Here is a 63850-nt window from a genome sequence, read left to right as displayed (position 1 = left end):
TGATTAAGATGGAGTTAACTTGAAAGAGCTTGGTTTGGATATCATTTTCAATGTTAAATCTCAGACTAGTACGCATTGCTCTATTGCTTGTAGCCTTTTGGTTTAGGGCTTAACTCTTAAACCACAGGCAAGGCTCGAATCTGGTACACATAGAAGGGAAAATTTACACCCCAGGTTACTTTGAGGTATTTCAAAATACCTCTCCGTTTTCAACTTTAAAAAAAATATATATATAATATGAAGAGGAGAGAAGTGAGATCGGACGAGAGAGAAAGGAAGAACACTTACTTGAGAGTAGTAATATTTTGCAGCGGTTGCCGATCCTCGTTCTCTGATTTGTGTTGCAGCTCTGCTACGTGGAAGTGTTTGGGGAGGTTGTTTTGCGGCAAGGGTAGTGTGAGTGAGAGAACATAATGTTGTTGTGTGATATGTTAGGGTTTAGATAGATTAAAGGAGGAATGAGCTTGGGATTGGGCTTGGGAATAAGAAGTGGGCTTGGAAGTGGGTTTTGGGCTAGACTCTTATATATATATATATATAGTGGGCTTGGAGATGGGTTTTGGGCTAGACTCTTATATATATATATATATATATATATATATATATATATATATATATATATATGTAATTTTAATTCGGATCGGATTATTATCGGATCGGATCAGTAAAATCCAAATCCGATTTGTTAAGTTAACGGATTATCGGATTCGAATCATAAATGGATTATCGGATTTTTTATTCAATCCATATTTGACTAATCGGATCAGATTCGGATCAAATAACTCCCTTATAATACATAGGGTAAAGTGCAAAAAAATTCCTGAACTATGTCCAAATTAGCAAATAACTCACTTTAATTATATTTTGTGCATAATATCCCCTGAACTATCACATTTTGTTGCAAAATGTCCCAATATCTAGATTTTTTATCATTAAATGATGATAATGTCATTTCTTATTGAATTACACTTAAACTATTTTTCTTATTGAAATAAATTATTAAAAAAAAAATCCTACTAATTTGATGACATATTCTCTATTAAATTTGCATAAATTTACCTTTATTTTTTTAAATAAAAATATATAGTAGAAAATTTTAAAACAATTTAAGTAATTTCTTAAATTTCATGAATTTATTGCATGAAAAAGAAGGTATTTTTTATTTAAGTAATATATTAATTTTTCATGAATATATTGTATGAAAAATAAGGTTTTTTTAATCGTAAAAAAGTTTAAGCTGAATATATTGAGTTTTATTATAAATTGTAAATTTTTAATAATAAGTTTATCATTTTAGAAAATGGTAGTTACAAATCTATTTAATTTTTTTATTTTTATGATAATTGGTATTAATAATAAAATTAAGGTAAATAGTATAATTAATATTTAGATAAGAGAAAAGATAATAAAAATAATTTAATAAGAAATGACAAATTTAATGAGAAATGATAAAATAGTCTTTTATGATAAGTTTGTCTTTAATTGCAACAAATCAATAGTTCAAGGGGGCAATTTTTAATTCAGGGTGGTTATTTGCAAAAGAGTAATAGTTCAAGGGGTTTTTTTGCACTTTACCCTAATACATATATTATGCAAAAGAGGGCTAGCATCAAAAAGGTAGTTGGAGAGGCCATGTGACCTCAAAGCCTTCTTTAATACCAAAACCCAACACAATATTATTTTACTTGAACTGGTTCTAAATAGGTTCAAGTTATTTGGAACTAGATCAACTTTTTCGTGAATCAGTTGGACATAATTGTAACTCTAATTGAACCAGATCATGACAAGTTGAACCAGTTGGACTTGGAAGTCACAAGACTACTGTTTTAGAATTGAATACTGATATGGTAACTCCTTGTAAGCAAGTTAGGGAATACTTGTCCAACAAAAAATTGGGTTTGAAGGCTCTATAAATAGAGAATGGTATGAGAGGTGAGAAAAAGAGAGAAACGATAAAGATGTAAAGGGTTTAAAAGGGGTGTGAGGAGGAAGGAGTATATAAAATACCCGAGTGTATAGATGTAGCCTCAAAAAAGATGATGAGTGAGTGAGATGGGTTTTGACATCTGGTTGTATATTCTCTTCCTTAATTCATAAAAGTGAAGTCCTTCTCTCCATAGACGTAGCCCTAGATCAAGTTGGGCGAACCATGTAAAATATTGTGTTATGTGTGGATGTGTATGATTGTTATATTCATGTATGCTTATGTTGATATGATGTGATGATGCTTATAGTATGTGATGAGGGATGGATTTAACTCTCAACAATAGCTGACCATTGGCGGGTTTGAGGGAGCTAATATTCCTAAAACCTGGTATTAGAGTCGATGGTGGGTCAAAGATTGTGGTTGGTCCTGAAGATTAGTGTGAAGTATGTCAGAGCAGATAATGATCATGGGGTGTTATGGAAATTCAATTAGAGTTGATGATGACATGGAGAAGATAGATGGTGTGAAGACCCAAGCCCATAAGGAACAAGTCTTGGGACAAATTGAAGGATGCTCGTTCTTAAGTTGGGATAAGTATGATGTGAGGAATGAAGGGATTTGCTCTAAGCCTACTAAGAGCAATGAAGAGTGAAGAAGATGTTAATTGCTTTGAACCAAAATAGTAATTGATGAGGATGAGTTGATTAATTGGTAAGTTGCCATGCGTAAGCAATTGAACATCAATTGGGATGATGGACGAAATTTTGTTCGAGGTGGAACGATCTTTCGAGTAAAGCTATAAAAAAAAACAAAGAAAGACCGAATTAAAGCCAACATGGAGATTGTTAGGTTTTGTGACTCGAATTCGGTGTGCGAATAATGTTCTGGCATAAGTAAACAAGTTCAAGTTATTTGGAACCAGTTCAACTTTTTGTTGAACTAGTTAAACATCATTGTAACCCCAATTGAACCAATTCAAGAAAAGTTAAACCAGTTAGATGTGGAAGCCACTAATATTTTAGAATTGAAAACTGATATGGTCCTTGTAAGCAAGTTAGGGAATATTTTTCCAACAAGGAATTGGGTTTGAGGACTATATAAATAAAGATGTGTGTGAGAGGTGAGAGAGAGAGAGAAAAGAGAAAAGATGCAATGGGTTTAAGAATGGGTGTTATGAAGAGGGGAGAGAATATTTGTAATTCTCGAGTGTGTAAATGTAACCTCAAAAGAGAAAATGAGAGGGTAAGAGAGGTTTTGACATCTTGTTGTATATTTTCTTCCTTGATATATTCATAATAGTGAAGTCTCTATCTCCATGGACGTAGCTCTAAAGTTTGGTGAACCATCCAAAATATTGTTTTGTGTGGATGTGTATGATTGTTATCTGCATATATGCTTATGTTGATATGATGTGATAATACTTTCGCTGTATGTGATGAATGAGATATTTAATTTTCAACAATTGCTGATCGTTGAGTGGGTTGGAGGGAATTAGTATCCCTAACACGTTGATGAAAAAGGAAAACACAGGTGGCTTTCGAAGAGGAGGAAAAATTGTGGGTGTGGGATGTTTTATCGGTCTTTTTTTTCAGAACAATTGGAGGAGAAAGATTAACATAGGTGTGTTATAGTTACGCATATGACGATTCTAATTTGTCCTTTTAAGTAATTTGAACTTTTAGGTACTTTTTATTATTTTCTTATGACAATTGTCGAGGGCATTTAAGTATTTTCATATATCCAATTCTATTCATTAACAAATTACCTTTTTTAAAAGGGTTAAAATCACAAAACCCCATGTATTTTCACAATTGTGCATAAAATCCCCTACAAAATGAAAAAAATAAAATAAATAAATTATCAAGTTGTCCCCATATTCGTGACTGACCCGTTAACTTGGTTATGAAATGACAAAATTAACCTTGCTATTTAATTTTAAATTAAAATGTTGATAATAATTTTATAAAATTATTTTTATAATTCAACAATAACAATGTCAATTGTGAAATTTAAACATTAAATAATAATTTTATAATTTTAAACAATTTTATAATTTAAGATTATTCAATGGTCTTTTATTATTTTTGTAATTTTAAAATAATAATTTTCAGCATTTTTATTTAACATTAAATAACAAGTTCAATTTTGTCATTTCACATCCAAGTTAACGGGTCGGTCACAGATATGGGAGTAACTTGATAACTTTTTTTAGTTGAGGGGTTTTTTTTAATTCTAATGAGGGATTTATGCACAATTTTGAAAGTATAAGAGGGTTTTGTGATTTTAACCCTTTTTTAAATTGCATATATAAATTGTATATATATATACTTATAGGGAATGCGATTGAATGGGGGGTTTAAATACACATTTTCAAAACTAGAGGGGTTCATTTTGCATTTCACACCATCACTTGGGTACTCCCATTTGTAGGGATGGCAATGGGGCGGTTTGGGGCGAGGATGTCATTCCACATCCTTATCTCCGTTTAATTTTTTCACCCCCATAACAGCCCCAAAACCTGCTGGATTTTTCTAAGCAACCCCATCCCCTTCCTCATTTACATAATTGGTTCCCTAAAACCGCTCCAAATAGGGCGAGGCCCCGTAGGGGTGGAGATTTTTGCCAACCCTACCCATTTGGATCTAATTACTTAAATGCCAATTTTCTTTTATTGGGGATAATAATTTTGTTTTACAAGAAGTTGTAACTAGTTTTGCATGTTTGAGCTAATTATTTCCTTATGTGAATTCCAAACAGTAATTGGAAGATGTACAAGCTGTGAGATATATATATTTTGGGGAGATTGTAAAAAATATATATTTTGTAATTGGCAACTTTCGGTGTCAAAATAAGTCCTAGTCGAGTTGTAATTTCAAGTTACTATATCGGGATCGACAGCGACTGCGGAATTGGAAGGTTGTTCAAAGTTACCATAACTGAGATCATTTAAGAAAGGTAAGAACAACACTTTAGGAAAGAATCTAAAAAGGTTAAGACACATTCTACAATTAGTATATTTTTCAGACTTACCAAAAATGTGTTTTCAGCCTTCAGAGCCTTAGAAATTCAAGTCTGCTTGACTTGAACCGGTTCAACATCCTTAAACTGGTTCAAGACCCTTTAAGGTTGGCTCGAAATATAATCTGTCAATCTTGAACCGGTTCAGCACCATTAAACCAGTTCAGCACCCCTGAACCAGTTCAAGAAGTCCTGACAGCATTCCAATTTTAGTTTCCTGTTTTAGATTTCTTTCCTATTTGGTTTAGAACTGTACCAAATCCTATGCAAGAAATTTTTTATATTTTTAGAGAGATTAGGACATTCTAAATACTATATAAACATTGATAGTCATCTAGGTTTATACACGACTTTTGCATACAAAATTCAGATCTATTAGAGAGCTGTCTTTAAGAGATATTTTTATTCAGAAAATCAATCTGATTTTTTTAATTTATTTTTGAGAGCACACACATAAACACAAGAGTGATTTAGGAGTGTTGTTCTCTATCTCATCGGAATTGGAGCATAATTGAAAATTTAGAAATTCTGAAAACCAGAATTCATTCATTCTTCATCAAATTCAGATCTTGAAGAAAAATGATGAAGTGATCACCCTTTGAAGGGATCAAAGCATTCGTGAAGTGTTGTTTGATCTACCTGCAACTCTTCTATAGAGATCAAGAGTAAGCTTAAGATCGAGAGCTACTGGACGGGGGAGTCACAAAGTCAGGGATTGTCAGCAATTGGTTTTTAGTAGAACGATAGGGTGTGAGCCTGAGTCAAAATTCAGTGTACTTTACTTCAAACATAGTGGATCGTTTTTCTCTGGACTGCACAGTTCAACGAGGTTTTTCCCGCAATTAGTCTATTCTACCAATTGAGGTTTCCTCGCTAAAAAACTAGTGTCATCTCTCAAACCTTATTTACTTTACTTGTATTTTATTTTTGTTTTGTGATTTGAATTTAGTTTTATTTCGGTAAAATTAAAATAAGTAAAAATTGGAAAAATAAGCAAGTTAAATCTATTCACCAGTGCTCTAGGTTATTTATCCATATTATATTCTACAATCATTTCGCTGCGCACAACTCAACACAAGCAGTAGAAGAAGATATAGAACTCCAAGTCATTATTGATTAGTGGGTGAATCTGGATCGGAGCTTGGCGTTGGAGGTGAAAAGAGTGGTGGCAGCTTAGACGGCAGGTTCTTCACCGTTAGACCGCCGGTGAGTAGAGAGAGAAAGAGAGCGAAGAGTGAAGGAGACCTGCCGGAGAGTGAGAGAGAAAGAGAGTGAAAAAAAAAAAAGAAAGAGACCGGCTTGAAACACAAAAAATAAAAAAAATAATAAAAGTCAGCTGCCAATAAATTGCTGACACGTGGCGCGACCGTGCTTTTGCAGTCACGCAAGCGACTACAATTAACATTTCTCCTATGAATAATGAAGATTCTAAAACATAAATAACGAAAATAATTTTAAAATTGAGGAGTTGGGCTGAATTTCTTAACCAAATGCTTATCAATACATACTAAATATAAGAAAGTGTAACTCTTTACTTTCTTATCTCATGTATTAATGATTAATCAAATATGTCAAATAATTCTACCTAAATACTCAAACAAACTTGATATTAAATCCTACAATTTAATAACATTTAAGGGTTTTTTTTTTTTTTTTTTTTTTTTTTTTCATTCAAAGCTCAAGGACCTAAAGCCAAGATGGCAGTACAGAGATATAAAGTCAAGCCAGAAAAGGTATACAAATCTTGAAGCAAAGCAAATAAATGAAGAACAGGCCCCAGATTTATGGAGGAAATAGAGCTCAACATTTTGCAAATAGAACCACCATGGGAGAAAGCAGCAAACTAGAGAGACCGAAAGGTCTGGCCATCAGCACGGCAACTACTCCAAAGCTACAACCACAAGGCGCTCCGACACATAAAACCTAGCACAAGATCCAATCAAGGAGAAAATGATCAAATCGAAGCGGGGAAAAACCTAAAACTGGCCCAGATCAGAGATTTAATGGGAGAAAAATAACAGATCTGCCTAGGTGAGCCCAAAACAAAACAAACAAGAGCAGATCTAGCCGAATAAAAACAAAAACCTCGTAAAAAAATGCTTACAGAGTACACTTATTTAAACATGTCGAGTTTATTATAATCGTGAAAGACAACTAGCAGCTCTCCACTCCCGCGGAAGGGAGCAGGGAGCACAGAATAAAGAAGAGGACAGCTGGTGTAGAGAGAGAAAGGTAAGAGAGGTGGGAGCGTTTTTCTGTCGGTCCAGGTTGTTGTGATATACGAGTAACATTTAAGTTGTCTACGTACTTTAATTACAGAGTAAAATTGAATTTCCGGTGCATGAAATAATTATACCTTTAATGAATGAAGACAGTGCATGCAATAACTATACCTTTAATGAATGAAGACGGTGAATATACGTAAATATATATGAATGAAGCCACTCATTACGTAGGCAACAATGTAAAAGACATTCTTCATCGCTTTTATTAGTCCAATGATGTCAATTATGCAAGCATGTAACCATATTGATTGATTAGGGGTATTCTTTTTGTGTAGTTAGCGTTCCTCGTAAAAATGAGCAGGTTATAAGTGCTTGATGTAACACATTTATCATTCTTAATATAATAAAATGAGTTGAAATGACTAGGGTTTTGATAAAGATGGAGGGTTATCTTGAATCTACAAATTAAAAAAAAAAGTTATAAAAAATTCTAAAATATTATTAATAAATTTATTGATCTTTTCTGCAATTGAAGTACATATCTTTATAACAAATAAAATCTTAAAATTAATAATATAAAAGAAACTAATTGCTCGAGTAAATTAAAAATATAAAGAAATTAATAGTAGAAGAAAATTTAAAATTTAAAATTAAACTCCTTATAAAAAAAATAAAAAATAAAAAATAAATTAAAATTTAATAAAATTATCCTACATCAAGAAACTCATTAGACAAGAATAAAATAAAATAATCATGTTTATAATGAACATAATATATTGATTATATAATATAATATATTATTTATAAATTAATATTATAAAATTATTGCATAAGCAATCTAAGATAATTGAAGTAATTGTTACCATGTAAAATTGTTACACACTATGTAAAATTGTCGTGTTGTAACAGCAACCAATATGGTATAATTTGTGGCAATAAGAAGTCAGTATAGCTAGGAAATTGCCTTGGTGTGGGGCTGCGAGTCCCTCACAAATATTTTCAAAAGGTGCCCCGCAACTACCAATGCTAGTGGCCAACCTTTGCAGGCCCCATTAATTTATTTTTTCTTTCTCTATGCATTTTTATTCCTTCTTTTGGGGTCCTATCAATTATATATATTCACTGAAAACATTTAGGACTCACATTATTTTTTATTTGGTAATTAAATATATATTCTAATTATCGATATCTAGTTCAAGCAGTATAATATTTCTATCTTCAAAAAAAAAAAGAGGAGTTTGAAATCAGGTGTGAGTAAAAAAAGAGTTTTGAGTGTGTTTCTTACTAATAATATATATTTATATATATATATTATTACTAGATCTGATTTGGTAATGAAAGAGGATGTATAAATTTATTATTATTTCAAAGCAATTAAAATGGAACTCATCTTCTTCACTTGTGAGAATCTAAGTATTGTACTATCCATTTATGGCCACTGATATACCAATTGGCGACCACAAATATAGAAAGTTAGGTCAACCTAAAATGCTGACCTCATTCTCTACTTTTACAATTGTACTATCCATTTATGGCCACTGATATACCAATTGGCGACCACAAATATAGAAAGTTAGGTCAACCTAAAATGCTGACCTCATTCTCTACTTTTACAAAAATGGAAGCCAACAGTATACTGATTGCTCTAAATAATGTAAAGTTGTTACGTTGGCACAAAAAATAATCCAAATCATCTAACATACTGGAAAGCCTATAATATACTCCTAGGCTATGTTGTCACGTCGTATTCCTCCCAATAAATGTTCTTTATTTATCTTAGAAACTTCCCACTATCTACTGTGAATAAAAGCCGAGTGTAGACTTTCTCCTATCAAGTGCATTTAGACCTATTTCGCATAAACAAATCTACCAACATAGTTATGTGGGGAAGAAAAAAAAGGCTAGTGATGTGGGGTATGAGGATCATCATGTATATATGGAAAAGGTAAGAGATGATTTCATGTAAATTATGATTTCTATAAATAACGTGAATTAATTCACATGGAGTAATCTCAACCCTTGCTGGTGCACAAGACCTCCAATGACACAGGAGGAGGGGATCCAAGTACAGTGATGTGGTAGTAACCAGGATTCCCTACCTATCATACCAGTGATTCACCGACAAAACCCAACACCGAACTTGTGCGGCGTGTGGTGCTTATGCATCAAAACTATACCGTTTTGAAGCAGAAGATAGAAGGAGATACACTGTCGGTGGGATACTGAGTAAAGCGACCTCCGTTTTTTTTACAAAGACTTGAGGAGGTCATGGATCATCTTCCTTTTAGTGCATTAGGAAACTGCGAGAATCTTAAATCCACAAAGTACAATGCATTGAAAGACAACAGTAAATGTGTGTTTGAATTGTGTGTATGATGAGAGTAGTATACAATGCCAAAATTAACCACTTACTATATTTTTCATAAATAGGGAATTACAATATTTTAATTTGTAAATTACTACCAGTAACAATCAATCACATGTACCCTAAAGTCTGAAGTTAAATCTCATAGGTAGCAAAAATCATTGTGTAGAATATGTAGATATAGATAATTCATTGGGTATTAATCAAAGATACAGACAAAATGAAAGAAAATAGTAAGATTAGTTCAAGAAAAACCATTGGATCTATTGACATTGCCTTAATCAAAAGCCTCCTCTATTGATATCAACAAGACACATATCTGATATATGACTCTCTCACAACACCTGTTAAAGTCAAAGCCACTCACGTGCACCCTCAACCCGAGTCAGGGACCACCACACTCATCGAAGTCGACGCCGCCCTGACAACACCACCACCCACACGCGCACACGCACAACAACCCCTCACCCGCCTCAGCTCCGCCGCCACCTCCTTCGCGTCCGGCCGGTCATCCTTATCCGCCGCCACACACCGGAACGCCAGCTCCGCCACAGCCCCAACACCGTCCACCGCCTCCCCATCCACCACCAAAACCGGGTCCACCACCTGGTTCAGAGCCCCCATCTGAATCTTGGCCACCACCAGATCCGCCAACGCCACCTCCCTCTTCTCTCTCCTCTGGTCCACCGCCCTCAATCCCGTGATCAGCTCCAACAACACCACCCCAAAACTGTATATGTCGCTCTTCTCCGTCAGCCGAAACGACTTGTAATAATCAGGATCTAAGTACCCAGGCGTGCCCTGTGGACCAGTCCACACACACCCACTCGAAGCCGACGACAATGTCGTCGTTTCAGGACACACCAATAGCCTCGACAATCCAAAGTCACCAACCTTGATTCTCATATCTTTCTCTACAAATATGTTTGAAGATGTTATGTCTCTGTGAACCACAGCTGGTACGACCGAGAAATGGAGGTATTCAATGGCTTTCGCTATTTGAAAAGCTATATCGACCCTCACTTGCCATGTCAACGACGACGACGACCCTTTTCGGCAGTGAAGATGGTCTGCCAGTGTGCCATTGGGGACGTAGTCGTAGACCAAGATTAGTCCTCTTGGGTCACTACAGTACCCATGAAGCTTCACCAGATTTGGGTGGTTGATTGAAGAGAGAATCAGAATTTCATTGCAGAATGACTTTGTGAAAAACGATTTGGTACCGGTGGTGGAGTGGTGGTGGAGGTGCTTCACGGCGACGATTCGGCCGTCGTAGAGCTGACCCAGATAGACTGAACCGAAACCGCCGTCGCCTATTTTACGTTTGGGGTCGAACCGGTTCGTGGAAGACTCGAGCTCTTCGTAGGTGAAGAGGGGAGGGAGGAGACTGGCGGAGCGGTGACGGTGGAGGAAGAGAATAGTTGGATCTTCTGCGGTGGACATTGAGTTTCTCCTTGATCGGAAAATGATTGTTGCAATACAAATGAATAAGAGAGACATGAACAGAAAGATTAGTGAGAGAGTCGAGACTCTGTTGAGGCTGTGCTGATGAATCCAAGGTGAGATTCGAGTTCGGGATTGAAAACAGAGAAATTGCTTGTTGGGATCTGAGGAATTGAACCCACAAACTCCATTTCTGGATTGGCATTGCTTGCAATTTGAGAAATAGGTGTCATCATCTTCATCCCATTCCACTTCAATCCCCCATTTCAAGAAATCATCAAGAAACCCGAAAATGTCGCTTTGACAGCCCTGATCTGAGATGGGTCGATGCTGATTAGATCCACACTCGAGTAAGAGCTGGATTGGGTGCTTCATGAGCTTGCATTCCCAAGGACAATGGCTGCAATTTGGGAGATTCGGAGGTGGGCATGGCTTAAGATTGAAGAGGCGGGAGCAGGAAGAGTCCGAGACTCGAAACGGAGAGCCGGAGAGAGTGATGGATCGATTGGGGATGGAGAGGAAGTGAGAAGAAGTGCAATTGTGAGCTGAAGTGGTGGTGGTGGTGGAGTGGCGAGGAGAGAGGATGAGAGAGGTGGAGTTGGGTTGGTAGTGGAGGAGAGAGAAAGAGAGGTTATTGATGGAGATGGTGGACTGTGGGGATGAGCATTGTAGTTGGAATGAGGGGTGGCCGCAACCGGGTGATGAAGAGAAAGGGAAGGGAGGTGTGGAAGTGAAGGGCGGGCAAGGAGATTGTGGTTTTGAGCATGTGACAGCAGCTGTATGGGTGGAGAAGAATCGAAGGAGTGTCAAGAAGAGGACGGCGGCGGTGGTGGTGGCCGAATGTGGCGGTGGAGGAGGAGGAGGCATTAGTGGGGACAAGAGGGTATTGCAGTCATCAATAATGAAGAAATAGAGATCTGAATCTTGCTCTAGCTCTAGCTCAAGGTTCACTGCTCACTGCCTAGGTTCTTGGGGAGAGCGAGAGAGAGAGAGAGAGAGAGAGGGAGTTTCGAGGAAGGGAAAGGGTGGTCACGTGAAAGTGATTGGGAGAAGACAACCCAATAAGGGTGGCCAAGGAGAGTTGGGAGACCAAGGTTGTGGAAATTCTACCACTTTTGCTATCTCTCTCTCATAATTTAAAAAATACAGTAATAGATTTGATTGATTGCTTACTTTTTACTGTATCATACTATTTCGGTAATTTTTTGCGTCTGCAAATGCTGTAGTGACTGCTCACTCCATTGGGACACGAAAGTCTTCTCGTTCTGGAGGGGTTTCTTTTGTACTATATTCCTTCGACGACCACTAATTGATTGAATGGTATACTGTTTCTTTCTCTTTTTCTTTTTCTTTTTTCCTTAAGTTACTATTTTTGTACTTGTTGGTTTGAAAACTTATTGCAGGATAAGTAAAATTGGCCACTCCATTTAGGAGAACACTGTTATCTCTTATGCAGGAATAGTGATATCAATTTAGCCCAACGGGGCATAAGTAAAGGACAATACTTGGATAATTTTATGGGAGGAAGAATTTTATCTTTTTTGTTAATATGATCTAATATAATTTAAAATAATATGATTTAATATAATTTAAAATAATAAAGGACAATACTTGGATAATTTTATGGGAGGATGAATTTTATCTCTTTTGTTAATATGATCTAATATAATTTAAAATAATATGATCTAATATAATTTTAAATTATTTTAAATTATATTAGATCATATTAACAAAAGAGATAAAATTCATCCTTCCATAAAATTATCCAAGTATGGTCCTTTATTATTTTAAATTATATTAAATTATATTATTTTAAATTATGTTTAAATTATATTAGTTTTAAATTATATTAGATCATATTAACAAAAGAGGTAAAACATGTTTAAATTATATTAGATCATATCAACCTAAGAGATAAAATTCACCCTCTCATAAAATTATCCAAGTCTTGTCCTTGTCTTATGTCCGGTGGGGGCTAAATTGATATCACTATTCCCGCGTAAGAGTTTAAATTTTGGTTTAATATAATTTAGACACATGTCTAAATTTTTAATAATAATTATTATCTAATTTTTTACTGATTAAACTCAAATCTAATTTTTTTTTGTTTTCCTATTTAAAAGTGTATATATATATATATATTTGTAAATTTGACGTGTCATAATAGATTTGGATTATTTATTTTTAACTTTCGTGATTGTTTTATATTTTTTGTGTAAAAATATATTTCCTAATAACAACTAATCAGTGTCATCGCTAGCAGAATCTCACATAATTTTTACAAACTTAATATAGAGTTGATTAATTAGTAGATAATGCTTAGATCCTGCCGTGGTCGTATCAAAATTTGACAATATGATATAATATTAAAAAAAGGAGCAATTTGGATCAACTTGGTTACCCAGATAGAATCCAATTAGAATTGAAACCCTTTTTTTTTTTCTCTCTCTATCTCTCTCTCTCCCCCTTCTTGGCATTCCATTTTTTTACAATTCAAACCAAAAACTGATATACAGATAGAGAAAGTGAACTCAAAGCATAAAAATGATTAGTTCGGCTTAGTCTCTACTTGATCTAGTGTTATCCAATGCTTCCCCTTCTCTCATAAGACTCAACTTTTCGCTCTCCTTCAAACCCAGACCACTCTTCTACACCTTTCCCATGACTTTCTCTCTCTACCCATTAGTGTTTAAGTGTTGGGTTGATATTTTTTCACCTAAGGCAATTCAAGTTGATGGCAACAACAAAGAACGGTAGTTTCAGATATTCGCGCGGGAGCGACACGCACCCACGCGCTCCTGTGAGTAGATCTCACTCACGCCCACGCGCTTCTTCTTCATCATCGTTTTTTCGGCGGTGGCTGTCCTTAGTGGACTCGTTCTTGCAATTTTTTGCTTTTAATTACAGTGGGCGCCCCATTAAATGAGCAAAAATGAAAGCTTTGAATGAGAAAATGAAGAAGAAAGTTGAAGGGAAGATCCAAAGAAGAATCCAAAAGACCATCCCACTTGCTTTGAATTTTCTCTCTCGCCAAACAAACAAATAAAATCCAACTTTTTTGTTGCAGCATAATACTCGACAAAATCCTCAATTTGCTGAAAAACCCATCATTTTTTTTGTCATGGATTGCAGAGTTTTTCTCCCACTCTCTCTGTTTCCTCTCCTTGTTTCCAAGTCTATGTCATTCTGCCACTGCAACGTATCTTTTTCTCTCTCTACTTTCTCTCATTATGAAATTTTTAATCATAGTTGGTTTTGTTATTTTTTTTTCTTAGACAAAGTTAGGTGTTTAGATTGACTACTGGTGCTTCATCTCTTCCATGTACTTTCTCTCTCTACGCTCTCAAATAAAATTGTGAAAGTCATGTGTTGGGGGTAGTAAAATTGGAGCTGAGATTCAAAGACAATGTGAACAAATACCAAACTCAAATAAAGACTATGGGTGCTTCTTCTCTTCCGCGTACTCTCTCTCTCTCTACACTCTCTCTCTTCCATGGAGCCTATGGGTGTTGACCAAGGGAAGAAAGGCCCGTTTGTAATGGGTTGATCCAAATTGATCATTTTTTTTATTATATTATATCAAATTATGACATGTATCAAATTTTGATAGGGTCACGTTAGACTGTAAAGATAAAACTTGTCCTCATAGGATAGGATTCAAGCATTATCTATAGTGTATAGAATGAAAAAGGAGTAAAAATCAAATATGTTGATGAGATCGGATAAATAACATGGCAATGTATCTTCCCAGATTGCTGGGATAAAAGTTTGCTTAATTTTGATAACAACTTAGAACAAAATATTCCAACGATAAAAGTATGTATTTGTCATTTAATTTTTGAATTAACTCATATAAATTATTAAATTACCTTTATAACTTTCTTTTAATTTACCGGAATGAAAAAAAAAAATAAAGTTAAGACAATCTCAACCACCTACCCACAATGTCAACGCCACCGCCGCTTCCTCTTACCACCACCAACTCTTCTTTCGTTTCTTCACTCTCTCTGTGATATATATACATACATATATATACACACATATTTTACACATAATATGTGAGTTTGGACTTAGATTTCGGGAAAGACGAAGTTGTACAACGTGGTAATGGAGGATTTGGGCGTGAGGTCTGAACGACGAGCAAGCAACGAGGAAAGGTGATGAAGGACGGCGATGGTATGAATCGGCGATGAGGCGGACTGAACGGTGGTGACAGAGATGTCTTCACCGAGGAAGGTGGTGTTTTGAACCGGCGGAGGCGGAGAACGATCTGAAAAGTAAGCTCGCCAAACACATCTCATCACCGGCCAGTTGTGTCGCCACCGTCCTCAAAGATGCACATCGTTGTATGCCAGCCTCGATAAGTTCAGATCGCGCGTGCATTACCGCTGCCGTTCTGAGCTTGCCCGACACATCTCATCGTCGTCCAGTCCTTGCACCGGCGGTGCTACTTTTTCCTCGCCGATAAGCACAGTCTGTCGCTGTTGGCAGTACAGACCCGATCGTCAACCACCTCTTCCCCACCGACCCTATTGAAGCCCAAAATCAGAATATCCTCCACCAAGGTCATTTTATTGGATCTTCCCTTCAAGCTCTCAATGAGATACGGATTAAAGTTTGCAAATTTATATCATATTTATATATACAAATTGTTTATATATATTGACATTTTTAATCCTGTTTTTTATTGGTTGGAATTCAATCGGATTATCTGGATGTGAATTGAATAAAATATTTAATAACCTGATAATTATATGAATCTAATAATTTATTAACTTAACAAATCGAACTTGTATTAGGTTGATTTGATTTATTAATAATTCGATACTAATATATATATATATAACAAAAGAATCACAATGCTTTGGGTAAAATATTAGGGTGTTCTCACCCATAGAGAATAATAAATCTTTAAGTATCTATCACTTATTCAATTGATACAAGACACGAGAAAGAAAATTCTAGAAGCCACTAAAGCTCTTCAACCCGTATTTACCTTGCAAACATGAGAAAAACAATAAGTGAAAGCAGAGTGATAAATTGATGGCAAGCAATAGCAAGAAGCCAAAAGGGAGAGCAGCTATCAATTGTCCAACCTTGCGGAGTAGTTTATTATATTTTTATTTTATTTTTTTATTTTATTTTTTCTATTGCAAATCCTAATTTTTCATCTTTCAAAACAATTCCCCCTACTCAGATTCAACAAGGAATCGTGAGGCCAAGAAGCTCAGAGCATGTATTATATTTAGTAATGTCTTAATTACTCATTTGCTAGTTCTTTGTTGGAGAACCGAATTATGTTCTCTATTTTTACCCTAATATTGGATCAAGTTGCTTGATCTCTCTTTGTGTAAATTGCAAAGGGGTTATAATTGATAATTGGATCGGACAACCCAATAGAGTGAATATCGAATATGGATTGACCGTGCAAGAATTTGTCAGATTATTAGATAGCTTAATATGCTTATCGGATTCGAATCAGATTGACTGTGATCTGGTCCGGATCTGATCCGTTGACAGGCCTAGAGCGGCAGTTGGTGGAGTGGGAGAGATAGGGTAATGGAGGAGATGAAAGGAACATTGATTGAAAGGTAGTTTTGTTATTTTGTCGAACTAATATTTTAGTCCAAAATATAATATTTTTATGAAAGGGCAACTTAGACATTTCATATTGCTTTAAAGGTGGTTTGGGGTGTGATTGTTCAATTTGGCAAACCTAAGGGGTGTCATTGTCTGAATAGTGCACATGTTGTAGATGATTGTCTTTAACTCAAACTTAAGGGGGGTGTGAGTGCAATTTACCCTTTATAAATTTTGGGTAAATTGCACCCACACCCCCTTGGATCTTTAACTCAAACTTGAGGGGGTCTGAGTGCAGTTTACCCTTTATAAATTCCCTTCATGGGGTGTGAGTGCAGTTTAACCTTTATAAATTCCCTTACCCCACCCCCCACCCCCTGGCCCGCGGGGGCGATTTGGGTTAAAGACACTAATCTACAAGTTGGGGAGAGTGTGATCCAATTGCCCACTCAAGTTTACAATTTTAGACAATAACACCCCATTTTATAAATAAGGAGCCAAACACTGCCTTAAGTGATACAAAATGTCTAATATGCCTTGCAATAAAAATATTATATTTTCATCCAAAAATATTAACCCACCTAAAATGACTAAACTACTCTCATTCAATATACATGTCTCTAAACCTTCTTCTATCTACCCACACGGACCTCCTCCGGTCTCACATCCTCACCTGCATCAATCACCACCAGCTCATTTAACAACAATTCCATCATGTCACCATTGCCTTTGACAACAATCGTGGACATGCCGAAGTGAATTTCGACGATGTGGGCCCTCACGTTGTCGTCGAAGGCTTCATCGATTTAGGCAATGAAATGTAAGCAATCGAATCACTCTTCGACGGTGTTGGAGAGAAATAGTGACGGTACTAAGCGGCGTGAGGTCTAAACAGTGAGCACATGGCGCCACCAGATTGGACAACCAATTTTGCGATGTTCCACGACAGAGGAAGGGATCAACAGAGGAAGGGGTTTCCACCGCTTTAAGCTCCGATTGGCTGACGTCGACGCCGACCTAGAACAGGGCACCAATGCCTACGAAGATGGCAGTGTAGTCTTGTGTACGGGTATGCGCTTGCCCATTTACTCAAAAGCTCAAGCTGTTGGGTAGTGCTGAATTTTCATTCACTTTGCCATCCGGGTCTGAAGTGGGATAAATGACCCTTGTTACATCTCATCACTCGATGTTGGATCTGCTAACGGTGTCATTTTGATTTTTATGTCTTAGAAGCAAGGGACTGTTCTTAAACCCTTAAATTTGGCCTCAGCATCGACGTTGCCGATCGTCGCTAGTAACTTCAAATCGGCGGCGATAGCGATTGTGATCACACAAATACAATCCAACAACCACTACGCTAACAAGATTTCAATTAACACCTTCGACTGAATTTGGCCTTGGCATTGACGTCGTCGGTGCGGTTCATCTTCTTCGTCGTCAATGACTTTAAACCAGCGGCGATAGCGATTGCGATCACACAAATACGATCCAACAGCCATTACGCTAATAAGATTTCAATTGACACCTTCAACCTTCGATACCAAATTCCGATAGCAAGCCCTTCACATTCTTCTCTCCTCGTGGTGCCAACCTTTTCTCTGGACATGACCTCTGAGTTCTTGCAATGTTTGGATTTTTAGGAGTTGGATTTCTATGCGCAAATATATGTGTGTGTGTGTGTGTGTGTGTGTGTATTTGTGGTGACGGCACTGTGGGTAGGTGGTTGAGATTATATACATTCCTAAGGGGTTATTTTGGTTAATTAAAATGAGGTTATACAAGTAATTTAATGATTCACATGGTCAATTCAGTAGTCAAATGGCAAGTATGTACTTTTATCATGGTTGGGGTGTCTTTGATCAGTTTACCAAACTTGGGGGGTGTTATTGTCCAAAAAGTGTCTAAGTTGTAGATAGCTGTCTTTAACCTAAATTGGGGAAAGGAAGGGAGGGGGTGAAATTTACCCTAAGAAAAAAAATTTGAGCGGGACACCAACACTCTTACTTCTTTTACTAATTATAACTTTTATTTTTATATTTTTATGATAATTTTAAATTTTAATAACTCAATTAATATTGGCGCTACACCAATATCTTTAAGCACTCCAACAATAGAACCTCTTTTTTCTTTATAATGAAATTACAAAAGTGTTTATATATATTATAAGATACTGGCTTGTGATATTTTTAATATCAATTTTGCCCTTATCTATTAAGATTAGGACTCTTATAATTTAAATTAATCGATGTTGGCAGAATATCAAATTCTGCTGGCATTAGAATAAGAAAACTTTCAAAATATTTAAAATTTTTGAAAAACACAAATTCCACTTACAGAATCTAATGAAATTTAGTAAGCTGAATTACTCACGACCTTGGGATACATTAAAATGGAACCCAAGTGGGTTATTACTCTTTTCTAAAACCTATTTGGGTCTTTTTCCTTAAACCATAGTAGGTGTTACATAAGTACATATATAACATGCATTACTCTCTTTTTTAAAAAAAAGTAAAAAAGGTTAAAAGTTAGATTAGTAGATGCAAATAGTCGAAACTTGATACTTCAAAGTCCACCGAAGGTACTAACCCACCGTACTCTCGAAATATCTATCATAACACGTATTACTTAGAGATATACTACAATAGTTTACTTTAAAAATTATTATATGGTTTCGAATCAATCAATCACTGTTTGACAAATAAGCAATTATGTTAATTTTATTTTTTATTTACGTATTAATTAATGATGAGTCAAACTCAATAGTAGTTCTGAAAGCATGTCATTATTTCTATCAATCTACCACAAACTATATATCTCAATATAATTACTTTCTCAATCAATAAGGGTCAACATATGAAACATGATTGTGGGTGGGATCACCCGACAAAAAGTAATATTTTAATAAATAATTCTGATTATAAAAATACTATTTCTGACTCAAATTATTATTATTATTTTTTTTGGAAAAGAGTCATAATTTCTTAAAAAATATATTTATTTTGGAAGGAGAAAATAATAAATAGATAAAATATACTCCGTACGTAGGATTGATTGTAGGGACCTCTGTCAATAAGATATTTTTTAGTTCTTTTAGAGCCACGAGCTAAACATCACAGTCTTTTTGGACTTGGGGTAGACTGCAATAGCTTAAGCTTTAAACAGACTATATTTTACAGTTTTAAACTCGTAATGGGTTCTCAAAATTTAAGTATCATATCTTTTTGCTCTATCTTTTATGGGCCCAACTTTAAATGGCCTGCCAAGTTCATTCATCAAACTTGTCATCAATCGAGGCTTAAAAGCCCGTTTATTTTTATGATCCTCTACACTCATCTTGAGTGCGGGTGCAACAAAACTATATCACAATACAAGATAATTATATCGCAAAATATAACACTCATGCAATTTTACAAAAGTCATGCAACACATTTATATTCAACATACAGCACACATTCAACACATTACAGTATGTTGCAATGTTACAACTTTATCCTTTGCTCCCATTAAAATTTTAAAAATTCCCATTTTTTTTTTTTTTTTTTTAATTCTAGAAAATCTTGCATTATTATATGAATGCCCTTATAACTTTATCCTTTGCCCCCCATTGATTGAATATATATATATATTTTCTGACTCGTACCCTCATTATTATTTAAAATTGCCTCCACTGAAACCAATTTCTGGATTTGTCCCTGTTGAAAACTCTATAGATATATATTGTTATTTAAAGAATGATTTTTATTTAATTTTTATAATTTTTTGCATTTCCTTCAAGGTTTCAACGAATTTAAATGCAAGTATCATTTATATTGGATACAGTTGGTCTCTAATCATTAAAACACGTGTACACTGAATTTTAAGTGAATAATCTAATGACAACGACTCGTTCTAAGAGAGTTCAAATTTTCGTGGAACTATCTCTAAAGAATTTTGTTTAGAAATTATTCAATGTATGAAGAACGAAAAAACTACGTATACGCAATGACAAATTATAAGGTACTTTTAAAAAGCCTTCACCAACATTGTTGACAAAAAAGAAAAACACAAAAGTAGAAGTATTGGACCTCCCATTAACCTCTATTACCAGAAGTGCAAAAGCAAAGAAAAATATGGAAATGCAATGATGATGTGATCGAAGTATATTACCCCATTAAAGGGTCAACTACAATATCATGATGAGAAAAAAAATGGAAATCAATGGTGATCTGATCCACCCCATTAAAGGGTCAACTACAATGTTGATCTTGGAACAGGAATCCGGTGACTTGGTTATTATATTGCTAGTACTACGCACTACACTGAAGTATAAATTTCTGAGGTAATGTAACATACTTGTTGTATAATAATTATATGCGTTGTAAAATGATTGTATATGCAATATAATGACAGTGATTTCCTTGGAACAGTTTCAACTCTCAACCCCAACTACTCCTTCATTTGGCTTTTTCCCTTACAATAATTTGTTCGACTGGAATCATTGATTAATGTTGATGGATGCGTCCGGTCCATTCTGGGCTGCTCTAAAAGAGGTTCCTGCTTTCCACATAATTTAGGATGGAAATTTGTCTGATATGACAGCACTTGGTTAATGATAATCCCAACATGTATATGTGTCCAAACACAATTGCCAACTATAAAATTGTGTGAATTAGATTTAAAAAAACAGATTACGAATCGACCGTAAATTATGGTTACTGTCATGGGCCTCAAGTTTTGTGCCCAATAGGACGGCCTGTGTAGCACCCCTAACAAGGCTCAACTTACACAACTTTCACATTAAGGCTTCATGCTAACGGTTTCGGCCTGCCTTGGCCCTCATCAGGGGACAAATAGCTCTCAGTCCTGACCGGTTTGTACGGGTGATGGCCACACGCCATCATGTGAGACCTGCACTTTCATAAACCATTCCAGTGTTTCCGTCTACCAACAAGCATGAGTGTCGTCCTTACACTCCATTGCCATACATGACTTATTACTTGTAAAAATATCTGTATTTAAATATATTTACAAATAAATTAAATGACCAGAAAAAATCAAAAGTAAAGATATTTTATCAAAGGTATATAAATATATTTATCAAATATAAGGAAAGAATCCCTCAACAGATTCGAGTTGAGCTCGTGAAGTTATACGTCAGATTGGCTTTTCACTTGGATTGAAACCCTAATCAATCGATTGTTTAATATAGCAAAGCTAGTCGAGTTGCATGCCTAATTATTAAAGAAATACTAAAAAGAGGTGTGAATTGAAAAATGTATTTTAAATTATTATGGGAACTTTTTTGCAAGAATACAAAACTTAATTATCATCGTCGAAGGTATTATAGAAGTCTATTTGTTTGGCGTGTTCATTCTGGTAATTAGAATATTAGATTTGTTTGGCGTGTTCATTCTAGTAATTAGAATATTAGATGGCATGGATTTTTCTTCCACTCGTTTTAGAAAATAACAAACTGTAGATTTTAATAGTGTGATGGATGACAAATTTGTCTTCTTTCACCTTATAGTAAAAGAGTAATTGCCAATATTTATGAATGAACGAAGCGTCCTTTGGGGATGGCCATGGCTAAGGAATTAAAATTCACTTCTGCACCCTTTCCTCAACCCGAGGGTACAACTATTAATTACTGAATCATCTATTATGAATATTACCATTATATTTCACGTTTCACGTTCGAGGGTACCACTCCTGAAATTTTCAATCACTAAATCATTTAACATGGATTTCATCATCACATTTAACAATCGTGATACTGTACTTTCAAATCTTTCGAATTATCGATCAGATGAGTTCTACTATCACATTTAACTGTTAATAATTTTGGATACAATACCTTTACACTTTTGTAAAAATTTTCCTATCGAAGAGGCCGAGTACACTAATCAACGGTGGTGATTGATACCATCACATTATGGGCATCAATTAATATCGTTAAAAGTGACCATCATCACTTTAAATTTAGATCAAAATTTTCTCTAAACACACTTTAATCTCTAAGTAAATAATAACAAAATTTTAAAAAGTGAAATTTCATCATTTTAATAACGAAATTTACTGCATTGATGAAATTTACCTACCGTATTAAGGTTCCCTTTTGTTTCGATGTAAAATATTTCTTTTGAAAAATATATAATTTTTTCAGGTAAAATATATTTTTTATTTTTACTTTGTCCGTGTTTGGCAATGGTTTACGTTAAGATTGAGGTTGAATCTATCGGGCAGGGCATGTAAAATAACCTGTCAGAAAATTTATGAATAAATTATTTTTATTAAATTTTAATATTTTTTTTCTTCATAAATATTTTACAACAGTCAAACACCAAAAAATAAAAAAATATTTTTAAAAAAATATTTAACCTCCAAACAAATGAAACCTAAATCGCAAAAAATCGAGACCAGAGAGGATTTTGACCCTCCAATTATAGACCAGACCTCTTTGGTATGCAAGTTTTTTTCCTCTCTTTTTTTTTTTTTTTTTTTTTCACTAAAAAAGAAAAAGTAGTAATAATAATAATAATAATAAATTACGCGTATGCAAGGGGAACGCTGGCGTGTGAAGAACTATATATTAATAGTTCCACGTACAATTCCAGCTTCTAGAGAGAGGACCATACAAAAAAACATAAACCCACGCGCAATCGAAGACATTTGCACTCACCTACGCACGCACATCATCAATTCACTCACCAACTCTTCTCCACTCTCTAGTTTCTTTCTTGTCAATTTGTCATCACCACTAATTGAAAATTGTGTGTAAAAAAATTGACATTAACATAATATTTCAACAAAGTCTCACACCAATATTCAATTACAGGGTCAAATAGTTGGTTGAAACTCACTTGATGAAGCTAATAATTAGCACAACCATCTCTTAAGATAAATTAGTTTTTAAGATTTTCAATGTGATGAAAATAAAAGTAAATGGAGATTTGAGTCTACAAAAAATCATTTTATACAAATGGGTCTTTTTCTCGCACGACAAACACGGGTGGCGTCTAAAGATGTTTAAGTGAATATAAACATTAATTGCACACCATCAGAGAGAGAATTAAGAGAGAAAAAAAATAATAAGATGATGCGCATTTCATCATACTACATATGATTTCTCGGTCTTCATCATTCGATGTTCGAAAATGAAAAGTATTTGATTGCATGTATTTGGGAAGGAATGAAGTCATTACGACATTAGTATAATGGTTGCCATCATAATTAAGCCATCCCTCACTCCTACAAAATAGTAGTAGGATTATTCCGATCGTCGAACTACACAAACTTTTAATATCAAAGTTAAATTAGAGTAGATTGAAAATCTATATCATTTTTATTTAAAAAGTGTGATATTTAACTAACTAACACTTCATTTGTCCCAATTTAAATGTTGCTTATGGGGAATATTAATTTTTTTCGAGACATGTGAAACATGCATTGTTCTTCTCAAAAGTTACTAAGTTGCCCTTTTAAGTTTTGAATATTTAAATTTAAAATTCACATATATGGAGAAATATAAAATATATTATTTGAAAAAAGAAAGTGGATAATTATTTTAAGACAGCTCAAAAAAAAAAAAAAAAAAAAAAGAAGAAGAAGAAGAAAGGTGGACACTTTTTTGTTTTTTAAGATGTAGAGAGTATAATTTTATTTGAATTAAATTGTGGCAACAATCAAAATGTGCCACATGCACCTCACCAAGCCTTATAAAGAACAAAATCTTTTCGGTCATGCCACTAATTAGCAAAAATGATTAACATCACCAATTTTTTCATCATGTTTATCTTGAATGACATTGTTTGCAAGTGTTGGATGAAAAAGTAACTTTGTGTGGTAGGCCCTTGAATAGCGAGGGAAATAACAAGCAAATGATATCGCTACGTAATTCGACATAGACATTATGACAAAATTATTTCGTGATGTGCATTGCTAACATGGGCCTCTAATATGAGCCTAAACAGGTCGGTACTTAAAAAACATTCATTCTGATAAATGAACTAATCATTTGTGATGTTCCTGCACCCATTTATTAATTAACAACGATGTGTCCACAACATATTCCTCCTAATAAACCGTAGTTCTCTCACAAAACGACTTGGCCAAATTCTTGTGTTTGAGTTGGTATTGATACCACTTTCACAATAGGTGACTGCACACTCAAAAGACCCAAGTCATTTGTGCCATTTATTAACCCCAAAATCATCATGTAGACACTTGATATGTGATATAAGTATATATAATAGGGTATATTACACTTGCATTCCTTGAAATTTGGGCAAATTATATATCAGTAGACTATTCAATGTTTATTACTTTTCATACTCAAAGTTATTTTCCGGCCTCCGGTGTACCGATTTATGAGAGGTCAAAGTGATAGAAGTTGAACAGTCTACCAACAGTGTAGTTTGTCCAAATCTCAAAAAGACGTCAGTGTAATTTACTGTATATAATATATTCGCTTCTTTGACACTATTATTGATTGAGATACGTTCTAATTTGAGTTTAGTTCGAGTTAAAAACTTAAAACTATAAATACCACCTTAGAATTAAATGAGTTGGGTGGGGGTGTTCATTTGATCCGTCACTTCGTGTAATCCATCCAATTAACTTTAACTTGGTTACAGATTCACAAACAAAGAATTTACAGCCCATAAATCGATTAACAAATTGGGGTCTTACAAAACTGATTAAATTGGTTAATCAATCCATTCAAATTTACAGAACTAATATATATATATATATATATATATATATATATATATATATATATATATGCACTATTTTTATTTTCTTTATTCTGTTATTATTTTAAGTTTTACTAACTTTTAACACTCAATACCTCTTAACTTTTAAGTTTTACTGACGGTTGAAAATTCATCTAGTGGGCAATGGTTTAATATAATAATATTGGACTATTTGGAAAAAATCTAATTCATAGAACCAATCAGATCTCAATCCGTAAAGTAACGAATCAAATCAAATTGAATTGGATTCAATTTTCACCAATCCATAGGGATCGGATTGAATTAGGTTTAATGCCTAATCCGATCCGATCTATAGCCACCCCTAGAGTTGTTGTATTTATCTTTTAATCTGTCTAAATTACACGCTTTACTGTTAGGTTTAAATTTCATAACTAACATGTAGAAATAAAAAAATATTGTAGTAATTAAAGAAAGTAATATGGCAATTGTATTGTATGCAATTGCGTGAATAAGGGTTTTGATGATAACAGGAGAATGGGACATTCTTAAGTCACTCTTCTCATCATAAAAACTTAGATACCAATAGCAAGTCTTAAATCTCACTAAATAAAATTGAAAAAACACAATCTAAAATAATAATCTTAATTAGACTACAAAATTAAAAAGTACAACCCAATATATTAAATATCGATAATTACATTACAATCCTATTTTAGAAAATTTAGTGCGTTTATGTAAAAAATTCCCCACAATCGTGACTCCATGTGACAGAAGGTTGGAAAATGATACTTATGATCATTACAAATTTTGATAATTCTCATCCCAAATTGTTTCATTAGTTTCACTTAATTTATTCTCATGACATGCATCATATGAATTGAAAGAGAGTTTATCGGATTAGGGTTTGATCAATTTTTAAATGAGTTTAAAAACCCTCCCTAGACCGTGCAATTATAAGAGCCTTGTACACCTAACGTCCTTACACCTAAACCATGGTGATTTAATCTACTCGCATCAACCATATGCATTGAAAGAAGGTTCACCATATTAATTAGAATCCCACCGATTCTTATATGAGTTCAAAGTGTTCACACTAGGATTTTAACTATGACAATGAATGGCTGAAATTGAAGCCCATTAAAGAGTCCCACAATTTTTACAAAATCATATAATATGGGGTTAAATGCAAAAAACCCCCCTGAACTATTGGGGTTTTGCAAGAAACCCCCCTGAACTAAAAAAAAACCCCTAAACTATTGTTTTGTTACAATTTACCCCATCAACTCACCGGAAAAGACAAAAGACAATTTTACCCTTAATGTAAAACGGCATAGTTTTGATCTTTAGCCTATTAAATTGCTGATGTGGCTAAGTGAAATTAGAGCAACCCATCTGAATGCGACAACACAGCAAGAGATAAGTTTCCACATTATAAACAACACGTGGCATAATTTTGTTGGCATCAAACAAAACAAATGAACCTTTACTCTTCCTTCCTTATTCACGATTAACTGTGCAACCAACAACCAAACTCTCTGCAGCAATTTTTTTTTTGGGTAGAATCTGTACAACATCATTTTCCTTGGGGGAAACCACAACCAACGACGACCACCGTCATCCGCGTAGCTGGAATTACGTCAACACAATTGAGCCTATCCCTTACTGCCTCAAATCAACTTTCTGCCGTTGTCAAGCACCGGGAAGGAACAGAGGCTGATTTGAGCAAAGCTGCCGTTGTGAAGAAGAGGAGAGGAACGGAGGCCGGACCAGTGCTGCGTCGGTTTCGGGAAGGAGCGGTGGGTCAGTTTCTGGAGGGGGAAGCCGTCGTAGTGCTTCGCTACCCCCGCCGACGACCTTCGGTCTCCTCTCTCGACTGGTTTTACTCTAGTGAGCCGGATCGATGACCTCCTACTCAGCCAATGAGCTGTTCTTGAATGATCCGGCCGAGGCGATAGTGTTTTCCATGTGGGAAGGTGTAGTTGTGGGGACGGTGGTGACGGTATCATCGGCGGGGATGGCAAGAATGGTGGAGGAGTTGGTTTGGATTGTGACGCGAATGGGTTCACAATGGCCATGGTGATTATGATGGATATGGATATGGATATGGATAGAATCTTACCAACGTCGATGTGTACTCGCCTGATCTATCGCCATCGGACGTGGTACTCGCGGCTCTCTGGTCTTGGCTCTGTCAGTGGATATATATATATATATATATAGGCATATGTCTTTTGTATCTTTTCTTGCATGAATAATTAAAATTTGTTTTGTGATTGAGGTGTAAATTAGGTATCATTGATGCAAGCATTGCAGGAATCAGTTCACACATTGAGAGCGATTGATATGTATGAGGATGATTTGGGAAATTATTTAAATTTTTTCTGAAATTGGGTTAGGGTTCTAAGTATTTTGGTTGTGCATTGACGATTGAGAGGTATGAGGTTGGCTATATATAGAGTGTTCTACTACAGGACACTCTGCGCCGACACTGCCGATGAACAGCTGACTCATCGTTGATGCATTTCCTGAGAGATTCGAACTGAAGGTTTGGGGATTTGAGGCCCATATTTCCCTTTTTTCGCTTTCACGATTGTGTAATTTTTCTTCTGTGCTGAACACAATTTTTTATTTTTTTATTTTTTAAATCAGAAAGCATAAGCACACTGTGAAAAGATGAACAGTGTTTATAACCACACATCTGTTTGTATTGACGATGAACAGTGTGTATTTTAGCATAAGGGCGTGTTTGGGTGTTTTAAGTGGTTTTGGGTGCAAAGGTCATATAAGGGGCATTAGCGTCTTTTCATGCTCATAAGGGCATCATGGTCATTAAAATTATAGTGTGGCACTTTAACGGTGAGGTCTGACCGGAGCCTCGCCGGATGGGGCAAACTGCAACAAAAATCATAGTTTAGGGGGTTAGTGGCAACTTTAGTAGTTTAGGGGGGTTAGTTGCTAATTCCTTAATAGTTCAGAGGGGTTTTTTGCATTTAACCCTATAATATGAGATATTTTGAATCCAATAATTTTAATACTATTGCGTGACAAGGTGAAATGGACACAAAACGGTTTCTCGTGATGAATGGTGTGGGATTTTTTTTTTTGGTTGTCTACCATGAGAGTCCATTAGGTTTAACTAGTCATTCTTTCACGCTCTTTGAACGCGTGAGTGTCGCATTCTAAGTGCTGTTTAAAGTAATCCACCACGAAGCTTCATCGTCAACGCCATTTTATCTTGGTCCTCCATTGCAACAACTTACTTTCTGAGAAACCAAACACTTTCACAATTTTAACCAATAAACAAAATTCAATGACATTTTGGTCTTTATTTAAATAATCTATCTCCTTCTCTCTGGTAAGAAAAACAAAAACCACCAGACAAATACCCTCTTTTCTTCTTCATCTTCTTCTTCTTCTTCACACCTCTTATTTTAATTAAGATATCTTCTCTAATAATCTCTGATTTAATTAAACTCTCTCTTCCTCCAAACTGTGTGACTGTGTGTGTTGCGATATGGAGGTATTCAATAAAGCTAAGGCTGTCAAACTCCGGGGCCACCTCAACAAATACCTAGTCGCCGACGACGACCAACAAAAAGTCCGGCAGAGCCGCCACGGCTCCACACGTGGAGCGCGGTGGCTGGTGGAGCTCGTGGAAGGCAACAGCCACGTCGTCCGACTCAAAAGCTGCCACGGCCGCTACCTCACCGCCTCCAACGTCCCTTTTCTTCTCGGCATGACCGGACACAAGGTGCTCCAAACCCTACCGCCTAGCATGAAGGACCTCACGATTGAGTGGCAGCCCATCCGGGACGGGTTTCAGACGAAACTCAGGGCTTTCGGAGGGACCTTTTTACGTGCAAACGGAGGGACGCCGCCGTGGAGGAACTCCGTCACCCATGACAGTCCTTATTATGCCACTTCAACCCAAAATTGGGTTCTGTGGGACGTGGAAGCTGTGGATGTGCCGGAAAACGACTCGCTAAAGGAATATTTGTCCATGCTTTCCACCGTTTCTTCGCTTTCCGATGAGCTGTTCGGGTCGGAGTTTGGCTCTCCGATGTCAATACACTCCTCCTATTCCCCTGCAAAGTCGTCCATGAAGAATAAGGTATGCTTTCTTGTTTTATTTAAATTGAGCAATGTTATTTTGGCTTATTTATCGTAACAAAATGATTTTTTTATAATAATTTTAAAGATTATACAGGTCAATCATAAGTCGACACACAAATTAACAAATGTGTAAACTTTATTCAAATTCTTAATTATCAATGGGGTATCTAATTTTGATTTATTAAAACTATGTAGTTAGAATCATATAATAATTTTCTAAGCTCAGTGTGAATGTCATGACTCTTGTTAGAAGCCCTTTGTTACGGGGTTGGGAACCCCCTTGACACCCTTCCAGTATGTAATAAGTTTGAGAAACCGATTTAGAAATCATTTTTCATTTAAATTTCCTACCATTAGTCTATTAGAAGAAAGTGATGTTTTTGATTTTTTTTTTGGGTTTTCTTCCACGGATCAGTTTCTAGGCCGGTTAAATGATAACAGAAATAGTGATAAGGCATGAATGTTTGATCGATTTGATATGAAGATAGGTTTAGTGATTGTCAATTTTGGCAGCAGACCAGAGACAAGCCGCGTGCCGATGAAATGAATTATTTGTGGGTCATATACAACTATAAAAGTATATATATGTTCACAGACGTTAGCATAAGTTGAAGAGACTTGACGGCTCGACCCCGAAAATAGACACCAGATAGAGTTTTTACAGATATGGACAAGATAATATTGTAACCAAATTTAAAAAAAAAATAAAAATTAGAAGAATAAATAATACAATAAAATATAAATAAAAAATAACTTTTACTTCTTTTATTAAGGTTATCGTAATCACTACTCCTTAATTTAGAGTTTAGAAGTTAGAACTACATGGATTTTGTTGGTATTTTCTAAGACTTTATATTATTTTACTAATTAACCCATAATATGTTTTGAATTTATATATCTTGGAATTATTTTTTAAAAATATCCTAATTAGGCGTCTCCATTTTATCCCAATCATGGGTGTGTGTTTACTTAACCCTTCATAAAAAATAAAACAAAATAAATAAATAAAAATATAATGCACACTCAAATAATAAAACAAAATAAATAAATAAAAATACAATGCACACTCAAATAAAAACATTGATATTGCACTTATTCAAGTGTGTAAATGATAAAAAGAGGCAATATTTGTATAAAAGAAAAAGTATATTTTGGAAGAATAAGCCACTGGCCGAATTTAAATAGAGTATCAATACGTATTTTGGAGTGTGTGAAGGATTTTATTTTTCATATATTTTTAGTTTGAATATGATTTCCTATATGATTAGAAATATGAACTTTTAATTCAATCTACAAAGAGTAAAAAGATAATTGATTATGATATTGGTCCTACATGACGCCCACCAAGTGTCCAAACAAACTTTGGGAAGAAAATTAAATGTTCTCCACATTAATTAAAAGTAAAAAAGAAAGCCCACTACTTGAAGAAAGTGAAAGTAAGTCACTTCCTCTTGTTTTGTGACTTAATTTAACAATATTATCCACTTTAAGAGTTGTTAAGAAATGAACTTAAATCCGAGATCATGACTGGTTGTTATATAGATTCAGTGCCTATAAATTTATATGATTGTTTATGGTGCATTAATTTATTAATAGAGAATCAAAGAAAATTTATATAGTTTATAAATAGTGCATGATCCACTTTACTGCCCAGGAAGCACTAGTTTGTGTGTGTGTATATATATATATATCACATCCCTGGTGGCTAGGAATTGGATCTAGTTAATGAGATGAGTTGGATTTTTTTGACTTGGGCTTTTGACCATTTATTAGAACATTTTCTTCCACGTACACCATTTATTATACTATTAGCTAGCATAATGTAATTGAACCCGGCCCAAGTTTATAACTCGTTTATTCGATATATATATATATATATATATATAGCGAGAGAGAGAGAGAGAGAGAGAGAGAGAGAAACATTAGACATAGGGAGAGAGAGAGACAATATATATACGGGCGCACATGTTCAGCAGAGCAAAAGAGAGAGTGAGAGGAGAGAGTGACGATGGGATTTTTGAGAAATTAGGTTATAAAAAGGATAGTACTGCCTTTTAACATTTATAAGGGTATTTTAGTCATTTAAAAAAATGTAAGAGACAAAATGTAATATAGGGGTGGTTATTTGTTGATTTGGTATAACTTGTGATTTATTTATTTATTTATTTATTTATTTGCACTTTACCTAAAATGTAATTGGAAAATCACCCAATCATGTCCTTAAATGAACTCAAAATATGTCCATAATGTGTTCAAAAGCTTAACAATGCTTTACCTTGAAGTGGCCAACCAAAAAACAATAGAGAGCTCTTCGACTGCGTTAGCCAAAGGCATTGCAACCCTAGCTTAGGTGAAGGTGAGACCAAAGATGGTCTCACTTTCATGTATTCTAGGGCAACCAAGTGGAAGTTATGAAGAATAAGTTTGAATCCACAAATATATGCAAAGAAAAATATGATAATATTATTAGGGTTGTGATATTTGCGCTTCAAAATTAGTCTACAACGCTTCAACCCTTTTTTCAAAAATATAAAATGACGAAATTACTTCTTAATAATCCCTCGAGAATTTCTTCACCATCCCTAGTTCCTCTTTATGGTGCATATTTGCTTTCTGTCAATTTGATTTTGTTTGTTTATTTATTTATTTATTCTTTTTTGAGAAGATAGAAGCTTGAAACTCAAAAAGACCCAAATATTAATCTCTAACAGCTTGAAACCAGAAAAAAAATTCAAAATTTAATCTCTAAGCAAGCATATCTTATATGGTTCATATTTGTAAACCACTTTGTCCTCCTCTTTTAGGTTAAATTGGAAACTTCAAGGTTATATCTGTGATTTCATTTATAAAAATAGAAGTGGAGTGCCTTAGGATTTTTTTGGAGTGCCAATATCACCTCCCTAATATTAATATATTCACTATGATAAATAAACCTCAATGCTCTCTTAGGTAAGAAATAAAAAAATTGAATGAATGAGACATTCTTAGCGAAGAGCATCTATATATATATTTTTTTTTGTTCGGTTCGATAGAAGAGAAGAGAATAAGCTTGTAATTTTCTATATTCTTTACTAAAGAAGGAAAATTTTAATTGTATATATCATTATATTCAATAATATTAATTTATAATATTGTAATTTATAGAAATATTATTGTAATTTACTTCTTGTATAATTTATGATAATATATAATTTAAAATTTCTACGACATTCCTCATCTTCTCTCATTTCTTCTGTTAATTTTTGGCAGGTAAAAATTTGTAAATAATGAAGAATGGATTATCATTTCTATTATTATTTATTTTCTTCGTATCATTCTTACCGAACAAATGAAATTTATTCATTCCTTTTTATTTTTTCTATTCACCTCTCTCTTCTTTTCTACCAAACACAACGCAAGAAAGTTGAACATTTGTCCAAAATAAACCTAATAATTTAAACTTCTCTAATAAAAATCACTTTAAAAGATTAAAAAGTGGAAAGAAAATAAATATTTTTAGGATCTTAAATAATAAAATTTTATAAAAAAAAAAATAACACCGATCATCAGCAAAGTTGGGTAAGTTAGGACTCGTCAGAAGTAGAAAAAATGCGTCAGAGATTTGAAAATTAATTCTACAGGTCAATGTACTAAGGTAAGTTTTGTAGGCTTAGATATAGAATACACCTGGTCTAAAATTCTTAATACACGCGTGAACATTCAACACGACCACGGTCCCAATAAAAAAAATTCCAACATGAACACGCCACCTACACAGAATTACAGAAATGTCCATCATTTCTATCCCTATCCCTATCCCCTAACTGCCTGTAACGATGCCATGTCAGCAATGGACCCCATACTGAATCTGTTTGTGCCACCTTTTTACCAAACATCAACGGCTCAGATGCCTCCAATTGTCATAACTCTAATTCAAATCACACTTTGGGAATTTTTTATATGCTCCCGGCTCATAGTCTCAGCCATTTAACTTTAAATACTGTTTAATAAATACTGTTTAATAGTTATTGTTTGAGAAATTATTTATTTATTTTTTATTATATTAATACTGAATAAATTATTAAATTTATCCTAAATCATAATAATTTAATTATTTACTATGTATAACTAAGATTAAATTAGTAAATTTTTTTTTTTTAAAAAATTACTACAATTCACATCCAAATCCGTTCACTCGGTTTCATCCAAATAAGGTAACTCACGCCCACGTGATGGCCACGTAATCTTAATTAGAGTGAAAGCCTCGTTTGGCTGGCGGTGACTGTCTTTGCTTTCTCTCTAAAGTCTAACCTATACATACATACCTATATATATATATATATATATCTATAGATATATATTCACTCGCACTTAGAATACAAATTATACAAATACAAGAGACGAAAACAAGGCCTGGTTGTCTGAAAACAAAGTTATACTGTTGTGATCATTTTTACTCATTTTGTCAAACCTCTACCAAACACTAGTGATCTGTAATCAATCAACAACCATTTTTGCATTCATTTCTGATCTCTCAGATCTCAATTTTGTTTCTCAGACCATCGGAATGGATCTGTTTCACAACGCCAAGGCGGTCCGTCTCCGGGGCCACCACGACAAGTACCTCCACGCCGACGACGACGAAGAGTCGGTCACCCAAGACCGAAACGGCTCCTCCAAGAACGTGCGATGGACGGTCGAGTTCGTCGACCGACCCAGCTCCGACGACGACAATATCAACAGCAACAACATCATCCGGCTAAAGAGCTGCTTCGGCAAGTATCTCACCGCCTCCAACCACCCCTTCCTTCTCGGCATGACCGGCCGGAAAGTCCTCCAGACTCTGCCCCCACGCCTCGATTCGTCGGTCGAGTGGGAACCCATTAGAGAAGGGACACAGGTCAAGCTCAAGACCCGTTACGGCCAGTTCCTCCGCGCCAACGGTGGTCTGCCGCCGTGGCGCAACTCCGTCACGCATGACATACCTCAACGGACCGCCACCCAGGATTGGATTCTCTGGGATGTTCATGTCGTCGAGATTGTGGTTCACTCCCCTGCTCCTAGACCCCCTCCGGTGCTCCATTCAGATTCATTTGCCTCCGAATCGAGCTCTCCTTCCAATCATTCCACTGAGTACAACAGCTTTTCAAGACAAGAGGTTTGAATTTCATCTCGAGATTGACATTTCGATGTTCAATCAATCTTGGGTGTTTGATTTTTGGTTTTTTTATTTTGTGCTTTGTTAATTTGTTCTGTATCTGCAGATGGGTGATTCTGTGGTGGGTTCACCGGCGATTTCAAGACAAGAGGTTTGAATTTCAATTATAAATTGACATTAATTACAATGTTGAATGTTTAATCAATCTTGGGTCTTTTGATATTTAGGTGTTTGATTTTATGCCCATGTTAATTTGTTCTGTATCTGCAGATGAATAATTCTGTGGTGGGTTCGCAGGCGAAGGCGACGGATGGTCGGACTATATATTACTATGTTGCAGATGAATTTGGGGAGGTTGATGAGGGTGTGGAGGGTTTATGCATTGGTTTTAAGGGGAAGGGGGTTGATGAATTGACTCATAGGTTGGAGGAAGAGACGGGCCTGGATGACATTATTGTGTGCTCACGGAGTCCGTTGAATGGGAAGCTTTACCCCCTCCGTTTGCAGCTACCGCCGAACAATGTGACTTTGCACGTTGTTGTAGTTGAATCCTCATCGAAAGGTCAGTTTGTTTTTTTGAGCTAGTACTGATGTTTATGCTGTTTTACTCAATTGTGTGTTGTTTTTAATGCTATTTGTATCAGTTTGTCAAATGCCTTGATCTTGATAGAACTTGAGAGCTTTGATTCGTTTGGATAGCATACACTTAACTTTGAAGACACTATGGGGTTCTATGAAGTCTAAAACTCTGTATAGTGTGCAAAACAATCACCTACTATGACAATATTTGTTTTATTACCATGTCAATTTATCCTCAAAATTTCGGGACTTGAGATTTTTGATCAAAAATTGATTTTGGGGTTTTTATGTTGTGAATCTTACTGGCTAGGGGTTATATCTGATTAGTGAAGTGTTTGTAATCTAACGTTGCCTTTGATCAATTGATAATTTTGTTGATCTTCCTTGTAATCCACTAATCGCAGAAAGTTTAATTTGAGTTGATCTTCCTTGCAATCTATAGTATCTCATAAAGTTTAAATTGGAGGTTCAGTTATTGAGGGAACAATTATAATGGAGTTCACAAGTTAACACTCCTTTATCGGTTTTGGTGAAAATGGAGAAAAATCGAGCAATCCAATTGATTAATGGATAATTAGTTGGTTTTTCTTGTAATCTATGCTATCTCAGAAAGTTTAATTTGGAGGTTCAATTATTGAGGGACGAGTATAATGGAGTTCACAAGTCAACACTCCTATATCGGTTTTGGTGAAAATGGTGAAGAATCGAGCAATACATTATCATAGAACTATGTTTTCACATTTATATACTAGTAATAGAATGGAATTTTCTGAATTCAAAAAGTGTTCTTCATCATGGAGACTATGGAGCTAACGAGAGTAGTATTGTTGGCAATTGTACATATAAGTTTAGGCAAAAAAGTGGTTCCTCTTTTTGAAGGTCTGTGTCTTGGGAGAATTGAATTAGCACTTTTATGGGTATTTTAGCATCCAATTTTGAATTGAAGTGTTCTCTTGTTACTTAGACGGTGCCTTTTCAGGATGGTGAGTCTGTATGTGCTCATTTAGATTTGGTTGACTTTGCTAGTTACTTACTATTAGTTTCTTTTTCTTTTTTTCCTGAAAAACTATGGCTTTCTTTAGTTACTCTATTTCTTGTTTATCATTGTATGGCTCATACATATATTTCTTCCATCAGTTGAGTAGCTTTTTGACAAGATTTTTTTTTTGGTGGGGGATAGTTAAGCTCTACACGACAGACCCTTACCCTTAGGGGGACTTGAACCCTCAACCTTCCATTTTGAAGGAGGAGGGGGTACCACATGAACCAGAGTCTGGTCGAGGGATGTTAATATATTTTTGGAAAAATAACACGGAAAAGGCATTCAATTTTGAAACAGTTGTAATAGTTTGTATTCTAAAGAATGATGACTCAGAAAAATCTTGACTGATGATACTTCATTTTTCTCTCTGCTTGCTAGCACCATTTTTCGTGACTACATTTTTTCTTTTTTCATTTTTCAATTTTTTTTTTCATTGGATTTATTGGTTGCATTCTTGAAATCTTTTTACTTACACGTCTTCCTTCTCTTTTGTATAACAGTGGCAAGAGAGTTTGCGAAAATAGGAGCTCCATTATAAAACCTGCCACAATATTTTCGGTATGATACAAATACAGATACAACTTGGGAATTTGTACATTCTGCTTCAGGTCTGTCCGTATGCTTGCTGGAACAAAGAATAAGTTAAGAGCGGATTGCTTCTCTATCTTAGTTAAACTTAATACAGCATAAATAGATGTCTGGTGACATTGTAGCAAAAATCACCGTTGCCTTATCTATAATGCTCTCTTTTTGGGAACTTCCACAGTACTTTTTGTTATTTGAGAGGTTTATGGTTCTTTTTTTGGCATCTCCTGCTGGTGTAGTTTTCTCTTCAGGGGTTAGTAAAACTCAGTTTGTTGTAAATAATTTTTGAGCTCATATATATATATTAGGTAAATACTCAGGCGCGCACTCGCAGATGCCCGCCATGGAGATCCAACTCCTCAATATCTATATATATATATATAGTATTATTTTTAAATTTATTATCCTGTCAAAGTAAAGGAGGGAGACTTGAACACAAGCACACCCTCTCGGGGAGTTGAGGGAGGAGAGGTCATACCTGGGCTGTTGGCCTACCAAGCACTTACCCTCTCGGGGAGTTGAGGGAGGAGAGGTCATACCTGCTGGGTTAATACAGTTTTTGTGTGTGAGATTCACTTAGCAGATTTTTTAACATTATCCATTCATTGCTTGCAAACTAAGAACAAACTCTTATTCAATTTTCTGTACAATTTGCTTTGTGTGAAAGTAACAGCACAGGAGCATGGGAAGCCAAGTCAAACAGGTATTGTGAAAGGGAGGTGCGAACAAAGGTCATTTATGAACATTGGCATATTCCAGCTGGATCTATCTATAGTGTGTCCCATGAATAAAGAAAGATGTGCATACAAATTATCCCATGACTAGCGGGCTAGGGGAAGATAATTCAAAGAAAACCCTAGGCTGATAAAGATGGAATTAGAATTTTTTTTTTGTTGGAATATAAAAATTTGTTGTTTTCTGCAACATGAATCTGGATCATCTGTACTTTCTAGTGGGAACGGTTAGGATCACTGTGCATTTTAGTGGAAATGGTTAGAGCACCCGGTAGCCAGTGGGCTCGTTGAAGGAGTGCAGTTTCATAATGTTCTTCACCAGTGCACTAACAAGCACATGGTGCATTGGAGAGGATCCACTACCCTTCAACATGTGGATTTAGACCTTCCATCTTCAGAATCACAACCTCCAAATAGGTAGTGTTATAACCCAAATATCCAATTCTTGTGAAATAGAGTTTATATATATGTATATAGGATTTAGACTGTTCTATTGTGTCACATAGTTAGTTTTTCGAAGAGGTGCATAGAAAGTTGGTGAACATGGCTAACCTAGTCAAAATCAAGCATAGGATGGTCATTTGATTGATTCATATTTAGTAAGGGACTTAGATTCAGATCACAATCTGAATAATGTTTTTCATTTCTCGCGTATAAAAACAAGGACACAAGTTTATCAGTAAGGTACAAGAAAACAAATCCATACGTGTAGAAATGCTATGGAAGATACAAAAATCCAAGGGACTTCACATCATCTTCAATCAAAGGATAGAAACATGCACTAGCTAGTCAGTGGCTCAACTGAAGTTCTTGGATATTTAGCACGATCCTCATATCTATAAATCCAACAGAAGTGTGACACATAAAACTCCCACTTTAATTATAGCTTTTGTGAAATTCTTGTGGATCAGCACTGGTTGCAGAAAAGAATATGCTGTATGATTCCCAAGGATTAGCTGCTGGTGTCTAAATTAGCAGTAACAGTGATACAATTGTCTCTGTTTGGGACTTCAGGAGAATTAGGACCTAGGAAGCACACACAAGATACGTGTAGACTCAATATGGACACAGTGATATCACAATTTTTTACAGAATCGACATGGATAAGTCATGAATACGTCAAAATATAATAATATAACATATTATTTTATATATATACATATTCATTTTATCCATATAATCATGAAAGAAATCACTAATTTGGAGCTTCGTTTTTTTTTCTCCTTAAATTTTATATTATTTTTCTAATTAACCTATAATATGTTTCAAATTTTATTGAATTCCATTCCTAAATAATAATAACAATAATAATAATAATTACAAAATCATTCTGACATATCCTGAAAGTGTCCAACTCGTATCCTTACTGTGTCCCGGCGACGTCCAACCAAAATATATAATATTTAAAATTTATGACAATTCTAGCAGTGTGTGATGTGTACGGGCTGTGTCGGACACGTATCCGAGTGTCCGATACCGTCACGGCACCCTAAGAAAAGTGTCCATGCTTTCTAGATCAGAACCAAGTGTTGGTCTTGTTTATACATGATAGATTTCAACCTTAGGTGTCATTTCTCTCAAACACCTACTTGGATTCTTATGCTTATCATTCCAACCTTTTACCATAATTAGTTCAAAATTAAGAACCATAGTTATTACTATTACTTAAAAAGGTGTATAAATATCTCACATGATTTTATAAGAGCTTACAGCTTTAGATGTCAACGAATTCTGTATACATTTAAAGTACAGATTTAGATGTCATTGATTAGGTTAACCTTGTATGCATCTAACAAGTAAGAATTAATAATTGTTTTATACAACTTACAAAAGAAAACAGTTACCAATAATCCATGCAGGAGCAAGAGCCATCTCTGAAGTGATGAAATCGAGCACGGTCTCTAACAATAATCTCCACATTGAATATTCTGGAGATCAATTTCGTTACATTGTGACAGTCATTACAGACACGAAGGTTTTTGAATATCCGAATTGGTACCCCTGGTTTCATGTTTAAGAGCCCAAACGCAATGGCAAGTCTCTCGCTGTGCAGTTTAAGCGAATGTTGCTTTTCATCATCAGGTTCATCAACCATAGGTGCTTGTGAGAAGTCAGGTTCATATCCTATTGCTCCTAGTCTCTCTTCAATAACATCCAGAAGCTTATATATATCTTTCGTTTGAGGATGAGATGAGTCCCCAGCAAAAAATTCATGGTTGACACCATTAATCTCTATTGAACTACACCCAGGCTCTTTCTTCACACCCTTATCAGTCATCAACTTCCTCACCAATCCAACCTCATTCCACCAACTTGCTGACGCATAGACTCTGGACAGAAGTACATAAACACCACTGCAAATGTCACCTCCTGACTCAAACGCCTGCCTGGCAACTTCTTCACTTAGCTCGACACCTGCGTTTCTCTTGCAACAAGCATCAAGAAGGCTCCTCCAGATCACAGCATCAGGTTTCATGGGCATGTTTGATACAATATTTAATGCTTCGTCAATAAAGCCAGCACGAGCAAGGAGATTAACAAGGCAACCATAGTGCTCCAACACCGGTATAACCTTGTACTCAGTAATCATCATATCAAAATACTTGCGACCCTCACCAACCATGCCTCTATGATTGCACGCACTCAAAACACCGACGAATGTGATAGAATTAGGCATCAATCCTTCTTCATCAACCATTCGGGTAAAATACTCCAATGCTGCCCCAGCATGTCCATGCACCGCAAATCCCAGAATCATCCAATTCCATGAAGTTACATCCCGTTTATCCATCCTCTCAAAGACCTGCCGCGCTATCTCCAATGACCCACATTTGCAATACATATCCAACAATGAATTATTCAGCAAAACATCACTAGCTACATCAGAATCACAATTTCTCAAAACATAAGCGTGAGCCCACATCCCCAAAGACAAAGCCCCCAAATCACCACAAGCACTTAAAACACTCTGTATTGCATACCCATCTGGCTCAAACAACTTCTGCATCTCACCAAACAGTTTCAGCGCCTTATCAAACTCACCCAATTGAACAAAAGCATCAATCATAACATTCCACGAAACCACACTTCTTTCAGGCATATTCTCAAACACTTTCTGCGCAGACTCCAAACACCCACAACTAGAGTAGAAATGGACGAGACTATTGTTTATATACACATCCGAATCAAACCCAAGTTTCAAAACATGGCCATGAATCTGTTCCCCTTCCGATTTAGCAAACAAGTACGCACACGCTTTGAGAACAAAAGGAAACGTGTGGTTGTCTTGCGAAACACTTCCTTCGTTCAACATTTCATGGTAAAGTTGGATGGCTTGTTCTTTGCGGTCACTGCTACGAGCACAAGCTCTGATGAGAGTGTTCCACATGAAGGAATTGGGATTGCCAGCATGGTTAAAAAGTCGAAAAGCGTAGTCGAGGTCATATAAGGATAAGAAGTTGAGAATGCGACTGTAGAGAAGGAGGGTGTTTGGATTGTGGTTCGATGTAGTACGAAGGGTTTGCGCGTGGATTTGTTTGAGCTGAGACATGGTGGTACATTGCTTTAAGAAATTAAGCAGATGGGTATGGTGGTGGAAATTGTTGTCATTGTTCAAAGGGAGAGTATGGGAAGGCAGGCTTGGCATGACAGAGAGCACCATAGTTACAGATTCTGTAATAGGTTACACTACTACTCACACTAGTCGTCGGCTCATCATCCTTGGGCCCAGTTTGGTTAGAGGGCAATGGAAGGAAATGGAAGGAGGTGGAATATCATGTTTGGTATATATTCTCAGAGGAACGGAGGGTATCCGAATGAGATGATAAAAGATCAAGTATGAAGTGTTAGTTTTTTAATCCTTTTAAAAATGGGTAGAAATGGATGGAAAATGAAGGAAATATTAATATTTTTAATAAAACTTTATTAATACTAAATTTGTTCTTATTTATATAAAAGACAAAATTTATGAAAAATAATATTATAGTAAATTTAGAAAAATAATTTCATTTCCTTTCTTTCTCGAATATGATTACTATCATTTCCTTTATATTCATTTGTTAATTCACCAAGCATGAAAAATGGATGACAATATCCTCTCATTTTTTATTTTATTTTAATTTTTTTTTTTTTTTAACCAAACACGATAAATGTTATTACTTCTTTCTTTTCCACTCTAGCAAACATAGCCTTAGTTTCTAATCAATCGAGTAACATAGAAACCAGGCTAGAAAGAAAAGGGAAAGGAAAAGAGGAAATAGTTTATTTGGGTAAATTATATGGACCTATCCTACTATTTGCCATAATTATAGGGACCTCTCTTGTGACTTGGGAATTTATTCAGAGCTTTCTTAAAAATGAAACTATCCTACGCGGACTTTCTTTCTGTTACAGTCCACTTGAGTCAAGACGGATTTTACTAATGTCATGTCTTGAATGAAGTGAAATTTTCATATTACCCTTCGTTACACAGACCTGCTCAAGAGACTCCAAAGCAGTGAGCCCAAACCAAAAAACCTTACTAAGTCATCTTGAACACTCAACTTAGCACAAAGCTTTTAGGCCATGGAGACAATTCAAACTGAAAAGCCACATTGACTAGAAAAAAAATCTCACAGATGGTACCATAACTTATTTTAGATCAAAACATAACCACAAATGACTGCTAGATTATAGAGGAAATTTTCTGGCGGGATCTCAATATATTAATTACTTATTCAGAACAAAATATGTGAAGATTGTCTAAACATTCCAATTAACACTGCAAGAATACTACATGGACAATTCAGAATTCGAAGTATACAAAATGAAATAAGCAGAGCACCAAACACTCAAACAATGAGAATGACAATATCCCAGCTCCATCCTTTTTTTTGGTGTTAAATGAAGAATATAACACAGCATTATAATATGAAGAGAAGAATTTAAGTTCACAAATTACACATATGAAAGAAACTAATTAATATCATCTCACTCCGTTAGAGATGTATTGAAAACCACTTCACCAACTTCAGTTCCAAAAGCACCAATGTAATACCCCTATATTACCAAAGGACTTCGCCCTCCACGAGCTTCATTCAACTATGATTCCCGGTGAAATACAACCCCAACTCTGGCGAGCTTCGTTCCAATACACGTGGCCAAAAATAACTACAAAGAGCTCGATTTGGCACCAAACTCTCATCCATGGAAGTCGATCCCGGGCAACTATTATGATTTATGTATGGATATTTGATGAATTCCTCTATTTGCTCGCCGATTCAATCACTATCAACGCCGAATCATCCATTCGTAGTATCGCCACTGTTCGCCGTCGGAAGTTGTTAAGGCCAAAAAGCCCAAACCCGTTGCTGAGGAAGAGAAGATCTATGAATCGGCTTCTTTCAAGGAGGAAACCAATATGTTGGTCATTGGTTCTTTAGTTTGCTCTTTCAATGTCAAAAGAGTTGAGAGTCTCACAGGGTCCATTCAGTTCATCTATGTTGTTGTTCAAATTCAAAGACTTTACATTGCACCATTCAAATTGTTTCAAGGGTTGTATCACATGGTTTCTTTTAGCCGAGGTTCGGTGATGTCTCATCTAATGTGAACAAGGGCAGACTAGTATTTTCCGGAGTGATTCAGGTTGCTTCATATCACTGGAAGAAAGTACATTTCGCACTTGAAAAAGGTTCATCAGAGTTATATACTACCATATATGATATCTTGTATCTCAAGGGCAGTTTAGTGATTTTACTGGTTATTCACAAGGGTGTTTTAAATACCCCGTACTCTAAGGGTTAGTTTGGTGTGTTAGAATGAAATAAAACAATTGGAAGGAAATATATATTTTTTTATTTTTTATTTTTTTTCATTCTCGTGGTGCCAATTTTAAAGGTGGAATTATCGTTCCTCACTATTTTTGGAGAATGGTTATTCCATCAAAATCATTCAACTTTCAAATAAAATGAATGACCATTCAATTCTATTCTCATTCCATTCCAATTCATTCCACCACACCAAACTAACTCTAAGCTACTCAATTGTAGTACTCCAAACATTTTTTTTTTTTTTTGGGTCTAGAGCTCGAGCTCTAGGGGATAGAGCTCGAGCACTGGGTGAAAGCTTGAGCCTTGGGGTTAATGTTCAAGCATTTTTGAGCCAAAGCTCAAGCATTCTAGGGTAAAGCTCGAGCAAAATTTGGCTACGGTGACCAAGTCTCATAAAATAGGAAAGCTCGAGCATTAGGGGCAGAGATCAAACATTTTTTTGCCAAAGCTTGAGCATTGCACTATTCATTATTGTTTTGACAACTAATCTTCAAACAATTGTAATTTTCTCATATTAAACCCAAATATGGTCATTCTCGAGCCCAAATTCAAGGGTTTTAAGCCGGCTATCCATTAATGCAGACCCCACCCTCTTTATTTGGCCGAAAATGACTAATATACCTTTGTGTGTCCTTGGGTTCGGGTAGGGACCCAGTTAGTGTTTTAGATTTACGGGTTTGGGTCATTATAATAATTAAATAAGAAATATATATATTTACATTAACGTGAAATTTTTGTTATGTACTTTGTTGCGGAGTTGCTGCTGGAGAGGGAGAGTAGTAAGCAAAATATAGAAGGAAGAAGATGGGTTACTCAAGTCTGACTTAGTAAAAATGATATAATGTTCGTATTGAAGGGTTAAGTTGGCATTACGTACAAAATACAGGTCTAGTCGATCGAAAAGTAACCGAGAGTCAGATCTAGGGGTGAATGTGCTCACTTTTTGATCTACTATAATTGATATGCTCACTTTTTTTGTAAAGGAATTTTATGCTCATACGGTGAAAGTGGAGGGAGGTGTTTTGAACTTTTGCCTATTTTAAATTTATGACTACGATTAAAAAGTATTAGACACATATTCACAAATATCTAAGAAGTATTGGTATCTAAGAAATATTGATACTCCGTATTCAATAAGGACAAGATACATATAGGTCATCTTTATAGAAGTACATGTGCTTCCTAGAGTACCCAAACACATAGGCTCTACTTAGAGAAGCTTTCAAATTTAAAATTCCTTCCACTAAATGGACTTTGTATAATGCATTTTAGAGAAAAGAATTTTAAAACAAAAGTTGTTTGGATGATGCATTTTTTGAAGTTCTTCTAAATACTAACACATTTTAACTTGACAATTTTATCTTTAATAATTCATGAAGAGCACAAATGGGCTTTTATGGATCTGAAAGTTCTAGTTGCTGCATTTCGTAACTTTTTCGGAGAAGTTCATCTAAGAAGCAAGTTGTAGTTGTTTCTACCAAACGGGCTTTCAAGAAACTGAATTTCATCAAAGCCCATTTCAAATATTTTCCAAAGAACCAAACTTTTTGTGAAACGGATTATTTTGAGTTTAAAAAGCCCGTTTTGGGTCCCAGAAGCCCCGACAAACACTACCACAATGAGAGCATAAGAGGGATCAGGGTTCTTATTTGTGATGACTTATAGATCAACAACCTCTACCTTTATTATAGTTGAATTGACGTGAAATTCTAGTCGTATTCAAATCGTACACCGTCCATTTGTCGTCTAGCAACGACAAATCATCAGTTTCATTGTGATACACATAAATTACACACACATATTACACGCACTACACACTTCCACCCCCAAAGATACTTTTGGCGGCCAACCAATTCACTACCCTACTCGCCTGCACGTTCTCTCCTCACAACTTGTTCTTTCTTTTCTTAACTCTTTAAAATCTCACTCCTCAATTTGTCACCCCGTTCACACAATCTCATGAACCCTCCAATCCAAAAACGACACCTCATCACTACGCAGTCTACGCGTCATTTACGGATTATTTGGTGACAGTTTTTTCGTGAAAGCCTCTGTTACTTAACAAACTTCTCATTAAAATATCCCAGCAGACGCGTATCTTAGCGCAACATCCGCCTCCCCGCTAGCCTGCGCTTTCGTGGCAAAGTTAACCAACCGGCCGACACGCCGTGCCTTGTTCCGTCTCGTCTCTGATATAACCGTTAACAGAGCCGATAAAATTTCCTGAAACTTCTCGAAGCATCATATAATTGCCGTCCCCTACATCACTTCCACATTCATTCCATCATCAATATTCACATCAAAGGAGTCGTTGTTGTTTTAGAGAGAGAAAGTAGAGTGAGAAACCATGGGGGTCGATTACTACAACGTTCTGAAGGTGAATCGCAACGCGAGCGAGGACGAGTTGAAGAAGGCGTACAAGAGATTGGCGATGAAATGGCACCCAGATAGGAATTTGAATTCGACTCGCAGCGACGAAGCTGAGGCCAAGTTCAAGCAGATCTCGGAGGCCTATGACGTTCTCAGCGACCCACAGAAGCGTCAGATCTATGATATCTACGGTGAGGAAGCTCTCAAGTCCGGCCAATTCTCTCCGCCTTCTGGCGCCGCTCGCGGCGGCGGCGGCGCGGAAGATATATTTGCGGAGTTGTTTGGTGGGTCTGGTGATTATGTTGGTGGTAATGGAGGGAAGAATCGCGTGTTCGATGAGAGTGAGTTGAAGAAGAATTCTAATGGGGTTTTCGGAAATCGGAAGTCTGAAGCAGTGGAAAATAGGTTGGTGTGTAGTCTGGAGGAGCTTTACAAGGGTTCCAAGAGGAAAATGAAGATTTCTCGAATTGTTCCTGATCACTTTGGGTAGGTAATTCCGAATATATATATATATATATATATATATATATGAAGTCTGATTTTGATGTGGTCGGTTTATTTGAGAACAAATTAGATGTTATGAATGATTCTTGGAGATATGATTTTTTTGGGGCATTTACAATATGAATTGTGCAGTGCCCTTGAAAGTCCAACAATCACATATATAACTTACTTCCATTTTTGTTAAACAAGTTTATTAAATTGTATATGCCTGTGCTAGAACTAATGGATGTTGTATATATGTTATGTTAACAACGTTTATTGAATTGCATATTTTTGTGTTAAAAAAAAAAAAAAAATACAAAACAAAAAGAATTGCATTTTTTTATCTTAGAAGTAGTGGATGTTGTATATATGTTATGTAGCAAGGTTGACAAAGGTTTATTGAATTGCATATTTTTTGTCTTAGAAGTAGTGGATGTTTGTTTGTATGTATGATATATTATTCGGTTTTATTTTATCATCCGAACATTTGTGTCTATGTGGAGTATGTTTCGGGTGTTATCCAGCAACCTAGATTGTAAACCGTCTAGCTCCCCCTCCCCTAGTTTGCGGATAAAAAAAAAAAAAAAGAGATTCGACCAAAGAGGAACACTTGAAAAATTGTGAGTTTCTTACTTGGGACGAAATTCTCAATAATTGAGAATTGAGAATTTCGAGGAGACTCAAACCCGTATTCTCAAACTCTTGCAAAAGCTTCTTTTTCCCAAGAAACTAGGGTGCAGTTATCTTATTTCAGGTCAATGTAATTTCTTTACTTGTAATACCCTTTATTTTCTTGAGTGAAAGCCAATTAGTTCTCTGCTGCTGTTGATAGATAGTCTTTAGTTTGCAATTATTTGACAACAAAGGTAGAAGATGTTTCAGTAGCATGAAAACAGAGTTAGAATCTGAAATAACTTATATTAGACTTCACTATTGATTGCCTTCTGTTATTGCTTACTGAACAGAGTCGTTAATTTTCTATATATATTTTTTTCCTGTAATTGACCAACTTTTTGTATATTCCTCTATGGTTGTCGGTTGTCACATTATATTTCGAATTATTATATGTTTGCTAGACACAAATGGTAATCAAAATTTTCTGTCATGTTAGACTTATCAGAAACAAAATTTCTGTCATGTTGATTTTTTGGTTTTTGCAGCAAATTGTCAATTGGACCAGCTGTTGTTGGCAGCTAACATCTGACTGGAATCCTACATTTTACTCTTTTTATTTTTATTTTTTATCTAATTACTGTTTATTGCTTCATTTATTGCAAGGCTTGGAAGGGTGGCCATTGGAATTGGAAAATGACAGCATTATAGATGTGACGAGAAGTGTAAAATCCTATGTTCAGTTCATAGAATGTGTCAATATAGAGTCTAATAGCAGGCCTGGACTCGAGCTGTATGGTAGGACCACCTGTGCTTGTAGTCGGCCTCATAGTTCAGTCTCTATGGTTGGTCGAATCGCCATCTCCTTCAAAGATACATTCTGAAGCATTTTTCAAATACCAAAGTTTAGCATCTTCACACGAATTAGTGAATCAGGCAGGACCACCTGTGCTTGTTGTCGGCCTTGTGATCCTTTGGTGCACTCAGGCAAGACAGCGAGGGAGAAAAGTAGGGCATATGGGTTGTGGTTAATTCTTTGTTTGGCTATATTGATCCCCAAGATCTTAGTCACGAGACAAAAAAGACGAGCATCTGGGTGTTATTGTTTACATGGGTTCTTGTATATTTGTATAAAATGCCACATGCCCAAGTTACATGGTCCTATTATGAGTCAATATTCAGTGACGGGTTTGTGAGTCCTGACTTGGTACTTAACCATGGGTGACAAAAATATGAAGAGCAACTGTTGTATGAGTTAAATAACTAGAAATGTCAATCTTTTGCTGGAGCTTCATTTCTTATTTTTTCAAATTCAGAACGTGGATTAAATGGTATCATTTTCATTAAAGTTTTTCTTTGTTGATGAATATTCTTAGTTTGCATTCTTTTCTTCAATTGCAGTAAACCTACGACTGTTGACGAGATCTTGGCAATACACATCAAACCTGGTTGGAAGAAGGGCACAAAGATCACTTTCCCTGAAAAGGGTAACCAAGAACCTGGCATTGCCCCTGGGGATCTTATTTTCGTAGTAGATGAGAAACCTCATGCTGTGTTCAAGAGGTGCGGAAATGATCTGTTTGTGAATCCGCGGATATCTCTGCTCGAGGCTCTCATGGGGAAGCCCCTCAGCCTCATCACCCTGGATGGAAGGAATATCACAATTCCAGTAACGGATATTGTCCGACCTGGCCAGGAGATGGTGATCCCAAATGAAGGCATGCCCATCTCTAAAGAACCTGGGAGAAAAGGAAACTTGAGAATCAAATTTGATGTCCAATTCCCGACAAAGCTCACTGCAGAGCAGAAGTCTGATCTGAGGAGGATCCTTCATGAGAGCTGTTGACCAGTACAAGGTTCAACTCAAGGGTTGAAGATTATCGTTAACACTGACAATATTTAAGTTTAATTGAATGTAAATATTTTACTTGTTCATAAGAGATGAATTGTGAATATTAGGTAAGATTAGTGTGAAGCAGTGCTAGACATTCAATGTGTTGTAGCACCTCCGGGACTCAGCTATTTTAGTTACTGTTTCAGCTGTCACAAACTATTTCCTTTAATGTGAAATACGTATGATAGCAATCTATTAGTGTTCATCCAGTGGAATCTACCTAAAAAAGCTACATTCTTCTATTGCATTTTGGAAATGATAGAATCGCATGTCCTGATTGTTTGCTTTTTTCACACAGATACACGTACATAAATGATATAATTTTGGTATCATCCTTTCTGCGGTTCTAAATGTTGATGAAATTTTGCGTAGATCTTTAAAAGAAAAAAAGAGAGGAAGAAAACAAATGATTGATTTGGATGTGAACAATAGAAAGCAGCGGAGAAAGGAGAACCAAGAACAACTAACAAAACCACAAAATTCCAGAGGGGTACACTTTCCCCAAGATTGAGCTAAGGAGACTCCATGCAGCTGCTGTTGATCGAGAGCTCTTGCAGTCAGTGAACTTCATAGATAGAAGATGGTTTCGGATACAATCCACAATGAACTTACAGGTCACTTCAAGAGGAACGTGCTTCCTTGTGAAGGTACGATTGTTCCTTTCCTTCCAAATGTAATAGATACATGCAAAGATGCATAATTTGTAAGTGGATGCATAATTGGATTTCGAATTAGTGCTCCATAAAGATGAAATTCAGTTAGCAATGTAGATGAAATTGGGCTCCTTACAGTAAACACCACATCTCTGTTGAAAGGGGGAGGACATTCATGTATAAGCCCTTTAGAACCTTTGAAAAATTTCACCATTTATAGAGAATGAAAATGTTGGAATAGAGAAGATGTAGGCTCTTATCCAGTAAACGAAAATAAGAGGACACTGGAGAATAGTCAATGTGTCCAATAAAAAATTTGAGTTTGACAGAGTCATAAGGCTTCTAAAGGTCTTTCTTTAAAGTACACTTGGGGATAAAAGAAGAGTTATGGTACCTTTTCATAAGCTGTTAAGCAATAAACAGTTTGTACACTACAACAGTTCTGGCTTTTACCAGCGCTCAAAAGCGCTGGTAAAAGTCTAAAAAAGCGCTGGTAATTCAATTACCAGCGCTTTACCAACGCTTTTGAAAAAGCGCTGATAAATCTAGTGTCGGTAGGCTTTCACCAGCGCTTTTCCGAAAGCGCTGGTAAAGTCCTTTTACCAGCGCTTTTCCAGAAAGCGCCGGCATAGAGTATAAATAGAAGTGCCTTTAAGCAATATTTGTTCTAGATTTTTATGAATTTTATTCATACGCAATGATATAAATATAAGAATTCTCATTCTATAAATTGACATGGTATAATAATACTCCGTATTATAAAAATCTCAAATCAAACCCACCTGATCTTGTTTATTGCTTTGGCTATTTCCGTATTCCCGGCTTGATAACGGAATTTCTTCCCCTACGCACTCGAAGCCGAATTGCTTCAAAATCTACTTAGATGATGTCTGGAATAGGAATGGTTGGGTTGGGAATAGGAAGACAGAGAGAGTGATGGTTCAAGCTTTCACTTGAAGAAGTTTGAATCGTTGACCGGTAATGGAAGGGCGCGACTGGTGATGGAAGGGCGAGACCGTGATGAGAGAGCTGTGATGGAAGGCGAGAGAACGGCTGAGATGGGCAAGAGAACGGCGTGATGAGAGAGCCGTGATGGAAGGCGCGACCAGTGATGGAAGGCCGAGACCGTGATGAGAGAGCTGTGATGGGCGAGAGAACGGCTGAGAGAGCTGGGATGGGAAGGCGTGATGAGAGAGCTGTGATGGAAGGCGCGACCGGTGATAAGAGAGCTATGATGGAAGGCACGACCGTGATGAGAAGGTGAGAGAACGGCTGATGGATTAGGGCTATTGCAAAATGCGATTAGGGCTATTGCAAATTGAAATGGGAAAGTAGAGAATAGTATGTTAATTCCCCCACAAAACGACATAGTTTTAGGGCCCAAATATTCTATATATAAATGGAGGGAAAAAATGGAGGGGAGGGAAAAAAAATGGAGGGGAGTGGAAAAATGGGGACAATATACCAGCGCTCCTACAAAAAGCGCTGGTACTATTACACCTATACCAGCGCTTTTGAAAAAAGCACTGGTACGATGACACCTATACCATTACACCTATACCAGTGCTTTTTTTAGCGCTGGTAATATTAGACCTATACCAGCGCTTTTTCTAGAAGCGCTGGTAAAAACCTAATATGTTGTAGTGGTACTTGTCAACAATGGTAGGCAAGATAGGTTGTAACTTCATAGCAAGGAGCTTGGAGATGACTTTGTAAATAATGTTGCAACAAGAAATACGTCTAAAGTCATTATAGTTATCTGGACTAGGAGACTTGTTACTATTGAGGGAAAAGAAACAAGCTTTGAGATCATCCAAAGAAGGAATGACAGCATGGGATTCAAAGAATTGAGTGGGAACAATTTTAGAGAGACTCCACTCTGGGGTAAACTAATGACTCTCTTCTAAGCAAATTCTGAAAATGATCAACTGCTACAGCCTTGATTGTAAGGATTGAGTTTGTAGTCTCTCCATTAGCAAAAGTTAGACTAACAATCTTCTTCATATTGCACTTGTTATTAAAGGTCTTGAAAAAGAACTTGGTATTCATACCGCCTTCTTTAAGCCAGTTGACTATGGCCTTTTGAAGAAGGAATTGTTCCTTTGCAATAGATAACTGATGGTAGTTTTGAAGACACCTTTTAGTGTTCTTGAGTTGATTATTAGCAGGATCCATATCAAGATCGATACGATCAATATGAGTTCAAGGACTCTGGTAGAGATGTCACAACATTTTTCTTGTTCATCTTTAGCTTGTGCTTAAGAATCTTTAGCTTTCTTGTGACATGGAACATAGTAGTGCCCTGTATGTTCTGAGACCAAACCGAGGCAAACTTTGGTGAGAAAATTTGTGATTACCAATAAAGTTAAAGAATCTAGAAAAATTTTGTGATTACCAATAAAGTTAAAGAATCTAATTGGCAGGTTCTTCTTTGGTAAAATGATCCCACTTTTGACAATCATAAGGGAGTGAACAGAAATTCCATGTGGTAGGAACTCATAGCCATAGAGAGGAAGAGGAGACAACCATTTATCATTGGCTAACACCCTATCCAACTTCCTACATACAATAGCATTACCGGTGTTTTTGTTTGATCATATTTGGAGAGTACACCACTGTACCTCAAGTCAGTAAGCTCAACTATTTGAATGCATTGATTGAAATTAGTCATGCTACTAGTCCATCTATGAGATCCACCATAGAAACCAAGGAGAGGGAGAAAGAAGAGGAGCTTAGGCTTTAATATCAGACTATATGGTATTTCTTTGGATGGTTGTATTGTAAGCATAAAGTGGTTAAGGTCATCAATAGTTGCGACGTACACTACAGTGAATGGCCTGAGCACTAGTAGAGACATCTGAACCCTGAGTTAATCAGTGTTGTGCAAAATCCAGATTCTACCAAGGGATGAAAAGAATTAGTTATGTAGTAACTGCCAAGAGGGAGCAATGTGCTTATGCACAGAATCAATGTTTATTTGCTGGATTTTTGTTTCAAGAATAACAATAATCTGAAGGTTGGACTCATTAATGAAAGCCTTTATTTGTTGTTGTTTTTCAGGGGAATTAATGATCGGTCTCGTCGACTATCACAATAATAATCAACCATTTGCAATAGCACAAGTCATTGTAAAATAGGGCAATTGGACGGGTAAGTCGAACCACTGGGATTGCTAGTTTATGGCAACCAAGGTCTTATAAAATCACTTTTGGTTTGATGAAAGAGGTATGAGGTTTTGTTTGATTTGTCACTTGATAACTAAAATTAACAATTGCATAAAACAATAATTTGCAAGAAATTAAGAGGAAAGGAATTTAGGTAGAGAGGACTAGGGAAGTGAATCCGCTACCTACCCTATAAACATGCTAGAAAATGATTTACATGGGAGAACAATATACATAAGTGGTCATGATATGTAGCTACACATGGTTGCTACATTATCTTCAAGAAATTCATTAAATCAAAAGGTAAGAATAACCTATCAAAGTTTCACATGCTTGAACTACCTAAACTAGGGTGTAGCCTTAGACATGCTCACTAAGTTAGAGATTATTAAGCCCTTAATCAAATAATAAAAGTACATGAAATCAAGAATCAAGATCAATCCATTAAAGGGAGGCCGTAAGCTATGGACTAACAAGGTTTTCATAAAACATGCCATTAAAACCATTTTGCAATCTCATTTTCATTGTCACTATAAAATTGCAAGCTATACAATCATGAGAAATTATGATCGAAGACAAGATAATAGCTTCAACATAATCATTTATAGAGATTTATATCCATTACAACATGCAATGTGCTCTAGATTGCAAAACTACCATAAATATACATTCTTTCCCAAATTAAACCCAAAACTAAGGCATGCTTACAAAGTAGGGCTTCATCACCTCCCTAGAAAGGGAGTTAGTTACCCATGGATGCAAGGGAGGAAGGAGAAGAGAGGAGAAAACCTTCCATTTTCGCACCTAAAGGTCAAGAACAACCCACACACTCAAGAACTCAATATTTCTCTCTCTAGAACCTTATAAAATGTGTGATTCTCAATAATACATGCTTTAAGCCTCTTATCTAGCCAAAAATATCCTCCCAACCACTCTATTTTTGTGGCTTATCATCCCTAGAAGAGTGCAGAGCCACATAATGGGTCAAGGGGGCAGCATTGGATGAAACAATGCAGCTCACGCACATTTGTCTGCAGATTGGCGGGCGTCCGAGTGCCGCGCAATCGGCGGGCGCCCGCGTTTTTCTAAAGATTCTGCCTATTTGGGCGGGCGCTTGCGGGTTCATGGCGGGCGTCCGCCATGCTTCTGGGCTCTGCACCATTATGCTTCAAAAACCAATCTTTGCTTGGTCCTCTGGTGCAGTTATCTTTCTTAGCGCTTTGCAGGGACAACCATGAGTTCGTTGAGTCACTGGCTTGGTCAAAATGAAGGTTCCCGGCAATGGCGTACTTTAATCTTCAAAAACTTATCAAAGCGTCACTTTTAACTCTCTTTGGGGAACCAACCTGAAAATAGACAAAAGCATGCAAATAAAACTAATATATATAACATAATCAACTAATGGACTTAACTAAAGCAAATAAAGGCGTTTGAATATGCAATATTCGACGCTTATCACACCCCTAAGCTTATATTTTGCTAGTCCCATAGCAAAACCAAAAATGAAACTCTTAACAAAATGACACATTTGAAATGCGATTAACATGCAGCAACCATGGCACAAGAAAATACACACACAGCTCAAATGCAACTTGGAACAGACAAAATATTGGAAACGGAATCATTTTGTAGACTACCTTGTGTATATGAAGCCTTGATATACAAAATGGCTAAATATATTTCAATTCTCATGTATCAACATCATAGTCTATATAAATACTTCAATTGTCATCTCTTTAATAAAAATCAACTCTAATTTCAATGAAAGTGAACCGGATTCCCAATATGTGGCTTTTACCTTCTTTTTCCAATCTCAAAACACAAGCTTCAAATCATTAAATTTCCCTTTTAAATGAGATTTCTTAGGCATGAATTTATTCAAAATACAACTTTTTTTTTTTTTTTTTTTTTTTTTTTTTTTTTTTTTTTAACTTTTTTTATTATATATATGATACATATTATGGTCGTGCAATGCCGAAGTCCCTTAAGCTTTCTAACCAACCTACGTAGCAAGCGTTAGGCCAACAACTTCCAAACTGGATGACTTTAGGGTGCTAAGTGTAAAGACACTCTAAGGGCTTAATGACTCAAGTTGGTAAGGTTACAAACTCCAACGAACCATATTTATTTATTTTTATTTTTGTGAATGACCGTGCAATGCATAAGTCCCTTAAACTTTCTAACTAACCCATGTAGCATGTGTTAAGCCAGAAATTCCCAAACCAGATGGCTTTAGGGTGTTAAGTATAAGGACACTCCAAGGGCTTAATAACTCAAGTTAGTAAGGTTACGAACTTAAACTAGTCATTATCCTTATTCATTTTTTTATTTTTTTTGAGAGATTCAATGCCAAAGATATCCATTCATTAGGGTTATCAATTCAAATCAACTGAGTCAAGGTCAAGGTCAATCAAGTTGCATGCCTCACAATTGAGTTTCCGGTGTGCATCTGTGCAGTGTGAAGCATAGAAGAGTACGAAATCCGACGAAAATCTAATTGAAGCATTTATATAAACCGGTTTGAATCAACATGATCATTTCAGATTTTTCTTTATTTTCAAAACTATCATTTGCCTCTATACACAAAGTATTAAACATATACTTCAATCTCCAACAAGTTCCAAGATTACTCTATCATTGTTTTCCAAAAACTGATTTACATGAACAATTAGCGCATGCAAACAAAAAAGTAATACTGAAAATGCAATAATGTACCCCCAAACTTGAATGTCACATTGTCCTCAATGTGAGAAGACAAATAATGATTAATGAAAAATAGCGAGGGTACAAGAACAATATTACCAAGTGGAGAAGGAAATGCAGTGATGGTGTAAAAATATGCCACCATGGGAATTCTAATAGCATACCCCTAAACTTGATTCTGAAAACCTGTCGACAACACATCTATGTAGAACAATCATCATATAAGTCCAAACAGAGAGAAAAAAATAAATAACTGCAATTTATTTAACTAAAAACGAAGTGTTCATGCAAAATAACAACACCATTGCAGTTATGAGTTCAAAAGACGAATTGAAAGTAAATGCCAAAGGCGGCCCAAAATAAATCCAAATAGTACTACTAAAAGCAAAATAGATATGGAAAGCATAAAATCACTCCATCGGAGCACATGACGAACCACTGGCGCCGCCTAGGGTACAGTTAATCAGTGTCTGGAGCATGGTCTACATGACCTGCTGTCCATCTTGAGTCGCCTTCAGCCTCTCCAGAGTTTCCCTACGGAAGTCCGTAAGGGTGCCTTCGAGGTTCCCGACTCGCATGTGAAGTGCATCAATACGAGCGCTGAGAGAGACATAGTCGGCACGGGACATAGCAGGCTGCGGCGGCGCAACAGGTGCGGGAGCAATAGGTGCAGGAGTAACAGGTATGGGAGCAACAGGGAAAGCCAGAGCTCCCCAATCTAACTCACCACCTATGCGTGTTTGACGGGAAGTCTTGAGCTGGACAGTGCTCGACTTCCGGGCACTATTATCAAAAAGGAAAACCTCGGTGTTATTCTTTTCTCCGCGGGTACCCTGAACTGCTTATTCTTGATGAGCCTGGTGACCAAGTATGGAAAAGGAAGTGCCCAAGTGAGGGCCTTATCCGACTGAGTCATAAAAAGGTCATTGTAGACCTTAAGCAGCTGGTCCCAGATGAGCTGCAGGATACAAAACCAACATTCCTTCTCAGTGGCATAAGGGGTTTGTAGAAAAACCCCTTTACGCTCAAAATGCTTGGGAATAGGGAGGACGTTCTTTGCAAGGACAGAGTCTACGAACCAGAGCCGACACAGAAGGAATGATTTATTTATGCTTGTGGTTTGAGTACCGGTATACTGGTTGTGGCATCCTCCACAATGTCAGACAATGTTAGCCCAGTTGGAGGATCAATGTATAGAGGCAGGCCCTCCTCATCCACCGGGGATGCCATTGGACAATCCAAGGCCATGGCAACGTCATCAATGTCGAACTTAAGAGACATGCCATCGATGGTGGTTTTAATGACGTCCGGCTCCGTGCATGTATAAAATATGTTGGAATAGAATTGGCAGACGAGACGAGGATAGAAAGCGCTAGCGCATGGCTTGAATAGAGATTTTAAGCCACGGTCCGTCAATTCTTTGACCGCCCATGCCGTTTTCGGATGGTCTTCGAAGCTGTCTCTGATAACAAATCGGGCCTCCGTTTTAATAGGCCAGTCCGCCCAATTTGGCATAGGAGGTTCATTAGATGGTCCCTCGGATGAGCGAGCACACTTGGAAGAGACTTTAGGTGCCATTTGGAAGAAGAAGTTAGTTCGGGTAGTTTGTCGAACACCTGGTGCGCAAGACAAAAAGGAAGAGGGACAAAGGTGGATTAGAGATGTAAAATCCCAAAAATTTGACCCTGCAATCAACAATACACAACCCCAAACAATTGCAAATCCTCCATATAATCAATCCTGTCCTCCATTGATTAAAAATTTAGAGGATGAGAGAGAAGAGAACTTACCAACAATGGAGGAACCCAAAAACCCTTTTGCTTGGTGATGGAAGATTGTGAGCTTGAGAGTGAGATAAGATGATAGAGTGGGGGAGGAAGATGATGGGAATGAGAAAGAATGATGGAAGTAAGGAAAATTGGTGAAAATAGGGAGGTTGGGTCGAAGGAGAGAGAGAAGGGAGAAGTTAAAATTTGTGAAATGGCTTTGTTGGGGGTTATTTTATGAAGGCCTGACATAGGGGCGGGCGCCCGTGAGAGGAGGGCGGGCGCCAGCGAGAGGGGCAAACACGCTACCCATATGGGCAGGCGCCTGCGGGTTCTGGGCGGGTGCCCGCTAGCTCATAATCTCACTGCTCGATTTGGCGGGCGCCCGCAAGTGCTTGGGCAGATGCTTGCTTTAAGTGATGCTTGCCTAGCGGAGGTCAGGCTGGGGTCAAAAAATTCCCAAATTTAAATTTTAAGCTTTTATGGATCCTAGACACCGTGTAAAACCCCTAGAACAAGAATTGGAGCTCAATCGCAGAAGTGATATTTTAGAAGCTCGAATTTCTCGTGATGTTTGGATTAGTTAAGAAAATTATCGGAATGATCTTGAAAAATTCCGAAAATGTTACTGAGACCATAAAATGACTAAGAAAACTGAATGTGACTTTTGGAACGTAATTCGAGATAATTCTGGAAGAGTTCACATTTTGGTTATATTTAGCTAATTTCTAGAAAATTCTTGATTATGGCAACTTGGAAGAGGGAAGCTTGGAAGTTGAAAGAATTGCTTCCCATAAGTGCTAAATTTAATGTCGATAGCTAGACGAACCATGATTTTGCATTAGTCTTCATAAATCGGGTTCATCAATAGGACTTTTTCGACTTTTCAGATCGGGACTATGCCATCAACATAAGGCTTAAGCCGTTGGCCATTAACCTTAAAGAGAGATCCATCGGTAGAATCTTGGAGTTCGATTGCACCATGAGGATAGACGGATGTGATAACATATGGACCATCCCACCGCGAACAGAGTTTACCGGGAAAGAGTCACAAGCAAGAATTGAAAAGCCAAACTTTCTATCCAGGGGGAAAAGACTTGTTGACAATGTGCTTGTCATGAAATGCTTTAGTCTTTGCCTTATAGATTTTGGCGCTTTCATATGCATCATTTCGGATTTCCTCAAGCTCATTGAGCTGCAATTTGTGAGTGGAACCGGCTTGCTTAAGATCAAAGTTGAGCTATTTTATGGCCCAATAAGCGCAGTGCTCTAACTCGACTGGGAGATGATAAGTTTTGCTAAAGACAAGTCGATATGGTGACATGCCAATTGGCGTCTTATACGCTGTCCGATAGGCCCAAAACGCATCATTTAGTCTTAATGACCAATCTTTACGATCCGGACGAACCGTCTTTTCCAGAATATGCTTGATCTCATGATTAGATACTTCCACTTGACCACTCATTTGAGGGTGGTAAGGTGTGGCAACCTTATGAATGACAGAGTATTTAAGAAGGACAAATTTGAGGTAGCGATTTTGACAAATGAGATCCTCCGTCACTGATGATGGCCCTAGGCATACCAAACCGATTGAAGATGTTCGATTGAACGAACTTGACCACAACTTTGGCCTTAACCCACTTGGACACGTAATCCACAGTTATGAGAATGTACTCATAGCCATAAGAGGATGGAAACGGTCCCATGAAGTCAATTCCCCACACATTAAAAATTTTTTATGATTAAGATGGGGGTTAGGGGTGTCATGTCTCTTCTGGACATGGATCCGAGCTTTTGGCAATGCTCACATGACTTGCAAAAACTGTAAGCATCTTGAAACAAAGATAACCAACAAAATCCACTTTGAAGGACTTTGTCAGCAGTTTTCTTAGCATTGAAGTGTCCTCTACATGCAAGTGTGGCAAAAATTTAGGACACTTGAAAATTCAGATTCGGGGATGCATCGCCGGATGATTTGGTCCGGGCAATACTTGAATAGTTCCGGATCTTCCTAAAAGAAAATTTTGACTTGGGAGAAGAAACGGTCTTTCTCTTGTTTAGACCATTTGGATGAAATTTTTCCTATTGCAAGGTAGTTGGCAATATCCACAAACCATGGGAGATTTGAATGAGAAATCTGAAACAGTTGCTCATCTGGAAATGAGTCATGAACTGCAGCAAATTCAGAAGATTTTTCTATTAGTAAACGAGAGAGATGGTCTGCGACAACATTGTCTGTCCCTTTTTTGTCTTGAATTTCAATATCAAACTCTTGGAGTTAGAGTATCCATTGAATTAGGCGGCATTTGGTCTCTTTTTTAGTGAGCAAATGCTTAAGAGCGGCATGTTCTGAAAAGACAATGACCTTGGATCCAAGAAGGTAAGAACGGAATTTATCTAAGGCGTACACCACAGTTAGAAATTCTTTTTCAGTGGTGGTGCAATTTAACTGAGCATCAGAGAGAGTCTTGCTAGCATAATAAATAGCATGCGGAAGCTTGTCCACAAGCTGGCCCAAAACCGCACGTAATGCATAATCGGATGCATCACACATGATCTCAAATGAAATAGACTAGTTAGGCGGTTTCATGATTGGGGTAGATGAGAGAAGAGTGTGTAGCTTCTTGAAAGCATCCAAACAGGTTTCATCAAAATTGAAGGAAACATCCTTGGCAAGAAGATTACACAAGGGCCGGGAGATTTTGCTAAAATCTTTGATGAAGCGGCGATAAAAGCCAGTATGTCCAAGGAAAGAACGGATTTGACGGACATAATTTGGAGGAGGAAGGTTATAGATTAATTTAACTTTAGCTTTGTTAACCTCAATTCCCCTTTTTGAAATGACATATCCCAAGACAATGCCCTCTTGGACCATAAAATGACTTTTTTCCCAACTTAGAATCAAATTTGTCTCCTTGCATCTTTGAAGCACAAAGGATAGATTGTGGAGACAGAAGTCAAAGGAAGATCCGAAAATGGAGAAGTCATCCATGAATACTTCCAAGAACTTTTCAACCATATCGGAAAATATGGACATCATGCACCTTTGGAAAGTTGCCGGTGCATTGCATAGCCCAAAAGGCATGCATCTATAGGCAAATGTTCCAAAGGGAAATGTGAATGTGGTCTTCTCTTGATCTTGAGGATCAATTGCCACTTGATTATAACTGGAATAACTATCAAGGAAACAGTAGTAACTTTGGCCGGCTAACCTCTCTAGGATTTGATCAATGAATGGGAGTGGGAAATGATCCTTTCTAGTGGTAGAATATAGCTTCTGGTAGTCAATGCACACATGCCACCTTTATGGTGGTGCGTTGAGGCACGAGCTCTCCTGCTGAATTTTTAACAACGATGAGACCAGATTTCTTGGGAACAACTTGAGTAGGTCTCACCCACTTGCTATCAGAGATGGGGTAGATGATTCCCGCATCTAGTAGCTTGATCACTTCTTTCATGACCACTTCCTTCTTGTTGGGATTTAGCCGGTGCTGCACCTCTCTAGAAGGTTTAGCGTCGTCCTCTATATAAATGTGATGCATACAAATAGAAGGGTCGATTGCTTTCAAATCAGTCACCACCCAACCAATAGCTTTTTTGTACTCTTGTAGCACCGCTAAAAGGCTATTTTCTTGGTCCTTTAAAAGGGCTGATGCAATGATGACCGGAAGAGTTTGATTTGCACCAAGAAACACATACTTGAGGTGAGCCGGGAGCGGCTTTAACTCTAGTTGTGGTGGAGATTTCAAGGAAGGGACCGGAGGAGTAGTGGAAAGTTGAGGAAGTGGTTCTTTTGGTACCTTCCAAAGAGGAAAGTCCATGATAGCACCAATGTCGAGCAAAGAATTCACTTCTTGGATGGATTGGTTAATATCAAAGTTTGCAAAATCAAAGTGAGACATGCAAGTTTCAGGCGGATCTTTGCTTAAAATGAAGGGGAGAGATTCTTTGACCACTTCATCTACCACATCAATTAGGAAACAATTATCCTCTTCGGAAGGATGTTGAGTTGCATGAAAAATGTGGAGTTTGACTTGCATGTTTCCAAAGGTGATATCCATCACCCCGGTTCAGCAATTTATCGAAGCATTAGCTGTAGCTAAGAAAGGCCTACCGAGGATCACGGAATATGTTTCTTTGGATTATGGACCAATTCCGTATCAAGAACCACAAAGTCTACCGGGAAGTAGAATTTGTCCACTTTGATTATAACATCTTCAAGAATGCCTCGTGGGTGCTTGACTGATCTATTTGCAAGCTGCAAGACCACGGAGGTTGGCTTTAAATCTCCCAACCCAAGTTGTAAGTAAACTGAATATGGAATCAAGTTCACACTAGCTCCTAAGTCAATGAGGGCCCTCTCTATCTTGTTGTCACCAATGACACACAAGATTGTTGGGGCACCTGGATCCTTATACTTTGGAGGAGTACCATGTTGAATGATTGCACTCATATTTTCAATTAATCTTACTTTCTTTGGCAAATTATTTTTGGAAGTGCACTTTTGAGTGCACAAATCCTTGAGAAATTTTGCATAGGGAGGGATTTACTTGATAGCATCCAAGAGAGGCAAGTTGATTTTTACTTGCTTGAAGACTTCCCACATGTCTTGAATTTTACAATTTTTGTTCCTAAAATGTGTCAACTTTTGGAGACGTTAAGGAAACGGAGCCTTAGGCTCATAAGGAGTCTCCATATTTGGGTTGACAAGCTTGGAATTTTCAGTGCTAGACTTTAGATTTTCAGGAGTGAAATTTGGATTAGATGAGCTAGGATTTGGATTTTCGGGAGGAAGGATTGTTTCATCTTTTCCTCCATCAACCTTGTTGTCTACAATTCGACCACTCCTAAGGGTGGTGATTGCTTGGACTTGTTCATGAGTAGGCCCACTGGGAGGAGGGGCTTCGTTAATCACATACATCCCTTTAAGATTCTCAAATGGTAGAGCGGGAAGTTTTCCCTTATCTCTTTAAAGAAGTTGGTTCATTAAAGTAGCTATTTGTCGTACTTAATTTTCATGTTTAGCTATTGACTGAGTGCGAGAATGAACCATTTGGAGAGTGGGCTGCAATGATGTCAAGAGTTACTTGTTGGATTCCAACATCTGCTTGTTTAGAGATTCCATCATTTGCTTATTTGCAGCGATAATTTCATCAGTTGGAAACACAGGAGGTGAAGTAGAGACATTTGGATTATAGGGTGGACAGTAACTTAAAGAGGCCTAAAATTGCCTATTTTGAAATTGAGAAGAGGGCTGATTTTGATGCCCTTGATTTTGAAAAGTCAAATTTTGTGGGGCAGGTTGCCTCCACGAGAAATTCAGATGATCTCTCCATCCCGGATTGTAGGTATTGGAATATGGATTATTTTCGGGCCTGAAAAATATAACATTTGCTTGCTCTTAATTGTTACTAGGATATTGCTCTGGTGTGGGGAAATCTTCCGAGAGATAGAAAGGACTAGTGCATGATGCACACACCCTGACTGAATTTTGAGACAAGGAAAGAGAGAGATGTGGTGCCATCAATTGATAGAATTTATGAGCTATAACATCCATTTGAGAAGACTCTTCCCTCATTATCTTCAGTTGACATAGGTTGGTATTCTTTGCTTTGGTTGAGGTTGGAGCACTACGAGAATTATGTTGCAATGAGTTTTCACTCAAATTCTCAAGTAAGGTCCACGCCTTATCCGCACTTTTAGACATGAACATCCCTCCACATGATGAGTCAACCATGAATCTATATGGGTCGGTTAACCTAGCATAGAAAGCTTGCACCAATTGCCATTTTGGAATTAGGTGGTGCGGACATTTCCTAAGGAGATCTTGAAGTCTCTCCCAAGTTTCATGGAGTTGTTCCCCATCGGTTTGTGAAAAGCTAAGAATTACTCACTGGATAGTACTTTTTAAAGAATTCTTGTTGCAATTAAGCCCATGTAGTGATGGAATTTGTAGCAAGGGAGTTCAACCAATATTTTGCCCTTTCTTTTAAAGCGAATGGGAAGAGATGCAAATGGAGATCATTTTTAGGGAAGCCCCCTAGCTTGATGGTATAACAGATTTTAAGGAATTCATCAAGGTGCTTATAGGGGTCCTCATGTTCCAAGCCATGAAAGGAAGGAAACATTTGAATTGTACTAGATTTGATCTCATATTGGCTTGCATCAATGTTTGACATCACTATGCAAGAAGGAGAGGCATAAGTTGTAGGGATGAAATGGTCCCTAAGAGTCATAGGTACAACATTTGAAATTTCAGCCCTATTATTATTAATTCCCTCATTCCCAACATTTTCTTCATTACCAGTCATTGTATTAAATTCCAGTTCAATTCCTTTTATGTTTGCAGATTCCCTAAGGTTTCTTCTAAGAGTCCGTTCAAGCGAATTTATGTCAATGGGTGATTCAAGAGTTAGCAAAGATAATGACCTACGGCCAAACATCAACAACACACTTCACAACCAACACAACAATTCATCACCATAACCTCCACTTACGATGTTCCCTTTCTCCTCAATCATTTTCAATACAGAAAATAAAAGGCCACGACAAGGACCGATGCTTTATAAAATAGTAAAACAATAATAGCCTCGACAAGGGCTCTGATCGATTGATCAACTATACATCAACCTTCGCAATAGCACGAATCATTGTAAAATAGGGCTATTGGTCGGGTAAGTCGAACCACTGGGACTGCGCTAATTTAAGGCAACCTAAGCGTCTAGAATCGTTTTAGAATGATAAGGGGGAATAGGGTGTTTGCTTGGTTTGTCACTAAAGCTATGAAATTAAGATGCATAAAATAGAACTTGCAAGAATTTAAAAGAGATAAAATGTCGGTAAAAAAAAAGACTAGGGAAGTAACTTCACCACCTACAATATAAACATGCTAGAATATGATTCATTTGGGGAAAAACAACATATATATGTGGCTATGATAAGTAGTTACTCATG

General features: G+C 36.7%; 4 protein-coding genes across 5 annotated transcripts; 2 read left to right on the top strand and 2 right to left on the bottom strand.

Moving 5' to 3' along the window:
- Positions 1-9557: 9557 nt before the first annotated feature.
- LOC132294909 (LEAF RUST 10 DISEASE-RESISTANCE LOCUS RECEPTOR-LIKE PROTEIN KINASE-like 1.5) lies at positions 9558-12500 on the bottom strand. Its single transcript, XM_059792929.1, has one exon. The coding sequence runs from the start codon at positions 11843-11845 to the stop codon at positions 9911-9913; it is 1935 nt and encodes a 644-aa protein (XP_059648912.1). The 5' UTR covers positions 11846-12500; the 3' UTR covers positions 9558-9910.
- A 15861-nt stretch (positions 12501-28361) lies between these two features.
- On the top strand, positions 28362-36930 carry LOC132294908 (uncharacterized). 2 transcript variants are annotated; one of them, XM_059792928.1, is made up of 5 exons: positions 28362-29362; positions 33902-34501; positions 34608-34652; positions 34799-35063; positions 36623-36930. In XM_059792928.1, the coding sequence occupies exons 1-5, from the start codon at positions 28766-28768 to the stop codon at positions 36658-36660; spliced, it is 1545 nt and encodes a 514-aa protein (XP_059648911.1). In that variant the 5' UTR covers positions 28362-28765; the 3' UTR covers positions 36661-36930. The 2 variants fall into 2 exon arrangements, with proteins under 2 accessions (XP_059648911.1, XP_059648910.1); XM_059792927.1 differs by having other exon boundaries at positions 28366-29362; positions 34772-35063.
- Positions 36931-39238: 2308 nt separating this feature from the next.
- On the bottom strand, positions 39239-41278 carry LOC132294906 (pentatricopeptide repeat-containing protein At1g59720, chloroplastic/mitochondrial). Its single transcript, XM_059792925.1, has one exon. It carries the CDS (start codon positions 41100-41102, stop codon positions 39282-39284), a length of 1821 nt encoding a protein of 606 aa, XP_059648908.1. The 5' UTR covers positions 41103-41278; the 3' UTR covers positions 39239-39281.
- Positions 41279-45027: 3749 nt separating this feature from the next.
- LOC132294905 (uncharacterized) lies at positions 45028-48815 on the top strand. The gene is made up of 2 exons (XM_059792924.1): positions 45028-46104; positions 48118-48815. Exons 1-2 carry the CDS (start codon positions 45596-45598, stop codon positions 48560-48562), a joined length of 954 nt encoding a protein of 317 aa, XP_059648907.1. The 5' UTR covers positions 45028-45595; the 3' UTR covers positions 48563-48815.
- Positions 48816-63850: the final 15035 nt, after the last annotated feature.

The sequence above is a fragment of the Cornus florida genome, unplaced genomic scaffold (assembly GCF_030987335.1).
Source record: "Cornus florida cultivar Cherokee Brave unplaced genomic scaffold, ASM3098733v1 CherokeeBrave_3.0.0_Hap2_Chr02, whole genome shotgun sequence".
NCBI classification, from domain to species: Eukaryota; Viridiplantae; Streptophyta; class Magnoliopsida; order Cornales; family Cornaceae; genus Cornus; species Cornus florida.
Note: the sequence above shows the minus strand (reverse complement) of the source record. Positions and strands in the feature narration are given on the sequence as shown.

What these genes read in the sequence shown, in the direction of transcription:
- LOC132294909 (XM_059792929.1), bottom strand. Translation starts at nt 11,845, where the DNA reads ATGCCTCCTCCTCCTCCACCGCCACATTCGGCCACCACCACCGCCGCC.
- LOC132294908 (XM_059792927.1), top strand. Translation starts at nt 28,766, where the DNA reads ATGGAGGTATTCAATAAAGCTAAGGCTGTCAAACTCCGGGGCCACCTC. An exon ending in ACAGCTTTTCAAGACAAGAG is followed by an intron (nt 34,502 to 34,607) that starts GTTTGAATTTCA and finishes CTGTATCTGCAG; the next exon opens with ATGGGTGATTCTGTGGTGGG. An exon ending in CGGCGATTTCAAGACAAGAG is followed by an intron (nt 34,653 to 34,771) that starts GTTTGAATTTCA and finishes CTGTATCTGCAG; the next exon opens with ATGAATAATTCTGTGGTGGG.
- LOC132294906 (XM_059792925.1), bottom strand. Translation starts at nt 41,102, where the DNA reads ATGGTGCTCTCTGTCATGCCAAGCCTGCCTTCCCATACTCTCCCTTTG.
- LOC132294905 (XM_059792924.1), top strand. Translation starts at nt 45,596, where the DNA reads ATGGGGGTCGATTACTACAACGTTCTGAAGGTGAATCGCAACGCGAGC. An exon ending in ATTGTTCCTGATCACTTTGG is followed by an intron (nt 46,105 to 48,117) that starts GTAGGTAATTCC and finishes CTTCAATTGCAG; the next exon opens with TAAACCTACGACTGTTGACG.